Source organism: Cryptomeria japonica, chromosome 1 (assembly GCF_030272615.1).
Source record: "Cryptomeria japonica chromosome 1, Sugi_1.0, whole genome shotgun sequence".
In the NCBI taxonomy this organism is placed as follows: domain Eukaryota; kingdom Viridiplantae; phylum Streptophyta; class Pinopsida; order Cupressales; family Cupressaceae; genus Cryptomeria; species Cryptomeria japonica.
In genome coordinates this window covers 605,669,231-605,741,319 of record NC_081405.1, presented here as the reverse complement: position 1 = coordinate 605,741,319, position 72,089 = coordinate 605,669,231, and the positions used below count along the sequence as shown (strand labels likewise).

Sequence of the window (72,089 nt, the reverse complement as noted above, 5' to 3'; positions counted from 1 at the left end):
TCCTCTTAAATTCTCTCATAGATTTTTTTTTTCTTTTAGACTATAGGAATCAGGTATAGCACCCCCTATAAATTGATGTGCATTGGGTAAACTTTTTAACATGACTAGTGATGCTGGCGCAACACTTCCTTCGATACCACGTGGGTTGGGGTGAGACTAGACCTCATGATTGTTGGTAAGAGACACTGCATAGATGAACCAATGTTGTGATTGATGGAAACTAATGCTAATGCACCCATCTACATAACCCAGTCTGTTCATACCGGAAGAGTGATTGATTTTGGTTAAGTTGGCAGACTGGAAAATAGAGTCTTTGATAGAGAACAGGTTGATCGATTCGTACTTCAATATAGGTTTATATCTTGTGTTGTGGATCTCAGGGAAGTATTATGGATGTGTTATCTACCATATTCTAGGTTTGTGGCATCAGGTGTTGGCTCATGGTTGAGTTAGATGATCTAGTGTGTTTGTTCTCAGTTTGACAAAGAAATTTAGCAGTATTATGTAAATAATCATTGTGCAAATTATGTGGATTGATTTTGGTGCTCAGTTGTGTGATCATGGCGCGTTGTTAGACAAATTTGGTAGCATGTGAACAATTATTATTGATCTGCATATGCATTGGAGTTCTGATTGAGTTGACTTTGTATGCACATTTAATCATTTGTATAGTATTCTTGAAGTCGACATGTAGAAGATCTAATTTGATGTTGTGGATATAAAATATTGATGGATATGATCATTTTTGGTATCAGTGTGTGTGAAAAGTGTTTATGGTTGATTGTGGATAGTTTCATGTGCGCAAGTGAAGGAGCTATTCTCTAGAATAAAGTAGAACAATGGAACAGAGTAGCGTAGCAGAGCAACAAGAGATTAAGTGTTTTGTGCTTAACCAGAACTATACCTTGGCATTTGTAGATGCTATTTTTTAGTTTAGACATTTCAATTATCTTTGTAAAAGATTTTGTAAGGTAGTGAGCCTTCTAGGGTTGTTTCCCTTCTTTCTTTTGAGTAGTGAGCTCTAGGTAGTGTGCCTGAATGCATGCACATTCCCAATGTAATATTCTTATACTTCTGTAAAGTATATTTATATTGTGGGTCTCATCCCCACTATGGTTTTTCCCTTAACTAGGTTTTCCACGTATAAAATCTGGTGTTATGGTGTTGTTGCTGATTACTTTGTGTTTTTGCATCTTTCTTTTGTTCATTTGCATTAAGTGGCTAAAAGAATAAGTTAACAAGGTTAAAAATTGCAGAACACTGATTTAACCCCCCTCTCAGTGTTCCTTGATTCCCACGATTGGTATCAAAGCCTAGTTCCTCAGAAGAAGCCTAACAACTTGATGAGGATCCTGGAAGGTGAGTCAATTGATTCTGATAGTCTTCAACATTAGCTTATTGTGGCACTTGAGGATCTTGATCAATCCCAAGTAGAGGTCTGGTAGATGAAAGTGAATCTTAAGGATGCTGAGAATTTCATCTAGTCATTGAAAGATTAGTTGAACAAGTCAAGAGAAAAGAGGAAGGAACTTGTTGATAAGATAAAGGAGAAAGAAAGCCAAATCATTGATGACCAAGTCTTGAAAGAGAAGACAAAAGAATGTGAGAAACTTGCCAGAGATAATGTAGTTTAGAAGAATGAGATGGAATCTATTGTGATGAAATTGACAAAGGAGATTGAGGAAAGGAAGAAGAATGAGGAGAATCTTGCTTAGTTATTGAAAGATATAATTGATGAATGCTACAGACTTGAATATGAGAATTACCAACTGAAGCTTGACCTACAAGAATCCAAACAACATCAAGAAGAGCTTCAAAATCAGATCCTTCTTCTTATATATGATCTTGAAGCTACAAATGAGTACAAGGAATAGTTTAGGATAAATTTTGCTAAACTCAATGAGATGCTTGAAAGTCAGAAGAGTGAAGATGACAAGTAAGGACTTAGATTTGAGAAAGGTGAAAGCTCTGAATCTGGTCAAAGCAATCCTAAGTCTCAACATCAGAAGAACAAAGATAAAAGGTCTTTAGTAAGACAACCTAATGCTCATAAGTTTATTAGTGAATTTTTTGTTTGCAATAAATTTGGTCATATGGCTAGTCAATGTAGAAATAGAATGAATCAAAGTAGTCCATCCTTTTCTGATCAATGTTTTAAATGCAACAAGTATGGTCATAAGGCAAATGAATGCAAATGTATGATGAATAACTTTCCAAATAGAAGGAATGTCAAATGTTATGCATGTGGTAGTTTTGGAAATGTTGCTAACAAGTGCAAATCAAGAGGAAATCAAGGGAACTTCAGGCCTAGACAAGGAAATGTGGCGTGCTACAATTGCAACAAAGCCAGTCGCATTGCAAGATTCTGCAGAAGTAGAAATATGAATATGAATGGTCTGGTAGACAAGAATAAGAATGTGCAATCAGATGAAAAGGGGAAAATGAAAGTGGAGGAGATCATAGATCAAATGAAGAAGACATGGGTTAAGAAGAGTGATTTAGATATTGAAAATGGGTCCGCACCTAATTCCGGTGTTGGAAATTCCTCTGGGAAGTAGATTGAGGCCTCTAGCTGAAGAGGAGTCCTCATGCAGATCTTTTCTTCCCTACCAGATATTGGTGTTGAAAGATCGACAGATTTTTAGTAGCTATATTATGGTGGTCCATATATTTTTGAAGGATTTTCAAAGAGTTTGGCGAAATTGAAGAGCCACAGAAGATTTCTTGTAGAGCTATTTGTGTATGCAGGGTATCCAGAAGTATTAGGGCAAAGTGCATTTATTACACCTAAAAGTTAGGTGTGCAGAAGATAAAAAGTGACTTAACATTTCTCACTTTTCATTCGAAGAGAAGAAGAGAAGAGAGCTCTGTAAGAAGAATTTTTTGAGATCTAAACGTGAAGAAGATTTGCCGCTGGAATTTCCTAATCCAGTGGTCAAGGTATTTTTCACTAAAACTTTTCAAGTTTGAAGTTTGAGATTTCTAAAATGGCTACCTCTGGAATTGCAACCCTACTAGTCATAGATATCACTGATAGAGCTCTGTTAGATTTTAAGAAACATCCATTTATCTCCATGGAAGATGATTCAAAGAGTGCATTTTCATCGGTTCCACATGGTGTTTTGTATATTGAAGACATTAGGGTTTGCACAAACTACAAAATTGAGAAATTGGGAATCTCACACATGTTGAATCTCTACAACAAGAAATTCATCGATGGAAATTTCAAGCTAAAACAAGAATTCCAAGTTTTGGAGGATAAGGGTTTTGTCCAGTTCGCCAAATTTTTGATGTTCGATGAACTAGAATGGGTTTGGTATGTTTTGAGTAGAATGCACAATGAATTTATATGGTTTTAGTGTAGAGGAGGGGATTTGTCACCTCCAAGATGATGAATCTCAGAGGACAAATCGATTCGATCCACCACTACCTCACTCAAACTGGTGCTAAGGTGAATCAGGGGATAAAATTAATAGAGTTAAACAATTAACTGCAATTCAAGGCTCTCAGATGACTCTGTCAAGCCTCTGTCCAAAGGACGAGCACGCAGGTTTGGGACACCAATGCGACACATTGTCATCTTGTATGGATGAGGTACAAAGTTTGTACAAAAATTTCCAAGTGTGATTATAATGCAATAAAATACGGAAAATAATGAAGCTAAGCTAGTAAATGTGATATACAAAATAACCAAGATAAAATGGAAGGAGAAAAGGGAAGAGAATAGAAAAATAATAGGTCCATGCTATGAAGCCTCCAGACAAATAAATATTCTCTAATGAAACTTGCACACAAGTGAGAAAGGAAAAATGTTTGGGGATGCTTGGGGACTTGCCTTAGTTAAATCCCTGTTTTGGTGTTTCCACCTCCATAGACAACCAGATAGATTGATAGAATAAAAGATAAATGCAAGACAAGATAAATGATAAATGATAAATGAGAAATAATAAATGATAAATGATAGAAGAGGGATGTGATAAATAACAATATTCTCAAAGATAGGATAGATAGAATGATTGAAAGGTATTACCAAAGGGGCTTGAGAAAGCCAAGAGAGTTGCAATTGATTATTGTGAGAGCTTGAGAGTGATGCAACAAGCTAGAGACTGTTGTAGCAAGAGCAAGAACAAGAGAAAGTTGTAAGAGCCCAAAGAGAGACCAAGAGAGTGTAAGAGAGTGTAAGAGATGTTGAATAACCAAGAGCTTGAATGGAAAGAAAATATGAATTTAAAATGAGAGAAGAGGAGGGAAAGAGAGGGTCGTGAGCCACTTGGAAGATTCTGAGTTGTTTCCACCAACATGCACAAGTGACAAGTGGAAAGGCGTACTCAGAACCGACATTCGAACATTGAGATGTCACGAGACTAATGTGTGATGCACAAATGTTCGTGCGATGTGCTAGTGTCCAAATGAATCATGCTCAAAAGCAACTAGAGACAAGGGAGACACGTGGTTAACAAGATTGACATCATAAGGGAGCTACTGAAAAGGGGGTCTTGAGCATCTTGAGAGGGTAAAGGCTGATGCAAGGGCTAAAGTGAGCCTACTTAGGTGCTAGGGGAATGGACACCAAAGTGGTTACAAAATATGTAGGTCAAATTGCAAAGGGGTATGCCAATTTTGACACTACATTAAGCAAGCCATTCAAGATCACTAAAAATTCTATTAGGGCTATTACTGGTTTGTGTTCATTTGGTGAGATACCCTCATTGAAGTCGATAAAGAACTAGATTGTCACAAACATGACTGGTTCAAGGTTTGACAAAAGAGCCATGACAATCAATGACATTTTGGAATATGATGTCAGACTTGCCTCAAAGGTGATTGGGTATAAGATATACTATTGCAACAAGGAGAACTCTATATCCGAAACCGCCATATATGCTACTTATGAGATGGTCTAGGAGAATAAGAAATACAACTTGTGTGAATTGCTCCAAAGTGAGCTTATAAAGAACTCGAAGAAGATCAAGGAGGACAAGAAGCACACATTCAAGTATGACACTTTGATCCTGTGTCTATTTTTCTACTTCATGAATGAAGTTCTGGGAGTTGGACAAGTCAAATGGGCCTATGACCGACTAGTGGAAGTGCAAATCAAAGAGTTACTGTACAATGCTGGTGAAACTAAGGCCCGAAAAGCTATTTTATGGGGCTATTTCAAGAATTTTCAGAGTGAAATGCATGACAAAGAAGGAATCCCTAAGTTAGTGGTGGAGAAGTATCAGGATACAATTTGTTTCATGGTGGATACAAACCAATGTCTGATGGAGGCTGTTGAGCTGAGGACTATATGGATGATGCCCATGGGACATGAGGTAGATGAGAAAATATTAGAGCTATATGCTCAACATATGTTAAGAAAAATGGTAGATCACTCTGAGGAGAGATTTGGTATGTTGAGAAGAGCTTGAAGTTGTACAAGTAATTCAAGAAGTTGGAAATCCAAAGGAAAGTAAGGAAGGAAGTAGAGGCTTATGCAGAAAGCATTGGGATCACCAAAGAGGTAGTTTGGGAGGTGAGAAAAAGGAATATCCTATCTGAAGAGCAGATTGTTAAGGAGAAGAAAGCTAAATCAGAAGTCTCTGCTCCAAATCCTAGATAATCAAGGAGCTCTGCTGATGTAGAGGGTGTTGACTCACAACTATTTGTGGCTCCCTTTTCTTGGTATCTCCTCAAAGCGACACTAGAACCATCCAATGGTTCTACACCTTCACACCCTCTAAGGGTCTGTAGGACTTACCCTCTCTATCCTTCCCAAGGTCCTTAGAATAGGATAAGCCCTTTTTGTTTTGTGAGTTCCATACTCTCGCTTAGGAGACCTTATTTGCTAACTCCCTTTCACACTCAACCTAAGAGTTCAACTCCTCTACCACAGGATCTTCATTCCCCACATTACTCACACAAGGATGAATGAATTTTTATGGGTTCCCAACTTTACTCCTTCCCCAAGAGCTTTGGTATTTACTGATCCCAAGCTTCACAAGCAAACTGCACTTTTAGGCCTAATAGGAGACCTAATTCTAGTAGCCCTGTCAGCGGGGTATTATGCTATTTCTAGCCAATATTCCTTAACAAACCTAAGAAAATTTTTCTATTCTAGACACCCTTTTTGGGGTTACATACAATATCTCAAAACCAAAGGTGGGTTTTGTCGTTAACATGTCTAACCCTTATAGGGATAACTAGGCCGAATTGCCCCTTCCTAGGCCTAAAAAGTAGGGATTTGATAAAAAACCTTCACCATTCATGTTGCCTGAGTGAAATGATGTTAGTTTTAGGTACGTGCTTCCATAAGGAATTCCAACCCGACCATTCTTCACCTCCATCCACTGGATTCACCCAATTAGGGCCTGCTACCCTTGTTACCTTATTCTTGCCAACTCAACGTACCAAGCGTAGGGTATGGTGGAAAATCTTTAGTTTAGCTTCCCCTGTCTCAAAACCAAAAAGAAAACATAAAATACATTGCAATCTAACATTCCACAAGGTTTCAGAGTGGGTATCCACCATGGAATGTTAGGTTGGAGCCATTGTACTCTCAAGACCTTGGGGTTTTAGAACTTTTACACCCGCCTGCAAAAAAAAAGAAAATAAATTACAACCTACAACACTTAAAGAGTTCAAACCAAAAGTAAAATGAAGGTAAGACACCAGTCTAGCAATCCATGTCCATGATTGTGAATTATCAACCCGTACAGGTAATAACTTGGAAGAACACACCAAATGGAGAAACCAAACTTGTCTATTTGCTTAAAAATTTCAACAATCGATTCTCATAGGTCTTTCCAAGCCTTATAATGGCCTTGGATTAGTTACACATGCTCACAACCAATTGTGACAACCAACTAGCCGTTGGTGTACAAGGTTTGGTGAAAATGTTGCAAAGTTGCTATGAGCAACTTTTGCAATTTTTTGCCTTGGTGAGAAACTTGGCTCAACCCCAAGCTTGGTCACTTCCAAGTGACTCATATGACCTCAATAACCTCAAAATAACATCAACCAACCTCCATTAACCCAAAAACAACTTATCTTGGCAAGTGCTCTACTTGGCACCCTTAAGAGCTCACATGCCAACATTGGCCAAACAGAGACTCTTAGGGCCCTTACAATCATTTGAGAACACACTCAATGGCCTCTTGGCCTTATGACAAAGCTAAGAACCCGATTCCAACATCTTGGAAACAAACTCAACAAAATTGTTAAGTGCCTCTACACCATACTCTCGGGGTAGGAAAGACTCAAGTCCCTTGAGTGGATAGGGCTTGAACAATGGTTCCATGCTTCAGTATATCTACTTCAGACATCCCTGTAGCTTTAGATTTAGGCAGACTTGCCCATTTAACCAGGTAGTCTCTATAGACCCCTTTTCGAGTCTTTTTGACAATCTTGGAATCTATAATGCAATCCATTGTCATCGGTTGGCTTGGAGGCAGGTCTTGTATCCAATCTATATCTTCAGTAGTAGTAGGCTCTTCTTGGTTTGTAGCTGACTGAGTTCCTTTATGTTGAAACAAATCACATACATTAAAAATTGGTGATATACCCAAGTTTGGTGGTAGTTCCACCTCACAGGCATTGTTGCTATATTTATGCACAACCTTAAGAGGTCCAGTCTTATTCATGTATAGTTTGTTAGGCTGCCCCTTAGGGAGTCTCTCCTTTCTCATATAGGCCATAACTAGATCGCCTACCTTGTGGTGTACTTCTCTCCTTATTTTGTTTTCTTGTACCTTGTATTTCTCATTCCATAGCTGCAATGTCTTCTTGACTTGTTCATGTATCTCCTTCATATTCTCTGCAAATTTTTCACCTTGGTCACTCCTATGGTCCATGGAGTTGAGATCCCTGAGTTCTAAGATACCCCTTGAATGACAATCTCAAATGGACTCTGACCTGTGCTCCTATTGACAGACTCATTGTAGGCATACTCTACTTGTCCCAATACTAGATCCCAAGCTTGGCCATGTTGTTTGGTGAGACATCTCAACAAATTACCCAAGGATCTATTAACTACTTTAGTTTGACCATCAGATTGTGGATGGTATGTAGATGAAAAATAAATGTTGGTACCAAGTTTCTTCCACAATGTTCGCCAAAAGTGGCTCACAATTTTTTTTTGTCTCTATCACTCATAATGCTGAGAGGCAAACCATGGATCCTCACAATCTCTTTGAAGAACAACCTTACTATGTAGGAAGCATCATTAGTGCATTTGCAAGGCACAAAGTGTGTCATCTTGTTGAATCTATCCACTATGACATAGACACTGTCATATCCTCTTAGAGTTCTAGGTAAACCAAGGACAAAGTCCATACTAACACACTCCCATGGCCTTGTTGGTATGACAAGAGGCTAATATAACCCTGCATTGCTAGAGGTACCCTTAGCCCTTTGAGAAATAGCCAATTTATCCACAAATTTCCTAACATCTGACTATCGTCTAGGCCAATGGTAGAACCTGCCAACCTGCTCTAAGGTCTTGTCAAGACCAAAATGGACACCTAGGCTGCCTTGATGCTTCTCCTTGATGATATTGTCTCTAATGGAGTACTGTGGTATGTAAAGTAGGTGTCCTTTAAACAATAAGCCTTCCTACAACATAAAAGCAGAATAGGCAACATGATAAGCATTAGCAAACTTTGATCAAACATCATATGCTTCACCAAAAACTTTGTCACCTTGGTAGAGATCTTTGAGGTTACTTAACCCCACACTTTGTAGATGCACCTCTTGAATGGTGAGAACCCTTCTACTTAAGGCATCTGTTACCTTATTGGTGACTCCTTTCTTGTGCTTGATGGAAAAGGTGTAGGCCTGCAAATACTCAACCCACTTGAGGTGTTTTTGGTTCAATTTCTCCTACCCATTCAAAAAACTAAGTGCACGATTGTCAGTGTAGACTATGAACTCTTTAGGTAGTAGATAATGCCACCACTTCTTGAGTGCTTGCACCATGGCATACAACTCTAGATCATAGGTAGAATACTTTTGTTTTGGTTCATTGAGCTTCTTAGAGAAGAATGCAACTGTGTGACCTTATTGACTTAAAACGACCCCTATAGCCAACTTGCTAGCATCACACTGCATAGTGAAGAGGTGATTGAAATCAAGGAGCCTAAGTTAAGGGAGTTCTGCTACTTTTGTTTCAGCAACTCAAACCCCTTGTCTACTGCACTAGTCCACTTAAACTGATATTTTATCCCACCTTTGATGGTGTTCAAGATAGGTGCACACACATGGCTAAAACCCGTAATGAACTTCTTATAGAAAGAAGCCAAACCATGGAAACTTCTTACATCTCCTACTGACTTAGGAGTAGGTGAATTTACTATTGATTCCACTTTTGATGGATCCATTTTCAAACAACCTTGAGAAACTACAAAGCCAAGATACACCAATTCATTTTTGAAGAACTCACATTTATCCAAGTTGATCATAAATGTTTCTTGATGTAGCTTCCTCAAAACTTGATTCAAGTGTTTGATGTGCTCCTCCTTTGACCTGCTAAAATTAGAATGTCATCAAGATAAATAATGACAAACTTACCAATGAACTCTACAAGAACTTCATTCATGAGCCTCATGAGGGTGCTAGGTGCATGTGTGAGCCCAAAGGGTATCACCAACCATTCATATAGCCCTTCATTTGTCTTAAAGGCTATCTTCCATTCATCACCAGGTCTTATCCTAATTTGATGATAACCTGATTTCAAATCCACCTTAGAGAAGTAGCAAGCTCCACCTAGGTAGTTTGTTAGATCCTCAATCCTTGGCATTGGGAACCGGTATCTAATTGTGATTTTGGTCATGGCCCTTGAATAAATGCACATCCTCCACTTGGCATCTTTCTTAGGTGCCAAAATAGTAGGTACTACACATGGACTTAAACTCTTCTTTATCAACCCTTTATCTAGTAATTCCTGCACTTGCTTTGCTATTTCCTCATTTTGAGTAGGTGTCATCTTGTAAGCAACCTTCTTTGGCAAAATTAAACTAGGTATGAGGTCTATCTGATGATTAAGATCTCTCATAGGGGGTAAAGAATCTGGTATCTCATTGACAACTATGTCTTTGTACTGGTCTAGCAAGGTCTGCACCTCTTGAGGTATCACCGGTTTGGTTTCAGCCTTTGTCTCTTCTTTGGGTTTCACTATGAGAGCACATCCTTGGTTCCCTTCATGCTTCAACAACTTCAAGAATTGTTTCCCACTAAGCAACATAACACTTGATCCAACATGTCTTTCTTCACCTTGATCAATCAAGGGATCCATTTGAAATTTTCTACCCTCCTTGGTGATAACAGAGGAATTCTTCTCCCCATCATGTATGGCTTTGACATCAAACTGCCAAGGGCGTCCCAACAACAGGTGGCATGCATCCATGGGAAATATGTCACATAACACTCTATCCTTGTAATCTCCTATTTCAAAATCCACCCAATTTTTCTCATCTACAAGCACATGCTGACCCTTACTCAACCAAGACACCTTATAAGGAGTGGTATGTGGCAACCTTTTCAATTTTAGTTTGTCTACCATCTTAACTGCTACAATGTTCTCAGTAGACCCACCATAACTTTACAAATCTTACCATAAGATCTACAAGTGGTTTTGAAAAGTGTTTTCCTTTGTGTAGGTTCTTTGGACTGTGGTACCTTCAACAAGGTCCTTCTTAGCATCAAACTCTCTCCATCTAGGATTGGTCCAACCTTGCTGATTGGTGAGATAACAATTTGAAAATATTCTTCTTGCACCAATTAATTTTTCATTTCTCTCATGTGAGAGCTTGAAGTCTTTTCTGGACACCGGCTCATGGTATGCCCCACTTGGTGACAATGGTAGCATTTTCCAGTGAAGACTGTGGTTCCTCTTCCTAAATTGTCAAATCTGCCTCTATAGTTATTTCTCCCTGTAGAGTTGCCTCTAAACTATCATCCTTTGCTAAGATTATCACCACTGTTCTCTAATTGATTGCCTTCTTCATTCTTATTGGGGTTATATCCTCTTCCAAAGGTGCCTCTTCCTCTACCACCTCTGCCCTTTTGGTTATGTTCACCTTTCCTTTTGACCTTATCCTTTTCTCTCAAGGCTAACTGAAAGGATTTACAGACTATGTCAGGTGCTATCATGCTGATCTCATCTTGAATATTTTGTCTAAGGCCATTTAAGTAGCTTGCAACCTTCTCCACTTCTTCCTCTTGCTTCCTAGCCCTTAAGGTAAGTTAGTTGAACTCCTTTGTATAGGTACTCACATCCATTTTTCTCTATTTCAAATTTTGCAACTTCTTGTGCATTTGTATCTCATAGTCTATAGGTAGGAATTGAGTTTTGATCCTGATCTTCATTCTCTCCCAAGAGATGATCTTATTCCTCCCTATTTTTTTTCTCATTCCTCTTGCATCATGTTCCACCACACTAGGGTTGATCCCTTCAATCTTGTCTTGGCCAAGTTGACCCTCTTTTCTTCTGCAAATTCTTTGTATTCAAAATGATTGTTCAAGGCTTCTATTCAATCCAATAACTCTTCTCCATTTAGGCTTCCATTTTAGATAGGTAAACCTTCTATGTTGTCTTTGTTGAGTGACTTGAGGGCATCCAAGAAGATCTGTCGATCTTTGTCCAACTCCTTTTATGTAATCACTCCTATCACATCTACATATTCATCATCAGTTTCATCACTCCATTCAATGATTTTGCCCTTACCTTTCTTATTTTCTTGCACCCGAGCTTCAGTAAGCATATCTTGGACCATCTCCCTGATGGCCTCTTGGCTCATTGCCTTTGGTGGCATGCTACCGGATTTTGACTCTACCTTTGGGTCTGACATACACCACTTTTTCCAATCAATTGGCTCTGATACCAATTTGATGTAGAGGGAGTTGACTCACACCTATTTGTGGCTACCTTATCTTCGTATCTCCTCAAAGCTACACTAGAATCATCCAATGGTTCTACACCTTCACACCCTCCAAGGGTCTACAAGACTTACCCTCTCTGACCTTTCCAAGGTCCTTAGACTAGGATAAGGCCTTTTTGTTTTGTGAGTTCCATACTCTCGCTTAGGAGACCTTGTTTGCTAACTCCCTTTCACACTCAACCTAAGAGTTAAACTCCTCTACCACAGGATATTCATTCCCCACATTACTCACACAAGGATGGATGGATTTTTATGGGTTCCCAACCCTACTCCTTTCCCAAGAGTTGTGGTATTTACCGATCCCAATCTTCACAAGCAAACTACAGTTTTAGGCCTAATAGGAGACCTAATTCTAGTAGCCCTGTCAGAGAACTATTCTGTAATTATTTGCCAATCTTCCTTAACAAACCTAAGAAAACTTTACTATTCCAGACACCCTTTTTAGGGTTACATACAATATTAATCAAAATCAGAGGTGGGTTCTATCGTTAACATGTCTAACCCTTATAGGGCTAACTAGGCCTAATTGCCCCTTCCTAGGCCTAAAAGGTAGGGATTTGCTAAAAAACCTTCACTAGTCCTTTTGCCTGAGTGAACTGATGTTAGTTTTAGGTCTGTGCTTCCATAAGGAATTCCAACCCAACCATCCTTCACCTCCATCCACCAGATTCACCCAATTAGGGCATGTTACCCTTGTTACCTTATGCTTGCCAACTCAACGTGCCAAGCCTAGGGTATGGTAGTAAATCTATGGTTTAGCTTCCCCTATCTCAAAACCAAAAAGAAAACATAAAATACATTTCAAGCTAACATTCCACAAGGTTTCAGAGTGGGTATCCACCATGGAATGTTAGGTTGGAGCCATTGTACTCTCAAGACGTTGGTTTTTTAGGACTTTTACACCCACCTGCAACAAAATGAAAATAAATTACAACCTACAACACTTCAAGACTTCAAACCAAAAGAAAAATTAAGGTAAGACACTAGTCTAGCAATCCATGTCCTTGATTGGGAATTATCAACCCGTACAGGTAATAAATCGGAAGAACACACCAAACGGAGAAACCAAACTTGTCTATTCACTTCAAATATTCAACAACTGATTGTCATCGGTCTTTCCAAGCCTTATACTAGCCTTGGAGTAGTTACACATGCTCACAACCAATTGTGAAAACCAACTAGCCATTGGTGTACAAGGTTTGGTGAAAATGTTGCAAAGTTGCTATGAGCAACTTTTGCATCTTTTGCAATTATTTTGCCTTGGTGAGCAACTTGGCTCAACCCCAAGCTTGGTCACTTTCAAGTGACTCATATGACCTCAAAAACCCCAAAATAACATCAACCAACCTCCATTAACCCAAAAACAACTTATCCTAGCAAGTGCTCTACTTGGCACCCTTAAGAGCTCACATACCAACATTGGCCAAACAGAGACTCTTAGGGCCTTTACAATCATTTGAGCACACACTAAATGGACTCTTGGCCTAATGACAAAGATAAGATCATGATTCCAACATCCTGGAAACAAACTGAACAAAATTTTTAAGTGCTCCTGCACCATCTGCACCCTCCTCTGGTCCTCAGAAGCTTGCAAGAACAACTAAATCTCCAATCAAGTCATCTGATGGTGAAGAAAAGAGGAAGAAAGTAAGATTTGTGACTATGAAGGACGATGAGGAGAAAAAATCTAGTGATGCAGTTAAGGAGCTAAAGGACAAAGTAGCTAAGGACACTAAAGTTTCTAAGGAGAAGCCATCCGGTGGAGACAAGCCAAGCAAGAAACCAAAAAACTTCGAAACAAACAAGATAATTAAGCAAGTAAGATTTAGAGTTAAAACTCCTATGTCATTAGATGAAATTGTAGATGAGGTTGTTAAGCATGCAAACTTGAAGCCAATGATTTAATGGTATGAAAATTTTGATGATAATGGAAAAAGGACTTTAGAGGAAGCTACTGTTAAGTATTTGAATGACTATAGTAGGGCTCTAATAGAAATAATGTCAGAAATTCCCAAAAGTTTGTATGACATTTTAGAAATGAGAAGACAAACTACAAATAAGGATAATGAAAGATTAAGAGAATATGTGCTAGTCAATATATGGTCCATGATTTTTAAGGAATAAAGTAACAAAATTCTTAAAGAAGCTAAGAATAAGTTCAAGAGCAAAACCAAAGTCAATATGATAATGATTGGCAAAATAGATGAAGTCATAAAAGACATCGAGATAATCTTGAGGAAAGTATTTCTTTAGAATTAGTATGAGGTTATTCCTGAGAAAACTTAGGACAATGCTCCTAAATCTATTCCGGAAACTTAGGGCATGCCATCCCAAGGTGGACAGACAAAGGATGGTACTGTTGGAAAATGCACACTCCAATGAGAAATTGTAGGTGATTGAAGGTATTGTCATTGATGGCAACCTTACAATCATGTGATACCGACTGGTAGACATAGGCACCGTCACCAACACTCTACACCGACATACAAATCATCGACACCAGAAAGAAGATTACCGACACCCTGGCCGACAAGAATTTTGTATAAATATATTTTGTAATTAATTGTAAAATCTTTTGTAAGCCGACTTGGCGGATTGTAACATGACTCATATAAGTACGAGATCATTGTAGATCATTTAGGTAGTGCGATATATGAAAAGATAATAGCAGCCCTAATGTGCAAATTATTGGGATAAGGGTTTATGTATATTGCAGAGCTTAAACCGGTACTGAATCTGGCATAGTAGATGCTGATTTGAAGCACTACAAGACATTGGATTTGTATAATCCAATTTTGTAAGTCAGTGTGACTTCTTTTGTAACTGAGCAGTGAGCTCTAGGCACTTGGCCTTCCTGCATGTGTAGACCCCTATTGTAAACAATAATATTCCCTTATTGGCCAGTAAGCGAATATTATGGGTCACAAATCCCACCGAGGTTTTTCCCACATCGGGTTTCCTCGTTAAAATATTGTGTTGTGGTATGTCTCTTATGTTGTGGTTATTATTCTTCTTTACTGCATTAATTTTAATTTACCGGTACACAGTTTTGAAGTGCTTTTCATGTTATAATTTAAGTAAATTCTTTTATCGGTCAGATACTGATTCACCCCCCCCTCTCAGTATCTTTGGGAATCCTAACAATTGGTATCAGAGCCTGGTCCTCTATTTTCAAAAGCCTAACAACTTGAGGAAGATCTTGACACCAATAGAGATGGAAAACTTAAGAAAGCTATTGGAAACAACTCTTTCAGACTATGATGCAGAAAAGGTGAAGAATATCAAACTTGAAGATGATCTGAAGGCTACATAGGATATTATTCAAGGACTTCAAGAAAATTTTACTATAGCAAGGAACAAAAGAAGAGAACTTTGTGAAAAGATGCGGAAAGATGAAGATGAAAAGGAAACTCTTAATGATCTGGTAAACAAGTCGAGACAAGAAAACAGTACAATGAAGAATGAAATGCAAGATATGACTATGAGATTTTGTAAAGAAATTGAAGATAGGAAGAATAATGAAGAGGACTTGTTTATAAGACTAAATGATGTTGGAAATGAAAACACAAGACTTAGTCATGAAAATGATATGTTGAAGACAGACTTGATGCATACACAAAATGACATAAATGAACTCATGAGACAGAAAGGAATCTTGGAGAGTGAATTGGCTGCTGCAAATCAATACAAGGAGAAATTCAAGAAAAGTTCAGAGGAATTTGTTGACATGATGAAGAATCAGAAACCTAATGGTGATACAAATGGCCTTGGCTTTGAAGTTGGTGAAAGCTCTGGTACTGCAAACAATCATGATCATAGTAAATCGGTAAGACAACCTAATGCTTACAAATTTAATGGGAAATGCTTTAACTGTAACAAGTATGGTCATATAGAAAATTAGTGTAGATCTAGAAATTATCAAAACACTAATATACCCACCGGTCAATGCTCTAAGTGCAACAAAGTTGGTCATAATTCAGAAAATTGCAGAATGAAATAAAGATGTTATGTTTGTGGAAGATTTGGACACTTATCTAATAAATGCAGAACACATACCAGCATAGGATATAGGAAAGCTATTCAGAAAAACAATGTGACTTGTTATGCCTACAACAAAATCGGACATATTGTAAAATTTTGTAGAAGTAAGGCATCACCGACAAATAACAAAGGTCCTAGCTTGAAAGGTAAAGAAAAGGTTGAAGAGGTAAAGCAAGAATTCTCAAAGTAATGGATCAAAAAGTCAGATTAGAATATTGATGGGAATACTCCTCCACTGGCAGAACAAAGTATCACTCCACCAACATGAGACTCTTCATCTAACTGAAGGAAAATCCTTTAAGGGTTTAGCAACAAAATGAAAAACATGCTATTATACCCTCGGTTGATGGTGAGAAGTTGAATTACTTCTTTACCGGCATATGAGTTAAGTTGTGACTTAACCGGCAAGCATTAAATGTGGTAGTTGGAGAAAATAACATTATAAAGCAAGTGTTTTGGCTCCTTTTTCATTCATCGAGCATTCAAATCTTTGAGAGCGCGAAAATTCCCGAGCGAAGGCATCCTTAGTGAAAAAGTGAAGAAATTTATTCAAGCACTCATTCCTAAGGTAGATTGAGGTATTTATAACTATGGCTTCCTCATCCACACTTGAATTTATTGCAAACCCTACTGTGATTGAAGTTATCAAGCGCCCTAGACCTGTATTTAAGCTTGTTCTAGAAATTGCGAAGAAAGATGATACCATAGGTGCATTTTCAAAAATACCTAAGGGAGTAGTATATGTTGAGGATCCTAGAATATATATACATTGTCATATAGAGTAACTAGGAGATGATGAAATCAAGAACATGTATAGGACTGTGATTTGTGATGGAAATGGCAATATCAAACTGGAACACAAGGTAGTAGAAACCCTAGGTTTTATGGATATTCTTAGCATCCCTAATTTTCCTGAAGATGTGATAAGAATAGTCCTAAGCGGAGTCCATGGTAAGTTATTTTGGTTAGATTCAATTCTTAAGATCACCAAAGAAGCAGTTAAGGCAGTAACAAGGTTACCTTCCACAGGTAGCAGACCTGACAGAACTAAAAGAGTCTCAAATGACATAGTGATGGACCTAACCGACGCAACATTTGACAAAAGGTCTCTAAGGGTAAATGATGTGAAGGACATCAATGTCAGATTTGTCAGTATGATTTTTGGCTACAAAGCTACACATGCAAATAGGTTAAACTTAGTATCTAGCCTATGTATTAAAAATGCATATGACATGGTTAATGATAATGCTAGAATAGATGTGTGTGAATGGCTCAAAGATGAATTGATAGACAATCTGAAGAAGATCAAAGGAGATAAGAAAGGAACTTTTAGATTTGGAAATTTTCTTGTATGTTTAATGCTGTACATTACTAAGCAAGTACCTGGTATTGGTAGGAGAGATTTTGGCTTTGATATACTAGTAGGAAAGCAACTATTGGATTTATTAAACAACATGGGAGAAAGCAGAGAGAAAAATATAAATGAACATTTTCAAGCACTAAAGGCTCAAATGAAGACAAGAATAAGGCTACCTCAGGCACTTGTGGATAAATATCAAAAGGAAATATGCTTTGTAATCAAGAAAGATGAAATCTGGATGGAGGCAGTTGTCCCTAGAACTATCTGGGTAACTGAAATGGGGTATGAAATAGATGACAACATCATTGAAACTTATGCAAAAGCCCTCCTTGAAGCACCAAAGAAACCCTCTGAGAAAGTCTTTGGAAATGTAGAAACAATTGAGAGTGGCATTCAGTCTAGGAAAAGAGTTAAGAAAGTTGAACAAACAGTAAGGAAAGGCACTAGACAAGCAAAAACAATTAAGGAAGATGTATTGAAGCAAACTGGTATCAAAGAAAGTGAGTTGGAAGGACTTCAACCAGAAACTCATCTTTCACCGGTTGCAACTTCCTCTGAGAGTGATATACCGACAGTATTCAAAATGGTAGAAAGGAAAAGAAAACCCTCACCGGCACCCTCACATACACCCAAGAGAACAAGACTGAAGCAATAGGTAGTGAGGCCTCCAGTTAAGAAGTTAACTCTAAAGAAGAAGAAGGTAATACAAGATATTGCTCCACTGGATAAACTCCTTAGTGAAATAACAGAGGATGGAAAGTTGAAAAACATTAGCAAACTGTATAACACACTTTCCGCTGATGACAAAGAAAGCATAGAAAATAGTGTAATCTTACACTTGGATATATACAAGAAAATTTTTATGGAAATTGTTGATGAAATACCCAATGATTTGTATAGAAGACTAGAAGCTAGAAGGGTAGCCATTATTGAGCTGGACAAGAAGATAAAAATTGAAAAATTACTTGCAGTGCATCCAGTAAACTCACCTGATGAGATAGACAAATTAATCAGTGAGGCCAACCGGACAGTATTTTCAACTACTCACCGGCATGCAACATTGATGGCAGGAAGAATGAATGAAATTTTAGAAGAGACTGCGGACCAATGGGACATATTCTTTGTTGAAAAGGAGAAACACGAAGAACTTAAAAGACCTAAGACTATCAGAGTCTATCAAAAGGATAGGGATAAGGGGAAAGGTAAGGTAGGTGGTCCTCCAAGCCTAAAAATAATCGACAACTTACCCCCACCTCTTTCTGATACTCCACCGACACATACTACTGATAATCAACCGACTATAGAGAGTATGGAGACTCCTCTAGAGGATACAAATCCTGAGTCTGAGACATTATATACTATGAATATAGACACCCAAGAGGTGAATATTGTGGTAGATAAACAGACCACTGAGGATAAGAAGGAAGATGTGGCTACTGAGCCACTGGCTACAGATGTGGTGATTATTGTTAGCACACATACAGAGAAACCAGTAGAGGAAACCAGTGGGAAATCATCTGAAGCATCGATAAATGAAACTGAAAAACAATCAGAGGTAAATACAGAGAAACCAAAAGTGCATACAAAGACTACATCTGAGAAACCGACAGTTGAGAGCTCAGAGAAACCTTCTGAGACACAGATGGAGAAATCATAATAGAAATAGGTTGAGACACAGGTTCAGACCGAGACAATGCCACCTGCAAAAACTAAAAAGCCTAAACCTTTGCTAATAGAAATGCAAACACAAACTGACCTACCAGAGGTTGAAACAAGCAAGGTTATTACTACAACTGACAACATGGAGATTGTGAAAACAGTTGGGCAGACATCTGGTACTTCAATAACATAATTCCGGCCTACAAATGTGATCGAGGTCTTACTGGACTCAATAAAGAAAATCGCAGAGTGTAATGCACAAGCCTATAAGGCTATTGATGACACAATTCCTATTCTTAAATTGATAACTACCAAGTGCATTGTGGATAATAAAGATTCTTTAGGTCAAGTAGACATATTGTCTAAATTCATCACCAGTAACATTTTGACAGTTGATCAAATCAATGAGGACACATTCAAAGAGAAAATGAATAAGGAGAAAGGAAAATTATTTGTGGAAATAGTAAAGAAGAATAAGGAACAAACAAAAACCTTATTACCGACACTAGGAGAAACAATTTTGGATTTCAAGAACCTGTACAGGGATACATGCAAAACTGACATCTTGACAGAGGACATAGATTTGGAAATCAGCAAAACACAAACTGAGATTAACAATATTGTTGACAATCTATTAGGCACATTAGATTCATTTTTGGAAATAGAAAAGAAAATTGCAGATCTTGAAGAGAAAATTGAGAAGTTAGAAAAGGATAAAGAGAAAATAAAGCATAAGGCAAAGAGCTTAAAATGCAAACTAGGTCCTAAACTAGATTACCTCATTTCTTTGAGAAAAGAAATTTCTGAGGCTCTGGTCCTCGGACTCAAGACACCAGAAGAGAAAATGCACATACTCACCGGTACAGTTCAGAGAACACAAGCGATATTAATAGATAGCAAAAGATTAAGCGATAATTTAAATTTGGTTTTGGCAGATCTTTTATAGATTGTAACCCACCGGTTACAACAATCTAGGCAAGAACCACACTCCACTGACAACGAATGACAACCTTTGTCAGTGATGTCAAAGGGGGAGTAGTGAGATGAGAAGAATGATTAGAATAGGACATCATCAGCTCAGGGGGAGCATACATTTTTGACAACACAGTTTTGGTAAGATATCTTGGCAGATTCTTTTTGGACATCATTTTGGACACTTTTTGATTTTTCTCATGAGTGTTGCCATCAATGCCAAAGGGGGAGATTGTTGGCAAATGCACACTCCAATGAGAAATTGTAGGTGATTGAAGGTATTGTCATTGATGGCAACCTTACAATCATGTGATACCGGTAGGCAGAGACAGGCACCGATACTGACAAACTCTACACCGATATACACCAAAAATAAGATTACCGACACCCTGGCTGACAAGGATTTTGTATAAATATATTTTGTAATTAATTGTTAAATCTTTTGTAAGCCAACTTGGCGGATTGTAACATGACTCATATAAGTATGAGATCATTGTAGATCATTTAGGTAGTGTAATATATGAAAAGATAATAGCAAACATAATGTGCGAATTATTGGGATAAGGGTTTATGTATATTGCAGAGCTTAAACCGGTACTGAATCTGGCATAGTAGATGCTGATTTGAAGCAGTAAAAGACATTGGATTTGTATAATCCAATTTTGCAAGTCAGTGTGACTTCTTTTGTAACTAAGCAGTGAGCTCTAGGCACTTGGCCTTCCTGCACGTGTAGGCCCCTATTGTAAACAGTAATATTCCCTTATTGGCTAGTAAGAGAATATTGTGGGTCACAAATCCTATCGAGGTTTTTCCCACACCAGGTTTCCTCGTTAAAATATTGTGTTATGGTATGTCTCTTATGTTGTGGTTATTATTCTTCTTTACTGCATTAATTTTAATTTATCGGTACACAATTTTGAAGTGCTTTTCATGTTATAATTTAGGTAAATTCTTTTACCGGTCAAATACTGATTCACCCCCCCTCTCAGTATCTTTGGGAATCCTAATAGATACTCCTATTCCAGAAGTATAGACAGTTGATAAGGTAGAGGTGAATGTTTTGGAAGAGACTAGAGATGAGGATTTGGAGGATAAAGATAAAGATGAAATAGGTAATGATAATAAGGATGAGGATACACAAAATCCTCCAGATCGACCAATGGATACAATGCCCTTTGTTGAGAATCAAGTTCCGGTTGTTGATGATGCAGGCCTTAAAGAGGTCAAGATAAAAGTAGATACAAAAGATAAAAGGGATGCAAGAAGAGACATTGCAGATGATGTAAAGGATTTTCTAGAAAAGGATAAGAAATTTTTTGATGATCCAACACTGTCACAAGGTCCAATTAACTTAGATTCTCTCTCTCTGATCCAAAAGCTAAAACTAACATCACTTGCATAGGCCAAGGCTAGAGAAGAGATCTCAAAGTCTTATATAGAGGATAGTGAGCTTGTAAGTCTTGCATCTAGTATCCTATAGAAAATAATGACTACATTCCAAAAGGATACACCTGACACTCCATCTATACAACTGAAGAGTTCGATCAACTTGGTGGATACTCATTTTGAGTCATTTGAGAAATCAACTGAACTGAAGGTTTGTAGCGAGTTCAATGCCAAAAGGCTCCAGACATTGAAAAGAATGATTGTCGATGATAGAGTTACATTAGATACTTGTATTGAGAGCATTCAAAATGCATTATCCAAAGGAGGTAACATTTACAAATCTTGTATATCTCTGTCAAAGTTCACTGAGGATATTGACAAGAAGTCCAAAGAGAATGAAGAGAAATTAGCCGGAATATGTCAATCACTTGATCCTTTGTTAGTTTCTTTGAGCAGTAAAGAAGATCAGGAGCCTAAGCCATGAAAAGGAAAGAATCATTGGCAGAGTTGGAGAATTGTGAAGTCACATCACTCCCAAGTTGGACATCACTCTAAGTGCATTGAAGGATGCTTAGGCCACCAGTGAACCTTCAGATCTTAAGTCGGCAGAGATACAAGCCTATCTATTCAGTAGTCTCATATCTATCTTGGAGAGTCTCAAGAAGGGCTGGGATAGCCATTTGGGTTGATTGAAGAACACTTTTGCAAATATCTTCAAGTTTTTATAAGTTAGTAAAGTTTGTGTGTATATATGTAGTCTGCATATAGAATTTTGGCTTGATTTTTGGCATCTGGATCCCTACCTTTTCCATTGATGTCAAAGGGGGAGTGTTGAAGAGTGAAAAATGTTGTAATAAGCTCAAGGGGAGTCTTTTAGAGTTTTGCAATTTTGGAATTTTTGGTATTTTAGTGTATGTTCTTAGTTCGTCCGACCCTTAGTCTTTATTCACTAAGTGTTGCCATCAATGCCAAAGGGGGAGATTGTTGGCAAGAGGCACTACATAGATGAACCAAAGTTGTTATTGATGGAAACTAATGCTAATGCACCCATCTGCATAGCTCAGTTTATTCATACCGGAAGAGTGATTCATTTTGGTTAAGTCCGACAAATTGAAAAACAAAGTATTTGACAAAGAAAAGGTTGATCGATCCGTACTTCAATATAGGTTTATATTTTATGTTGTAGATCTCAAGGAAGCATTACATATGTTTTATCTACCATATTCTAGGTTTGTGGTATCTAGTGTTGACTTCTGGTTGAGTTAGATGGTCCAATGTGTTGGTTCTCAGCTTGACAAAGCAATTTAACAGTATTATGTAAATAATCATTGTGTGGATTATGTGGATTGATTTTGGTGCTCAGTTGTGTGATCATGGCATGTTGTTAGACAATTTTGGTAGCGCATGGACAACTATTTTTGGTCCGCATATGCATTGGAGTTTGGATTGAGCTGACTTTGTATGCATGTTTCATCATTTGTATAGTATTCTTGAAGCCGCCATGTAGAAGATCTAATTTGATTTTGCGGATATAAAAGATCGATGGATATGATCATTTTTGGTATTGGTGTGTGTGAAAAGTGTTTATGGTTGATTGTGCACAGTTTCACGTGCGCAAGTGAAGGATCTACGCTTCAGAATAAAAAAAAATAGTGGAACAGAGCAGTGTAGCAGAGCAACAACATATTAAGTATTTTGTGCTTAACCGGAACTATAATTTGGCATTTATAGATGTTATTTTTCAGTTTAGACATTCCAATTATCTTTGTAAAATATTTTGTAAGGTAGTTAGCCTTTTGGGGTTGTTGCCCTTCTTTCTTTTGAGCAGTGAGCTCTAGGAAGTGTGTCTGAATACATGTGCATTCCCAATGTAATATTCTTATACTTTTGTAGAGTATTTATATTGTGGGTCTCATTTCCACCATGGTTTTTCCCTTAAATTTTTTTTCCACTTATAAAATTTGGTGTTATGGTGTTGTTGCTGATTACTTTGTGTTTTTGCATCTTTCTTTTGTTCATTTGCATTAAGTAGATAAAAGAACAAGTTAACAAGGTTAAAAATTGCAGAACATTAATTCATCCCCCCTCTTAGTGTTCCTTGATTCCAACAATGACCTCGTGCTTCACCACAAGAAGCTCTCACCAATCGAGCTAGGCCCCCAACCCTTCTCATGAAACTAATTAATTAAATTAATAAATTCTATTTCTCCACATGTCTCCTAACCTTAACCCCTCCTCTAACCCTTCGCCTAACCCAATCTAGCCTAGCTAATGAAGGGTTTCGTCAACCCTATCCCTTGATCGTCACCATATGTGTACACATTCCCAAAATATCTCAATATTCCCTAAAATATCCCAAGTTTCCTAAAATTTGGGAAAATATCCAAAATTTCCTCAAACATGGGAATAACATGGTTTTTCAATCTCTTTTGGAATAGAACCTTCCAATTTGGGTGGCTTACTCCCAAATGGGCATGTGTTCCTAAGGACACATGTCATTCCTTTCAATGACACATGTCATTCTCCCTCATGACACTTGCCCTTCTGAGGGACACATGTCTCATCCTCAACCCCCTCCATCTCTCTTTCTAGCCTATTTAAACCCCCCATTTTCCTTCACAAACCATCCACTTTCATTTCCATACCCTCATAATGCAAAAATGCTCACTCCCTCTTTTGCATGAACACATCCATTTAGCACAGTATTTTACATCCAATCTTAGCTTAGTCTTCATCTTGCATTCATTATCATGGAGCACAATCAAGTATCTATCATATAGAAAGCACACATAAAATCAGGGGACAATCAAATCAAAGGAGGAAAACTAAGTTTGCATTTTAATTACTTTTTTACCTTGTTTATCTACTTTTCTTTCTTCCTAAACATCCTAGTCTTGAGTATGGTTGAGATATTTGTTTGTGATATTCTTAGTTTATCTTTTCAATAGTTTACATTCACATTTTTTTGAATATAATTCTAGCATGCCTGGTGGAGCCCACTTCATGGATCTAATCTAACATTTTATGTCATTTTCGTGTGTTTTGGTAGATTTTTCATACTTGCAAGCAAAAATGCGATAATTTAGGTGGATTTTTCATATTGGTGGAGTTCCGTTTTAATGAAATTTTGATTTACAAAAATGACAGGATTGACTAGAGAAACAACAGGAATGCGTTCCCACCATCCTAGACAGGTATAATTTTCAAATTTTATATTTCGGTTTTTTTTTGTGTTTGTCAATTTAAATCTACCAGTAAAATAGTGGGATTGCAGGTAGCAACAACAAGAACCTGGGTAGAAATGAGTTTGTATTTGTAAAAAAAATTTCATCTTTAGAAACAACGGGTTTGCATTTGCAAAAAAACATTCCTCTTTAGAAACAACAGGTTTGCATTTTAAATTTTTTTTTTTTTCCCTCTTTAGAAGCCACAGGAATGCATTGTAAAAACTGTGGGAGTGCACTTTAAAACAATGGGAATGCACTAAGAAACATCGGGAATGCGTTCCCGTTGTCCTAGACAAGTATATTTTTTTTGGATTTTTAAGTTTTGGGTTCTTTGTTTTCAATCAAATTGATTTCACTAATGAAATGGCAGTAATGATGGTAGAAATGGTGGGAATGACTTAAGAAATAGTGAGATTGCTTTTTTTTTTTGGGTTCCTTTTATCCGGATTGTAGTCCGATGTTTATGTAAGTTAGCGAAACTTCTTTTTGTGATGAGCAGTGAGCTCTAGGCGGTTGGCCTGATTGCAAGTGCAATCCCCATTGTAATTATTTCACATACTACTGTAGAAGTATTATCTGACTGTGGGTAGGGTTTCCCAACGTGGTTTTTCCCTTTACTGGGTTTTCCACATCAAAAATATTGGTGTTGTGTGTTATGTTATTTCATGCTTTATCTTTCACTGTGCCATTTATATTGTGCTCCGGCAAATGGTTTATAATCTGCATTAATTTCTTATACTTGTGGAAAACTGATTCACCCCCCTCCTAGTTTCCTCTTAGTATCAGAGATTCTAACAATTGGTATCAGAGAGAGGTCCTCTCTACAGAAGCTTAATCGCTTGAGGAGTTTTGATGGCATAAACTTCTACATTTAATTCCTATTGGAAGGAGAGTCCCAAATTTGATGGTACAAATTACAATATATGGAAGGAGCGAATGAAGATTCATCTGAGATGTCTTGGAGTTGAAGTTTGGGAGATAACAGAGAAAGGGTATACACCTCATGGTCCTAATTCTGGAACTCCGACACCTCCTGATGAGTAGAAGAAAGGTGATAATGATGCTAGAGAGAAAGAAGCATTGTTAAGTGCCCTATCAAATGAGAAGTTGTTGAATGTCATAGAACTGGAAAATGCAAAGCAAATCTGGTTGAATCTTGAAACTCTTTATGAAGGTGACCAAGCAGTAAAGATTGCACAAATTGAAGGTTACCTGGTGAGATATGAAACTTTGAAGATGGAAGAAGATGAAAAGATAAATTCTTTCATTGATAGAGTGAATGAGATTGTCATGGGAATCAAATACTGCGGTGAAAATGTTAATGAGGATGAGGTTGTGTCAAAGATTTTGAGAGTTCTACCTTCGGCTTCCAAAATGAAGGCTACTACAATAAATGAACTCTGGACAATGTCAAATACGCCTATTACTAGAGATACATTACTTGGGAAATTGACTGCTTTTGAACTTGAGGAACTTGGAAATCAAAGTGCTACTAAAACTGAGACTTCATTTAAAGCATCTACCTCTGGTAAGCAGAAGATAGACTGGAAGGAATTATATGCTAAAGAATTGGAAGACATTGCGAGAGAAGACAAAGAACTTGAAGAGTTGGAAGCCCTAATTTCCAGAAGAATCCCTAAAGGATTGGTTAGAAGTAAGTATGAAGGAAAAGTTCCTTTTAAATATTTTTCATGCAATAAGATTTTTCATTTTGCTTCTAGATGTCCGGAAAGAGCTGCTAGGAATCAAGAAAGATTTATGAGGAATTATAAACCTAATCTAGAATATTAGAGCAGACCTAGATTTAGAAGGAAGAAGGAAAAATTATGTTACTATGCTAGTGATGATGATTTTGGTATTATTGATGATGATGATGAACCTGTGAGTGGATCCAGTAATGGAAACTCTGGTAAAGATTGGGTCTTTATTGCTATCAAAGATGATAATCCAGAAGCTACCATTGATGCAAATCACATTGAGGAAAAAGCCCTGGCTGCTAAAATTGAAGAGAAGGATGAATGGGTTATAGACAATGGTTTCTTATATCACATGACTGACGACAAGAGGAAATTACCATATTTGCAAGAATTTGATGGTGAACTAGTCAGATTTGGAGACAACAAGGCATGCGAGATCAAAGGCAAAGGAACAATATCCTTGGATGCTAAGACTAATAATGACAATGTTTATTATGTTGAAGGTTTAAAGTATAATATTTTGAGTGTAGGTCAAATGGTGGATAGAGGATTTCATTTATAATTCAAAGATAAAAAGTGCAAGATTATCAATAGATCTGGTTTGGAAATTGCATCTAGAACTCAGACCTAAGGAAACATCTTTCATTTCAACTCTGGTGAGAAGGCTTGATTGATTGCTTAGATTCATGAAAGTTGTCTATGACATAAGTGATAGTTCTGATACTTAATATAAGTACAGATCCAATAGCCAACAAGATGAGGGGGGGGGGGGGGTGAATCATACAAACTTAATCTTCCATAAAAACATCAGATTCAACCTCGGTAACATATATTTCAGTAATATAACCAAAACTGTTAAACATGCAAACTCAAAAGCATATAAACATCATAAACCTCATAACACCAGATTTAACGTGGAAACCCAAATAGGGAAAAACCACTGTGAGATTTCAGACCCACTAGGAAATATACTCTTCTAGAGTATGCTCGGTTAAAAGCAAATCCTGTTAAAGATTACAAACACATTGCTAGATGTGACCCGGTTAAGGGATTTCCCTCAGATCTGTTAGGATCTTCACTTTGTTAGAAGTGACCTTGTTAAAGGATTTCAAACACTCAATCAAAATGTTACCTTGCTAGAGGGTTTTACAAATAAGACTGTTAAGTCCACTTGGTTAAGAGATTTTTTGTCACTTTCACAAAATAACAGTAATAAAATCTATCTGCAACTTCACATCTAAAATGCTAAACTAGATTTCTATTTGTTCAATACAATCTAGACATAGAACTAATCTTGTCTATCTGCTGGGCTTCTATACTCGGTTATTCTAACAGGTCTTCAAGCTTCTGTGCTCAGTAATCACTATGTAGCATCCCTGTGCATACACTTGCCCGCATACATTGTTTATCAACAGTTTCCTATTTATAAACAATTCGGTAACCACTTAATCTCCTTGATCACATTTCCCATGATCAATCATAGCCATCAGATCTTCTATCTTGTCTAGGTTCAATGCATCTTTCGATCTGAAAATGTTTTACCCCGGCTTGGAACTTGCATACATTTCTTGGAACTTGTGCCAGGGTATTGCAGTTCAATCTAAGCTGTAGATCTTCATGCCAACTTTTCATTGCCTTAGATTCGTTAACAAACTTCATTCACGTCTCACCAATCATTGATCAGTTCCATCTCATCAGCTTCCTTCATTAAATACCGCATTTAAACATTTAATGCATTTTGTTATAGGTCGGTTACAACTTGGTTACAACTCAGTGAATACTAAACTTCACTCGATAGACATTCCGCCTTCATTAACCGATAGCGATAACCTTAGGGTTTACCAACTAGGTTCCTTAGGGTTTACGGACTAGGTTCTTTACTTGATAACATAGTATAGTATTAACCTTTACAATTTACAACATATGTATGATGTTAAAACAATCTAAAACATCATGATCTCATCATTGTCTGACTCGGTACTAGTTGCCCATTAAATACCTTATTTATCCCCTTATTCATCATATTATTTCTTGTGTCTTTTACCGACATCTTTATAATCTTCATATCATACTTCTCAAGATATGGCAACATCATACTGAATTAGAAAATCAATTTCTTGACATCAATGAAAAAATAATAATATCAAGATAGTAAAACATCCTTAATCAGTTATATCCATAATCATCAACAACCTTCTCAATATCCTTATGAAATGCCAACAATCTTTCATTGTCTGTTATAATGCAATATTGCCAACAATAAGAGGATGTTTCATGTGAATTTTGATTGCATAGTGAAGATTAATTCAACTCAGGCTATCAAAGATTTGCCCAAGATTATTCAAACCTCATAATCTGGTACGCAGAGAATGTCAAATGGGTAAGCAAGTTAGAATTTCTTTTAGAAGCATACATGATAGATCTAATGAAATTATTGATCTTATTCATACTGATCTGTGTGGATCGGCAAGGAATAAATTTTTTCAAGGTGATAAACACTTTATGTTGCTTATTGATGATTACTCTAGAATGATGTGGGTTGCATTTTTGAAAGAAAAATCAGAAGCTCTTGAGAAATTCAAAATTTTCAAAGCATGGTTTGTAGATTGAAGAAATCTTTATATGGATTGAAACAACCCCCTAGAGCATGGTATGCTAGATTAGATAAATATATTTCAAAGCTCAGTTTTAGCAAAGGTAATGCTGATAGTAACTTATATTATAAGATTGAGCATGATGACATACTGATTATTGAAGTCTTTGTTGATGATATCATTTTTGGAGGAGAAGAAAATCTATGCATGAAATTTGCTGATGATATGAAGAATTAATTTGAAATGTATATGATTGGAGAGATGGATTTTTTCTTAGGTTTGTAGATTACTCAGACTAATAAAGGTATTTTCATTTGTCAAACTAAGTATGTGAAGGAATTTCTTAAGAAATTTGGTCTTGGAAACTCAAAACCAGTTGGTACTCCTATAAAAAGCGGTTGCAAATTGTCTAATGAAGATGAATCTTTGAGAGTGAACCTTCTAGATACAAATCAATGATTGGTGGATTGTTGTACTTAACTCATACCATACCGGATATAATGAATGTTGTCTGCATTGCTTCTAGATTTCAGTCTGATCCAAGAGGAAGTCATGATATTGTTGTTAAAAGAATATTCAGATATTTGGCAGGAACAACAGATTATGGGTTATGGTATCCAAAGGATGATGGTTTTAGATTATGCACCTATATAGACTTAGATTGGGTAGGAGATGTGGATGACCATAAGAGAACTACAGGTGGTGCATTCTTTCTTGAGAAGAATTTGGTTTAATGGCTCAACAAGAATCAATCATGCACTTCATTATCAATTGCTGAAGTTGAATATGTAGCTGCTACAAATACTGCACTTAGATTTTATGGATGAAGCAAATGTTGAGGGATATAAGGGTAAGTTATAATGAGCCTATTTTTGTTCACTGTGATAATACTGCTGCTATTGATATGTCAAAGAATCTGATATTTCATTCCAAATTAAAACACATTTCTATAAGGTATAATTTTTTGAAGGAAAAGGTTGAAGCAAAGGAAGTTAGATTGGTTTATGTGCCTACGAAGGAACAGATTGTAGATATTCTAATGAAACCATTTCCTAGAGATACTTTTGAATATATTAGAGATCAGTTGGGGGTGACCACCCCTCCAAAAGAGACTTAGAGATGCAGGGATGCATCAATCCGGTGAGCTTAGCATAAACATCTTCTGATCTAGGTTGATGGGATGATGTTGCTGCTTAGGGGGAGAAGTCAGCTGTTTGGTTTGGCATCAGCCCTTTGTCATTTATGTCAAAGGGGGAGATAGTGTTCATGTGAAAATCAGAAAATCTTAGGGGGAGATATATTTTGTTGGTTCTTGATTGTTTGGGGAGATTGTTGGCATTCCTCGGCACTTGGATGTTTTTCACATTCAATGTTGCCATAAATGAAAAGGGGGAGATTGTTGGAAATATGCTGAAATTTCTTATGTGTTGTCATTGATGTCAACACTGTGCTCCGGTTGGATATGGTTCTTTCCCAGTTGGTTACTGCTATCCCAATTGGATCTATCTCAGTTGGACTTGGTTATCAGTGATTCTAATTCGATATCACCAGATTGGTTATTTCAGTTTTGGATGGTTATTCAGGTTGGTTATATGCTTGTCACATTCAATTGGTTCATGATTTGGTTCTCCAAAAGCTATTTCTTATGTTTTGGATTACTGGTTGGTATTTCCTGGTACCGATTAGCTTTACTGATTGGTGATATTCAATGATTTGGTTAACTGATTTTGGTCCAGCTTATAGAAATGGTTCCTAATGTGCTGAAGGCATTCTTGATCATGTCCTAGTTGTTTGGTGGCTTTGCATTGGCTGGCATGATGATTTGGTGGTCCTATTTGGATCCGGTTGGTTATTTTGTGTTATTGCAATGAGAGTTTCTATCGGTTGGTGAAACGTGTTGATATAGGTTTTAACAGAATTTTTGGCAGATATAATTAATTGGGAATTTGAATTAGGTCCATGCTATGTAATGTACATCATAATATTGGTCCGGTGGTATCGTGTGATATAATTTTTGTAATAATGGTTTATGGGTTTAGGGTTTAGCCAACCTTGTTATCAAGGTTGATGATATGTATTTATAAGTGACTCATTCATATAATTTGGACATGATGATGTCAGCATGGTTACATCTGCAATATTAGAGAGAGGTTTATGTGCGAACAAGATATATCATTCAACAAATGTTTGAGAAGGTTTTAGTATTGTAGGGCATACATCAATGCTTAATTGAAACTGTATCAAGCATTAGGAGATGCTACTTTCACAGTTCACTTTCTCCGGATTGTAGTCCGATATTTATGTAAGTCAGTGAGACTTCATTTTGTGATGAGTAGTGAGCTCTAGGTAGTTGGCTTGATTTCAAGTGCAATCCCCATTGTAACTATTTCACATACTGCTATAGAAGTATTATTTGACTGTGGGTAGAGTTTCCCACCATGGTTTTTCCCTTTAACAGGTTTTCCACATCAAAAATATTGGTCTTGTGTGTTCTATGCTTTCATGCTTTATCTTTCATTGTGATGTTTATATTGTGCTCCGGTAAATGGTTTATAATCTACATTAATTTCTTATACTTGTGGAAAACTAATTCACCCCCCCCCCCCCCCCTCTCAGTTTTCTCCTGGTATAAGAGATTCTAACACCTCAAGTCTCCATCCAATCCTAATCCTCCATCCTATCTCAAGATTTCATCCAATCCTAATGTTTCATCCACTTTTAATCCCCCATCTTACCTCAAGCCTCCATCCATACCGTCCACTTCATCCTACCTCAATCCACCATCCTCCACTCCATCGTACATCAAAATGACTTCGTCCATCCCATCCTACCTCAATCCACCATCCTCAACTCCATTTTACATCAAAATGACTTCCTCCACCACATAATACCTTAATCCACCATCCTCGACTCCATTGTGCATTAAAACAACTTTGTCCACCCCATCCTACCTTAATCCACCATCCTCCACTCCATTGTGCATCAAATTTTTTTTGCCTACCCCATCCTACCTTAATCCACCATACTCCACTTCATCGTACACCAAAACACCTTTGTCCACCCCATCCTTCCTTAATCCACCATCGTTCACTCCATCTTATCTCAACCCACCACTTTCCATTCCCTCCATTTCTACAACTTCCCTTCCACCTCCCACACTTATCATTCCTCGTGCACCTCCTAACACCATCAAAACTATCTCATCCATTGAGACCATCCAACCAAAATCCCCATCTCCTATTCCTACCATTATTCAAAATCAATCCCATGAACCTCCCATCCTTCCTTCCACTCCATCTAGCCAAATCAAAGAACCTCTCATCCTTCCTTCCACTCCATCTACCGTAATCAAAGAGCCTCCCATATTTCCTTCCACTCCATTTACCCTAGTTGAAGAACCTTGCATCCTTACATCCACTCCATCCATCCCCTTTGAAGAGCCTCCTATCCTTCTATCCACTCCATTGACCCCAATTGAAGATCCTCCCATCCTTCTTTCCACTCCATCTACCCTAGTTGAAGAACCTCCCATCCTTCCATCCACTCCATCTATCCCATTCAATGAACCTCCTATCTTTCCATCCACTCCAATGACCCCAGTTGATGAATCTTCCATATTGCCATTTGAATGAATCCTATCATGCTAAGATCTTGTTCTAGAGAATATAGATATATCCATCTACCAAAATCAAGATCCTACCATCCTATCTACTCCATCTCAAGAGCCCTTATCATCCCCTCATCTAAGTCAAGATCCTCCCATCCCATATGCTTCACTTCTTGATCCTTTATTACCTCTTATCCAAACCATCCCACCACCATCACTTTATCTCTTGGGTTCACTTACATTCATCCACGGTGGTTCACTTGCAGTAGAAGAACACCTCATGTTAATCATCCATTCTCTTCCATCAGATAAAGGACTCGCATCTTGTTACCCAGAGAACAAGTATCCCATTTTAGATAAAATGCTAAAAAAAATGAACTATCAAGGTAAAGGCTTAGGCCTACACAAGCAAGGTAATTTGGATCACATTGATGTCAAAGAACATCTAGGATTTCATGGTCTTGGTTATATATCCTAGGGAAATTCATCCAAAACTGTTGGTACAACTAATGCAAAATCCAAGTGTTTTTCCAAACCTACCATCCCATCTTCCCATCGTTCCTCCAAACCATTATTGCCATCCCCCTTCCTCCATCATATAAAGCCAAAACAACCACCCATCTCCCTCCTTCATCCTCTAAATCCATTTTGGGTCTCTATATCCAAAAGTCCACCATCACATATCTCCCACATGCTAAATCCATTTTGGGCCCTTATATTCCAAAAACCCATCCTCCACCTTACCGTACTCATCCCCCCATACACAAATCCCACATTCCCATCACCTACCATAAATATCCTGCTCCTTTAATTCCTATTCAGGATTAACAAAGACACATATCCCCACATTCTATCCAACATCCTACATCCATCACTCCATTCATATTCCCTCCATCTCCCGCACCTTCACACACTTCTTCCAAGGCTACTAGTAGCAGTTTGGATGCCAAATAAAAAATGCATAAAGCTAAACATCCACAACAATATAAAAATGACCATCTCCACTAAAAAAGACATGCTCAAACAAAGAAAGATTAGATAAAATAATACAATAAATCCCAAAGGCCACAAAGGCCAACCAAAGCAAAAGCAAAAAAATGTGGATCCCAAAGAAAAAGAAGTAATGCATTAAAAAAGAAAAATATCCAATGGCATCCAAAGTTGCTAGTCCACAAGCTAAACTTCCTTTCCCTTCATCTCCTAAATCTATTTTGGGTCCCTATGTCCCAAAGCTACCTATCATTACTCCTTTATCATATCAACATGCTCCCTCCATTCCTCCTCCACTCATCGCACATCCCGCACAACATGTTCCTATTGGGGTTCTTTTTGAAATTTTTCTGCCATAAGGTTTAGGGCTTATCTTCTGTGTTTTAAAAGTTTTAAGTCTAAAACCCTAAATCCTAAGTCCAAGCTGTTTTGCGTTCTCTTTTTGTTCTTTTTTAATGGTGACCTTTGATAGCTAGTTTCTAGTGTCTTAAGTTGTCTTTTAAGGCCCATTATGTAGTTCTGATGATCAACCCCTTGTGTTAGCTATCTGGTTTGCCCCTTTTCTTTTGTTGCTTAATGGTCCCTTATCTTTGATCAAATCTATGACTAGTATTTACACATGTTTGTGCAATTAGATCAATGGGCTAGTTAAAGCTAACTCTGCAACCTCATCTCTTATGTGGTAGGTGGGACCTTCTTGAGCTTACTGTGCATGTATGTGGACCAATGAAAAAGCATCATGTGAAGGATAAGTTGACATGGCGGAAAGGTGGGCCTGGTATGGTTGCATCCTCTACATCTTATGAAGTGAATAGTTTGAACAAGATCAATGGTCAGGGTGATTGCACGATTGATTGAAGGCACATCCAAAGTCTAATTCTGCAACACCACTACGAATGTGGCATGTAGGACCTGCAAAGGATGATGAGAAGTGTTTCAACCAATAAGACAAGGACGCATGGGTAGCTATGCCACACAGTAAGAGTGTGGGACCTATGCTCCTTGCTTCTAAGTGCGATAAAGGGAGACACTTTCACAAGTGATTGAGGACTAAGATTGCCACATGATTGCATGATTAGGAAGAAATGCATGGCCTAGCTAACTCCACAATGCTGCAAAGGCTTGAAGGCAAAATGAAAAATGCAAAATATTAAGTTTCCTACGTGCCCACTTCTCATTCGTCACTGACTGATCAAGAATTTATTGTTGGGGCCCCAATGTTCAAATATCAAATGCAATGAATATCTCCCACCATCACACCAACATATGTGCTCGTAGTTAATGAACTGATGCAGGAGCACTAGAGTAGTTCAAACCGGCACCTTGATTTGATCCCAGTGAGAGATCAATCCCGGTATTGGCCCAATATTGGTGTGCTCTTACCGGTTGGTTTTGCAGTTTATGGAATCAAGTGTAGGTGATTTCTATAACTTGCGGATCATTGAGCGATGTTGCTTTGAGCCTTTTTTAGATGTTCCTGGAGGACTGTGTGAAATTTTATGCATTGGAAGTTATTCTTGGTGATTTGGGTCGACGTGTTGTCATTTGCACATTTCATCATGAACCGGTTGGTCTTTGGCCGACTTGATCGAGTTATTTCTTGTGGATGGTATAAAGGGAAAGTTTAGAGATTCATTTCAAAGAGAAGAGAGATGAGTGAAGATATAGTTTTAAGAGAGATTCTAGTTTGGGGAGACTGAAGTCCGGATCAGTGCAGACTGTTACCAGAGATCGATTTGTTGAGCAAAAGATCTACGAATCTTAGATTTGTGTTGCATGGATTGTTTTGTAATCCTCGGTTGTGGTCCAACATGTGTAGCCACTTAAGGCTTATGTAATTCTTTAGATGAATATAATGATGGATTTATTTGTTACCAGTTATATTGTGTGTTGCTTCTATCGGTTAAGCTTGCTTACCGGTTAGACCTTGTGTTTTGTTATCGGTTGCCGGTATCTTGCATAGTGTTTTGTGTTATGCCGATATCTTTCATGGTGATTTGTGTTATGAGCTGCAAGGTGGGAATGTCCTTCATTGGATCTCCCTACCTTAACTACACCAAGTGTTTTGTGTTATGCTGGTATCTTTCATGGTAATTTATGTTATGAGCTACAAGGCAGGGATGTCCTTCATTGGATCTCCCTACCTTGACTGCACCAAGTGGTATCAGAGTTGGTTTGTGAATCTATTGATCGAGGAAGACCCAGTTATGTACTAGTTGGTTGGAAAGGAAGTTGAGGCAACTTGTAGACTTGTTCAGATCGCCAAACGTGAGGCAGTACAAGGCTTGCAAGTAGACCGATGAACCTAGAGCTTGATCTTGAGGCACTTAGTGGGTGGAGACTTGACCAAATCACCGAACCAAGGCATGCTGCAAGGTGGACTGGTAGATCGCCAAGGAGACGCAACCAAAACTTGTAGTCAGACCGTAGAAACCCTAAGGCAGTTGCAAGTACATTGCCGAACCAAATCAAGTGATGGGTCTCACTTTTCAATTAACCCTGAGAGTCTAATGCAGGAGCACCAGAGTAGTTCAAACTAACACCTTGATTTGATCCCGATGAGACATCGATCCTGGTATTGGCCTAGTATTGGTGTGCTCTTACCGGTTGGTTTTGCAGTGTATGGAATCAAGCTACGGGTGATTTTCGTAACTTGCGGATCGTAGAGCGATGTTGCTTTGAGCCTTTTCCGATGTTCCCGAAGGACCACATTATATTTTATACATTGGAAGATGTTCTTGGTGATTTGGGCCAACATGTTATTGTTTGCATGTTTCATCATGAACCGGTTGGTCTTTGGCTGACTTGATTGAGTTTTTATTTCTTGTAGATGGTATAAAGGGAAAGTTTAAAGATTCATTTTAGAGAGAAGAGAAAGGAAAAAGATCAGAGAAAATAGAGATCAAGTGAAGATGTAGTTTCCGAAGAGATTCTAGTTCGGGGAGACTGAAGTCCAGATCAGTGTAGAATATTGCAGACTGTTATCGAAGACTGATTTTTTGAGCAAAAGATCTGTGGATCTTAGATTTGTGTTGCATGAATTATTTTTTAATCCTAGGCCGTGGTCTAGCATGTGTAGCCACTGAAGGCTTATGTAGTTATGTAGCTGAATGTAATGATGGATTTATTTGTTACCAGTTATATTGTGTGTTGCTTCTACCGGTTAAGGTTTCTTACCACTTAGACCTTGTGTTTTGTTACTGGTATCTTGCATAGTGTTTTGTGTTATGCCAATATCTTTCATGGTGATTTGTGTTATGAGATACAAGATAAGGATGTCCTTGATTGGATCTCCCTACCTTGACTACACCCAGTATTTTTTTTATGCCGGTATCTTTCATGATGATTTGTGTTATGAGATGCAAGGCGGGGATGTCCTTCATTGGATCTCCCTACCTTGACTGCACCATGAACCCATTTTTCCCATTATGATATGAATTTTTTAACTATTTTAGCACCAATATTTCTCTAATTTATATTTACAATGCTCTGCATGTTCTGAAATTTTTTTGTATACTCACGCTCTCATAATTAGGGTTTTTGAGAAGCAATTATCGTCTGCATTTTCATTGCATTCCTATTAGCTTGTGACCTTCTCTGTATAATTCTAGATTGCTTATTGTTGTGTGAGTGCAAAGGGTTTAGCTTGAGCTGAATTTTAAAAGGCCTCTCATTTCTATTTCATTGAGTTTCTCTATAAAACCCTAACCCTAGATATAGAAGAGTCCTCTAGTTTGGGAAAGAGAAATTTTTCTAAGGAGATCATTATCCAATTCCCTGGATAAACAAAGACATAGAAGAGATCAAAGCCAGGGTCCAAGCCGAATGAATTCATTATTGACTGCTTTGCAAGAATTAGAGATGCATCGATTCCACCGAGGGGTTTCAACTTCTAGAGAAGAGGGTATAACAAAAAGATGGAGAGAAATCTAGTGCCCAATATATAGAATTGCAATTTGATAAGGATAGTAGTGCCAATGTCTATGTCTATGTGAATGTTGAATTGATTGTTGCAATCACTGCTTATAAGCCTAATACTAGAGAAATTGTATCTAGTGAAGGTGACAAGGTAACAGAGATCACTGGAGATGTCATCAACGATGTGTTTATGCTCAACCCTAACAAAGATTAGGCTATTGATCCACATAATCTAGATATGGAGTACAAGAAGAATGAGCTCTTGAATAGGAGAAAATTGACATCTTTCAGGCCTCCAAACATAAAGGGGAATGATAGAAATTTCACACCACAACAAACTACCCCTTATAGCACAAATTTGTTTATTAATTATTTTCTAGACACATACTATGCTTTGTGTCAAGTGTGTGCTGCAGATGCAAGGAATTTGATTCTAAATTGGATGTTGATGATTTGTATGGATATCCAAAGCAGGGATATCAATAGGCCTTTTGACTATGCCTCTTTGGTGGCTCAAGGTTTGCATAATGCCCTATGTGATTTCAAAATTTGGAAAATTGATAGTTTTCAAGTATTACCCTCTCCCGATGCATATATTCCTATATAAAGGTCTTAAGGTATGACATCCTAATTTGCACATTGTAACCATGACTAAAGGAGAACAACTTCCAGTTCAGGAATGGACCTATATTTGGGATTCACATATGGATGAGTCAAATTATTTGGTCTTTGAAAATTTCTTTGTAAGAAAACTTTTAATTATTTTGCAAAAAGAGGTTAGGTTGTATCTAAGCCCAATGTCAAAGGAATTTCTCAGACCCAAGGACCTTAAGCCTGAGTTAGGTATCACCAATAATTGGGGATCATGGTTATACTTTAAGAACCTGTTAGCCCTATTTTTAACTTGCAAAATTTTAAACGTTCATGTCAAACTCCTCAAATTGATAAGCTCCTCACTAAAAGTATCTTCCATCATCTACAAGCTCTTTGGGTTTTAGCTATGAAATGCAAAGGCACGAACTAGGCATGTGGGTAGTATAACAAGTATTTCTCAAGGAATGTCATGATTGCATGATATACCATAATGTTAAAGCTCTCAAAAATGACAAATGTGTTCATAAACATATCATTTAATTGAGATTATTGTTAGATATTCTCATCGATATGTCATGCATAGGCATTTTTAAGGAGGCTCTCAAACGTATAACAACAAGTACCAAATGAATCGGTTATTAAAAATTGATTTGTCACTTCGCATAATTACACAGGCCATCCAAGTTTCCAATGAAATAAATAAGTTAAATTGTTGAAAATAGAGCTTTCATCAAATTGCATATCAAAATGATATTTATGGGCTAGTTTACAAAGATTTGAAAGAGACCGATTCACTCCACTTAGTTCTTCACTTGTCAGTGAGTTGTTCAAGTTTCGAAGGATGCCGATACATTACAAGTATGAAAAGTTAGTTATTATAACTCACTCATAAGTTGGGGACTTTTTCAAGTTTATTAAGTTACCAAAAGCTCAATTTATTAACGTCATCAATAGGTTGTTGTAGTTTTCAAACATTCTGATGACATAAAGTAACTGCCATCATTCACAAATTATCAACTCTATGGATAACTTATAACATTTTTACAAATCACCGAAAGTGAAGCCCTCATCATAATGATTCTATTTGAGTTATCTCACATAACTAAAATACCAATGCACATATTCATCTCATCGATGAAAAACATATCGGTAAGTTTGTATTCCGAAAGAAAAGTGTGAAAGAAGAGTTAGTTATTATAACTAACTTGAGGATAACATTGTGAATCTTTCTTTAGCAAGAACTGGAGTTCCAAGATAGAATATCAACATTCAATTAAGGTTCATAGGATTGTATGCAATATGTGGAGCACAAACATAAATGTGCACAAAGAGCAATGGTGTGTGAGCCACTCAAATTGAATATGCAACATATTGTCCCATGAGATGCAATAGTTGCAGACTGCACAAAATGGAGATGTTGAAAAAGATTTCCAAATGTTCAAACAAATGCATTTCATAGTTGCAGGTGTATATCCGAAATCCATGAACTTTACTAGCATTGCACTCGTGCTGAAATGAGAAGTTTGAAATAGTGTATGGGCATCCATCAAAGAGAAAAAGAAATGGGTTTTTGTCAGATATCGAAGTTATAACAATATGAGGTAGACACACATTCAAAATGTGAGAGCAAGATAAGGCACATGAACTATTTGACAGTGAAACTTTAGAGATGTCACCCCACAAAATACAATGATTTTCTCGATATGCACAATATGTCACTCACGCTTTCAACAAAATACCTCAACAGAATGTAATCTCATTGACTGTGATGATTGAAAGTGTAGACGTATAAAAATGACCATATTCCTAAATGAATATTTAATGTTCATTTTATTCTCATTCCTCTATTTAATTAAGTAAATTATTCAATTTATTTAGTTAAATTCACTTAAGTCCTCTTTGCATCATTTAATTGAATAAATCATTTTATTTAATTAAAACCCTTCTCTCTACTTTTAATTAAATTCACATTTAATTAAATAGTTTACCCCAATTAAATAAATCTAATTTATTTAAATCCCCAACTTGCAACTAAATTGAAATAAAGCAATTTATTTTAATTAATTCTATTTTCCCTCACCCACTTGCATTTTCCTACATACTTGCCTCCTAACCCTAATCCTAATTTCTTCTAGAATCCATCTAATCCTAATCAATTAACCTAAACCCATCCATTATCCCCTTTCCCTAAATTTGAGGAGGTCACTTCTCAAATTTGGAGTAAAGTCTTCAAAAGGCATTAAAGCCTTTATCAATGCCCCCAAATTTGGAAGGACTCTTAAAAATTTGTCCCCAAAGTCTTCAAATCATTAATGGTTAACTAACCCTTAGTGGCATGATTAGAGACTTTTTGTCTATCTCAAACTCCATCTAACCCAAGGGTCTCATCAAGCATTTATTGCTTTGACCATGGTTATTCCTTTAACCTTTGCACAAGAGTTTACCCCTTGGGTAAAAGCTTTATCCAATGGATAACCCTAACCTAACCTTAACCCTTACCTCCTAGGGTAACCATGAGGTCTTCTCAAGCATTTAATGCTTCTTACATCTCCTCTCAACCAGCCTTATGTTGACAATTGTCACCATTTCATTGGTGAAAATTGAAAACATGGATTGACAACTTTCAAACTTGACCCTTGATTAACTCTTTCAATCCTGACCATCCATTGCCCTATTTTCACTATAAATAGAGCTCTCATTCCTCCATTTTAAGGATCCATGCAAGCTTTAGTATCTCATTTATGCTCAATTTTATTAACACATCTAGCTTCTCTTTGTTATAGGGATAAATCTAATAAGCATTTTAGACCATTTCCCTTATCATTAGCTTAATTCATAAACTAGTATATCATGTTAGGATAGTATTGCTACTAATCTTGTCATCTTATAATCTAGTTTATTGCATTTGTAGAATCATGCATAGATAGGATGCATTTTCATAACTAAATCAATTATAAGCATCCCTCGTTCTTGTATTTGTCATCCCTAAGCCACTTTGCTCAGTGATCTGAGAGCAAAGGCATTGGCTTGAGGGACCTTGTGAGATAGAGAACCATGGAACCATCCTTGGGAAGTTGAGTCATTATTCATGACTCCATAACTTGCACCAAGAAGTCCTGTGGGTGTGTGGACATGCCTCTTTGAACTTCATTTTTCACATTTTAAGTTTCATCGCCCTGCTTTTCCCACATACATTTTTGGTGCCCACTGTGGGGTACTACCCCATTAATCAAATCGGTTTTAAGAAATAAACACTTTTGCAGGTACACAGGAAATAGGAATTAGCGCGTAGGGAACATCACTTAGAGCATTTGGTGGATCTTTTAGCACATCCAGTGCACTGTTTAGCGCATGGGGTCTATTCTCTAGTGCGTGCAGTCTTTACCTTAACGCATCATCCCCACTAATACTTTCCTGTAGGTCTCAGTGCAGGAGAAAAATAGAGTAGAACATCTGAAACACAGTTCAGCGCGTCAGGCCTTTTTGATAGCGCATCCATATTACCTTGTAGCACGTATAGTTTGTTCTGTAGCGCATCACAGATTGAAGCAAAAACTAGAAACTGTAACCGAATGTGAAAAATTTAGACTTGTTAAAGTCCACAGATTGTCTAACGATTTTACTTGTTATTTTGTAGGGTTCTAACAAATTTCTTGTAGATAGGAGCTCAATTTAGGACCATTAAGATAGTTTAAAGTTTTTACTAACTTAGTTAAGTTAGTTAAAATTTGAAATTCTTTTAATTCTTCTTAAAACTGAACTCACTTTTATTTTGGGCTTTAAAAAGAACCACAAAACAAATTTTTCCTTGCTTTTCTAGGAGAGAATTTTTTTTACATTGGGTTGTAAAAGGAACAAATTAATTTTGTTTTTCAAAGTTTTGCAAACAAATGGATTAAAAAGAACTTCACCATCCTTTAGTGTATAAAAGGATCCATCTTAGGTTTTAGCAAAGTAAAGAATCACACCAAGGCTCAAAAGTCTTTTATTTTGCAACGAAAGAGGGAAAATCTTCCCCTTTCGCTTGATTTCTTTTGTTGACAAAACATCGTGTTCATTTTGTTGACCAAGTTCTTCTTTTCAGATTAGAAAATCATTGTGTTGAAAAGTTAAAAAGAACACCATGTTTTCGTGGAGCAACATCTCCATCTAGGATTAACAAATCATTGCTTTGAAGGGATAAAAAGAACTCGTGTGCTTTGTCTCGAAAGTGGAAGGTATATGCTATCCCCTTAATTGGGTGATCAAAAAGCCAAACCACTCTTAAGCTTTTTGTACTTCAAGCATTTACATCCTTTAGCAGGCTTGCCTTCCCGAGGGGTTGAAAAACTCTTAAAGTCATTCTTTGGCCAGTGTGAAGTGGGAAACAACTTTGAAGCCAAGTGTTCCAACCCACTATAATCAAAAGTGGAAAGTGATGAAAATCCTTTTCAACGGTTGCGCACAGCGATTAGCCTTCCCCCAGTATCCTTGAGATATGTAAAGCCTTTGTTCTAAAGGTTGGGAAGCCTCCTAAGGGAGTTTATCACCGACGACTGAACATGAAGCTTGATTACAAACCTTAGCATAGAAACTTTGAGCCGAGTCAGTAACCAGACATTTACAATATCATAGTGCAAGGGTGGGGAAGAATCCGCCCCCAAGATCGCTCACCATATATCTCCCAAGATAACTACTCAACTGAGAAACAATTCACTTTGGGTTAATTTTTAGCAAAAGGCAAAAAAACAGGTGCCCCTTAGGGGGTGACACGACTGTTTGAGCTGACGGAGTATCGAGACTAGTGGGATATGATATTGCTTATGACCCTTGAATAAAGAGTCTGATTGAAGTACATGTTATATCTAAACCTGTTGAAACATTGGGGATTTGAACACATCCTCATAGAACATACACTTATTGCTTAGATTAAGCAAAATGGTTGTCTCTTTGGTGCCATGCTTTCATTCATTATTTCAGAAAATCATCTATCAACACTAAAATCTCAAGGCAAAATTCCAAAATTGCAGAAAAACAACCAAGTCAAAATATTTCAGGGCAGTTTAGTGCGTAAGAGAAACTTCTTAGCACATAGGAACCATCTTTTAGCGCATTAAACCTTCTCTTTAGCACGTCAAGTCTTAACAGTAGCGCTTCACCCAGATCTAAAAATAAGCAGTAATAGTTAATACGTCTTGAAAGTAGTTTAGCGCATTGAAGCATCAGCTTAGCGCATAGAAATCAAACTTTAGCGTGTAGGGTTTAACTGTTAGCGCATAGGAGGCCCATATTAGCGTATGGCCTTTTAAACCAAAGCTGAACCAAAGCTGACCAAAATTAACTAGTTAGCGCATATCATGGGGCAGCGTAGCACGTGGAGTCTTTTCTCTAGCGCATTGTGTCTTTGTTTTAGTGCATAGTCAAAACCAGAAAAATAGGGGGCAAAACAGAAGTCAATTTGGAAAATTTTGAGAGCGATTTCGAAAGATTCCCTTCATCAGCCTGAACTTCATCAATCAAAAAACCAAAAATAGAGTATCAAAAGCTATTTCTAAAAGAAAGTTTTCATCAAGCAAAGTTGCCTAAAATCTGAAACTAGTCACAAGATAAACATATCTATCCTATCAAAATCAGGAAACATCATCACAAGTAGAAAACAGGTCCTTTAAATCACACGGATTTTTATCCCAAAAACACACTTGTTTAAAAACTCTGAGTTGTCAAATCGAGTTTCCATATCAGGAAAGCTCGTATTCCATATCATTTGACGCACTTTGTCGTGAGGGGGAATCTAAACCTTCACTTTGATAAAGTAAAACTTAAGTTTCCAAAACAAGCTAAACTAATTCCAAAACAAATCAAAGGAAACCATTGATCGCTTGTGCATGACTAATCCTCATATTCTGAAAAGAGAGAATATTTATTATAACACTAAGTTGAAGAAACAACAACCAAGTTCTTCGAAACTTGCCAAAAGAAATAAATTTTTATACATCAATCGTCAATTCTTCAAATCTCATCGCACATTCCTTCATCATATACGATTGTATCTTCAAAACAAAACAAACGAATTTGACATGGAACCCTTGAGGAGTAGGGCATTCTGTCAAAAATCAGCATTCAATCAACACATAAATCAAGGAGGGAAGATCAATCTGGCCTTCTTTCCCGAAGAGTGCATCACTTATAGCATACCCCGATTTGAACCACCAACCCCTGAACAAAACATTGAAGAAGAGTTCATTCCCTTTGTCATAGAGAGCTTCTATTAGATGCCCGTCGTTACTCGCTCTCAATGAAACAAACAAAGCAAAATGCAACCGGAAACTAGCATGAATAGGAGATTATCAAATCCTTTCGAGCGTCCAAATCTAGAGGACACCAAAATTTCTCAAGAACTTCTTCAAGAGTGTCAAGAGAACGCTTCGTTTCAAAAACTTGTTGAAAGACTCATGGAAAATGACAAGGAAAAATACCTACTCATGCTCACAAGAAAAGGGGTTAAAATTCCTGAAGACTTTGACACAAACATTTTTAAGACAAGATCTCAACATTATGAATATAAAGAACGACAATGAGAGGAAGAGGCACTTGACCTTGAGCAGGATATTCCTGAACAAAATCAACAAGAACAAAATATACCTGAGCAAAACATCCCCGAGCAAAACATACCATTCCATACCCCATTTTAGCCTAGAATTAATGCAAGGGAAGAATTCTTCCCTCGACAAAATAATGCGCCTTTGATTGCTCTTACTCAACAAATGCAAATGTTGCAAAGACAAATGCAAGACATGCAACAAGGTACAACAGTACGGTACTCCTTAATTGAAATCTGTCCTTATTCGTTTGACATAAGATTGAACATGGTACCTTTTCCTCCAAACTCAGATGTTCCCAAGTTTGACAAATATGATGGGAAAAGTGATCTTCATGATCATGTTCAAGAATTTTGCACAATGAGTCTTGAATTCGCTCATGATGATACCTATTTGATGAGGTTATTCCCAAGAAGCTTGGGACGACAACCAATGGAATGGTTATCCAAAATCACACCTCCCGTCAGATCATTCGATAAATTAGTCAACAAATTCATAACTCAATATTCCTATAAAATTCAACATGCTATCACCATGTTAGACGTCTGTAATACCTGTAAAGCAGAAAATCGCGATCGAACCCTAGTTGCTCTCCCCTCTTCCAACTCCAAAGAGAGAGAAGGGAGATTCACTCTAGGGTTGATGGTTTTCACTTAGGGAAGAGACTTTACATTCAAAAGAGGGGTTGAAACCCACAAGATCCAATCCCACACAAGGCAAGATTGGATGCTAAATGTGTTTCAAGGGTTAGGAAAGCAAGGCTACCCTCTTTTGTAAAGAATGTTGATAGAAGAATTAAGCTAGGAATGCATAGAAAGTGACAAAGATTTGCTTATAAACTGAGATAGGGCTATAGGATGAAGCTGCGGACCTGGAATTAGCAGTAAAATGTTGATACGGCGCTGTCCTGCAAATTTGAGCAAAAGTTGTCAGGACGATGGCGCCCGAGCGCCACGGTCCTCCGAAAAATCTGCGAAACGAAGGGGGATCTGTTCGTCTCTGCACAAGGATTCCAGATCTTCAATTTCAGCCACGTACCTGCAACCTACACACAGAAAAGTGAAGATGATTGGGGGGTTAGGGATTAGGGGTTTGCCCTTAGGTCAAACCCCGGTTTTGGAATTAACCAAGAAATGAGAAATGCTGTAAATGTAATGTAAAACAAGTACTAATACCTTGTTGTAAGGATGTTTGTATCCTTATGTGCGAAGGTATAGATGTTGTTGTTTGTTGTATGTTGTATGTTGTATGTAGCATGTAGTATGTGATCTCCTCTTCAATGGTTGAATCCTTGTCTTGAATGCAACACTTAGCCTTGAATGGAGACTTAGAATGATCAATTGCTTGAAAGAATGCTTAAATGCTTGAATGCTTGAGTATAGTTTCCACGCTTTTTCCCTCATCATATCGAATGAAAGAGGAGAATGTAGTTTATATACTTGTCATTTAGGGCTGATAAACTGATTTTTCCGACCTTAGGCCAACCAGGAAAGATAATTTTCCAATTTGCAAACATAAAGACCCGAAGTCCAAAAGAGACCGGGCCCAAAATAGGACCCAGGGACCAGGGCACTGGGTGCCATGGTCCTGGGGGACCAGGGCGCTGGGCACTCTGGTCCCACCTCCTAGGACAGCAGGGTGCAAAGGAGGTTCAGGCCAGGGTGCAAGAAAATGCAGTTTTTAGTGTCATAATCAGGTTTCGGGGTCTCCATTCAGGTTCCATGTTGCGTCGCCATCGTGAAGACCGAAATGCAGTCGAAATTGCAAGTGTCACAATTTTAGGACGCTACATTTAGCCCCCACTTTAGCGGGAGTATAGGCGTACACTCATACTTCCGGTAAAGTACAAGGAAACAATATTGAAAAACTTTCACCACGTCAAGGAGGCAAGATACACCAAGCCCCCAGTGGACTAAGGATCTTACAACTTCAATTGACAAAGTAAAAGGGAAGATCACGAGGGAGAACCATGACTGTCAGTAGTAAGGTTCCCTCACTATGAGTCATGCAAGAAAGATATCAAAAATTTTTAAGGCAAAGCTAAATTTGTCCAGAAATTTTCAAGTATCTTGAAAAGATATGAACGGGATGTATGCCCCCTACGTTAAAGCGATCGCACACGCCTCATCGGGGGTGATTGCTTTAAGGTAGTGATACATATAAGAATGAGAAGGGAAAGGAGCACGTTATCGCAAGGATTTAGCCCCCAAGTGTGAGATAAGCCCAAGGATAATAAACACAAAACACAAAGCACAAGGTGACTTCGCTTTCCTCGGGGTCAGTATGCTGTATGATAATTCATGTATATCATATGTATGTATGCATAATTGTTCTTCATTCCCCAATCAAGGAAGGTCACCTAGAAGAAGGGAACACATGTGTCTTTTGAGTCAACATGAGAGAGATCGAGAGATCTCAATGCTTTGCATCGTCCTCAAGTAGACAACACTAAGGACAACGAATAGAAGAATGAGAATAACACATAGAAGAAGTAACAAAAGAGAGGGGGAGAGAATCTGCTATGCTAATGAAACTAGTCTAGCATGTCATCTACCCCCCGATGTTGCTGATCAATGTTTCGGGAAGGTAGGGAACACGCTAGAGGAGGAACATCCAACACAGTAGATGGAGCTATCACAAGATCCAAACAAGGGCTATGTTCATATCCCAAGCCGCGATGTTCTTGTCTAGGAGTTAGGATGAGTGCTTTAGAAAATTCATTAGATAAATGGTTATCAATATCAACAAGTTCATATTCACTATCAGAATGAACAGGAGTAAAATTTTCATCATGAATAACATTTTCATCTATATCATCATCAAGATTTATAAAAATAGGATCTTTAACTCGCACAGGATCAAGACCATCATGCATCTTATGTTTTGGAGATTTTGGAGAAAATGGAATAATGCTTGTTGAAGGTGTTTTTGGAGATTGCAAAGTTTGAGAAGCAGCTGCCTGAGCTCTAAGATGACGCTTTCGTCGGCGTTCACGTGCAGAACGATTTCGTCTAGTCTTAGTAGGAAGTGGAGAAGATTGAGGAGGAGGAATGTTCTCATCCTTATCACTTGGGTGTTTAGGTTGTGGTCTCTTAGGCTGAATAATAGGAGAAGAGGAAGGTCTCTTCTCTCCATAAGAGGAAGGAGGAGGAACTGCTCCATACAAAGGAGGAATATTTGGTTTAGGAAGGAGACCAAGTCCATCATGACGAGGAGGTATAGGTCTACTCTTAGGAAGTTTATTAGGTATAGGCATAGTCACATCCATAGGAATGGGTTGGGAATCTTCTTGAGGAAAGACATTAGTTTTATCTTTCAAAGGAAGAACTTCCTTCTCAAGAACGATAGGAATATCAAGTTTGGGTGTTCTAGGTTCACTTAGAGATAGGATCATATCTTTTTTCCACTTTTGATAAGATTTGAAAAGATGATCACTTCGCGGAGGAAGAGATTGAAATTGTTTAGGCCAAAAATAATCAATAGGAACACTAGAGGTTCTTTCAGCTGGTTTAAAGAGACTATGATTGACAGTAACAACTTCACCATTATGGGGAAATTTCAAACACTTATGAATAGGAGAAGCAATAGCTTTCATGGAAGATAGCCAAGGATAGCCTAGCTTCACACGAAATTGTTCGGATGATGGAATAATAGCAAAGTCCACATCAAGGGATTTGTTATGGACCTCAATAGGTAATGTAATAGAACCAATTGCAGGAGAAGAAAATGCATCAAATAGTTTCACAACCACATTTGTTTCATCATAGATAACTTGATTCAATTGCAAAGTAAAAAGGAATTCTTCAGTAATGACATTAACCATGCAAGAAGGATCAATAAGCACTCCACGGCAAGGTGTATTTTTGACTTTTGCAACTATATATAAAGGACCATCAGGTGCCCTGATAGTTTCACTGGAATCAAATGTGATGGAAGGTTCTTTAGGGATTTTCTGTTGCTCCACAAAGTTAATCACATTCGGAGTCATAGACACAAGATCATCAGGTGAGACAAAGGAATCAGTAGTATTAATTGCATTAGAGGTATGAGAAGGTAATGGATCAGTAAAAATCTGAAGATTTTGGTTAGGAAGAGCTACAGATTTGTTACCTTTATCATTCACACCAGAAACATAGATAGTATTATTATCAATCAAATCTTGAATTTTCCCCTTTAAAGCAAAACATTTTTCAGTATCATGCCTAGGTTGACGATGAAATTGACAAAAAGCTTTGTTATCAAAATAAGGTGAAGTAATCTTTGCAGGATCAATTTGCCTTATAGGAGGAAGAGTAAGCACATTTTGTTCCAATAACTTATTCATAATACTATGCAATGATTCATTCAAAGGAGTAAACTTTCTTTCTCTCCTGAAAAACTTAGAAATAGGAGACACACCTGATGCTGCATTCACATTGTTGTTGATGATGTTTTCATTGAATTTAATGGACTCTCTGTTCGATTTAAACTTCCCAAATGGTTGTTGACTACTATCACCCTTATCACTCGGAGCCATAGGATGTGATTGTTCCATTTGACTCACAGTCAGTTGATAATTGTGAAGAGTTGCGCACAACTGTTGGAAAGAAGTAAACTCAGAAAACAGGAGTTTTTCTCTAATGTCTTTTTGTAAATTAGAAATGAAGATTCTTTGAATATCATTGTCAGGCACTGGAAAAGAAATTTGAGCATACAAATGCTTATATCTACCAATGAAATTAGTCACTTTTTCTTTAACACCTTGTTTACAATGCATTAAATCAATCAAAGTAACTTTAGGACTTATATTGTTTTGAAATTGTTGAATGAAAGCATTTGCAAGTTGTTCGAAAGAAGTAATAGAATAGGAAGGCAGCGAGCAATACCATTGTAGGGATTTGTCTCTTAATGTTCTAGTAAACAGTTTTGCAAGCAACCTTTGGTCATAAGCAAAATCAGTACATATTGTTTGAAAGGTCTTAACATGTGTTAGAGGATCACCCTTACCATTATAAAGCTCCAAATGCGGAATTTCAACATGTTTAGGGGAATAGCTCGAACAATATCAAGAGAAAGTGGGCTCACAACATCAAATGTGGGCACACTAAACTTAGATTGATTCATAGAGGCAATTTGTTGCTGTAAAGAAGAGACAGTTTGTGCAAGATTGTTAATGGTCACTTCAATCGAAGAGTTCATATTAGATGTGTTAGATTGAGATGGAGGTGTTATGTTATTGAAAGAGGGTAGAGAGTAAGGTGGTGGGACACTATGATAGTTAGTCATAGGAGATGATTGGAAAGGAGGAACACTACAAGGAGGAATGGAAGGGTTAAATGAATTGCCCCCTTGTGTCATGTTCATTTGTGGAGATATAAGAGGAACACTCACTGAAGGAATGAATGAAGAAGTTGGATTGAATGAAGGAAGAGGGTTAATTGAAGAAGAAGGATTGCCCCCATGACTAGTAATCACGGGAGGAATGTCTTGTATAGAAGTAGCCATTATGTTTGATGTAAAGGTAGGTATGCTAGCAATAGGAGTTGTCAAAGGAATATAATGATTAACTTGTGTGGGAGGTTGTGTATGACCTAAAGTTTCGGCACAACTCTTCATAGGCATCATATTCGAATCCACAATGTGTGCAATACCACGCAAAATATCAATTCCATTCTTATCACTTTGAAGCATACATTTTAGACCCTCAATTAAAGGAAGAGCTTGACTATCAGGGTATTCTTGAGACATCCATTGTCGAAAATCATCAAATTGGTTATCCAATTTTGAAAGTTGTTCTACAGAAACCTCATGGAGAGCTTCTTCATCATTAAGAGGATTAGAGGAATTACCCATGTCCTTGTTAAAAAGACCATTCAAATTAGGTTCCATCTCCTCAGTAATTAAACCTTGGAAGGACTTAATTCTAAGGCTTCGTCTAACGGGAATAGTGTAGGTAGGGCTTATTGTTGTAAAACTCATGCACTAAAGAAAGAGAGAGGATTTTGAATTTTAGAGGTAGCAAATTTTAGTAAAACCAGCCAATCTTCCAGATTTAAGCTGTTAAATACAATCAAGACAATCTCCCGAAATTTCGAAAAAAATGTCCGGGACCGTGGCGCTCGGGGTGCACACGGTCCTCGCAACTTTTTTCAAAATTTGCAGGGATGAAAGTTATGATGATTTTACAGCTAACCTGAAAAAATTGAGTGATTTTATGATCTGTAGATAGGCCAAATTAAAGTTGCAATCCCAAAATTGAACCCTACCAAGATTGTCGAAAAATGCAAAATTTGAATTTTGAAAAAGAGAGGGAAACTGAAATTTTGAATTTTATGATTTTAGAGGGAATACCAAAAGCAATGCAAGTTTTGAAATTTGAAAGTTGACTCAATTTCACGCAAAATTCAATTTTGAAAGCAGAAATCAAAGTTGTTGTAATTAAGCACTTAATTTCAAAAGTCACAAATTGCAAAAATTTGAATGAATTACTGAAATTTCGAATGAATGATAACACACTTTTCAGATTTAGGACAGTAAGAAACACAATTTTGACACAAATTTCAATTTCACCAATTTTTGAATGATTAGAAGCCTCAATCCAAGCAATCACTAGACCAACTTTGACTGTAATTTTGAAGGTGTTAGAATTGTTAAAATCAGCCAAAATTCTAGATTTTAGCGGAAAAATACAGTAAGATCTAGCTCCCAAAATTTCGAAAAAAATGTCGGGGACGATGGCGCTCGGAGTGCACACGGTCCTCGCAACTTTTTTCCAAATTTTCAGGGATGAAAGATATTATGATTTTATTGCGGAATCCAAAGTTACAGCTGATTTGGAGATGTTTTGATCAGTGAAATTGTCGGACAAAGGTTGAATCAAGAGGGTTTCAAAAATTAGGGTTTTGACACTTAACCACTTAATTTTCAAAATCAAAGCACAAATATGAATTGACAACTTGTAATAGAAGGGCAGATCTGAAACAAGCATTAAAAATTAAACATTTCACAAGTTTAATTACTAAAAAAAGAAAATTTAGGGTTTTTATGCAATTAACCTTTAAATTTTGCAAAAGATCAAACATGGAAATGTAACCAAGGAATCCAATTTTCAGATCTAACTATGAATAATCAGAAAGGATGTTCACGTCGGGTTCACCAAAATGTAAAGCGAAAAATCGCGATCGAACCCTAGTTGCTCTCCCCTCTTCCAACTCCAAAGAGAGAGAAGGGAGATTCACTCTAGGGTTGATGGTTTTCACTTAGGGAAGAGACTTTACATTCAAAAGAGGGGTTGAAACCCACAAGATCCAATCCCACACAAGGCAAGATTGGATGCTAAATGTGTTTCAAGGGTTAGGAAAGCAAGGCTACCCTCTTTTGTAAAGAATGTTGATAGAAGAATTAAGCTAGGAATGCATAGAAAGTGACAAAGATTTGCTTATAAACTGAGATAGGGATATAGGATGAAGCTGCGGACCTGGAATTAGCAGTAAAATGTCGATACGGCGCTGTCCTGCAAATTTGAGCAAAAGTTGTCAGGACGATGGCGCCCAAGCGCCACAGTCCTCCGAAAAATCCGCGAAACGAAGGGGGATCTGTTCGTCTCTGCACAAGGATTCCAGATCTTCAATTTCAGCCGCGTACCTGCAACCTACACACAGAAAAGCGAAGACGATTGGGGGGTTAGGGATTAGGGGTTTGCTCTTAGGTCAAACCCCAGTTTTGGAATTAACCAAGAAATGAGAAATGCTGTAAATGTAATGTAAAACAAGTACTAATACCTTGTTGTAAGGATGTTTGTATCCTTATGTGCGAAGGTATAGATGTTGTTGTATGTTGTATGTAGCATGTAGTATGTGATCTCCTCTTCAATGGTTGAATCCTTGTCTTGAATGCAACACTTAGCCTTGAATGGAGACTTAGAATGATCAATTGCTTGAAAGAATGCTTAAATGCTTGAATGCTTGAGTATAAATTCCATGCTTTTTCCCTCATCATATCGAATGAAAGAGGAGAATGTAGTTTATATACTTGTCATTTAGGGCTGATAGACTAATTTTTCCGACCTTAGGCCGACCAGGAAAGATAATTTTCCAATTTGCAAACATAAAGACCCGAAGTCCAAAAGAGATCGGGCCCAAAATAGGACCCAGGGACCAGGGCGCTGGGCGCTCTGGTCCCACCTCCCGGGACAGCAGGGTGCAAAGGAGGTTCAGGCCAGGGTGCAAGAAAATGCAGTTTTTAGTGTCATAATCAGGTTTCAGGGTCTCCATTCAGGTTCCGTGTTGTGTCGCCATCGTGAAGACCGAAATGCAGTTGAAATTGCAAGTGTCGCAATTTTAGGACGCTACAATACCAAACAAAAAAACAATGAAACATTCATGGTATTCCTTTATCGATGGCGGCATATTGTTTCGAGATACCCTCGTGATGTACCCGAAAAGGAAAAGATGGAAATTTTCATCGACAACTTGAATAGTGAGATGAGTTACAGCCTCAAACTCCAATGCATACCATCTTTTGCTAAATTGATTGAGAATTGCATCCAAGTAGAAGAAGCATGTGTCAAAAAGGGAACGTTGAAATTTTTCAAAGAAGGAACAAGTTCATCCAATTACAACAACCAAAACAACAACAACTTGGACAAATCCAGATTCTGGACCAGAAACAAAAACAATGGAAATGAAGGAGGAACTGAATCAAATGATCCAAAATCAAAGCAACTCGTACTCGTGTTATCAGGTAATCCTCAAGTTACAAAGAATCCCAAAGGTGCTAACCCAGACACTAACGCTTATGCACCAAATACCAATCAAGATCAACTCAACACAAACAACACCAACAATACCCAAAATAATAATACCAATAGAGGACCTAATCCAAACTCATGGGGGAACACAAACAACTTTCTAAAATGCATTTATACACCACTAGGGCAATCACTAGAGTCAGCATTCGGAGAACTCCTGGCAAACAAAATTATCTCTTTACCTGCAATCAGCAACTTTGAACCACAAATCAAACCACCCTAGTGGAAGACTCACACTTTTGTGATTTTCATCGCAACAAAGGTCATCAAACAAATGATTGCATGAGGCTGAAAAACATTGTTCAAGACATGATCGATAGAGGTGATTTAACAACTACAACAAGGATGGAGCTTCAACCTCAAATGATACACGTGGAGCTCGTATCAATCACATATACAATAACACCATCAATCACATATTAGCTAAGGACAATCAAGTCAATGTTATCACAATCAAAGACAGACGTGAACATGAATCCATCAATGTAACAACCAGAGCTCAAAAATATGTCTTGAAGGGACATATGTCAACAACAAACACCGTACCCAAAATTCAATATGATCTAGTCGGTCAACTACACAAAACTCCTGCTCAAATATCTATACTTGAGTTGCTAAAACTTTTTCCAAAACACAAAGACATATTGGAGCAAGCCTTATTGGAAACAAATGTACCACAAGATCTGGATGCTAACAAATTCCAAGCCATGGTGGCTCATATGACAGGACCTCATAACCTTACTTTTTCTGAGCATGATAATATCTCGTTAAGCCATCCACATTATACTCCACTCCATATTGAAGTCATGGTCTATAAACACCAAGTTAAATGAGTATTAATAGATGGAAGAGTTGGACTTAATATTTGTAACTTAAAACTTATCCGTGCATTAGGCTTCTCGGAGGAGTCTATTGATCCATGCAAAAAGATCACTATAAAGGCATATGATGATGAAGAAAGATCATCTAAAGGAATGGTGGTGTTGCCAATTTAGTTAGGACCAATATGAAAGGATACTATGTGCTAGGTCTTAGACATAGACCTCACATACAATATCCTATTGGGTCGACCTTGGATACATGAAATTCAAGCGGTACCCTCCACATATCACCAGTGTGTCAAATTCCCCTACAATGGGTAGGAGGTTTCTATATCAGCTGATCATAATCCATTTCAGCATTGTAATGCTATGGGGGCAGCCCAAGACAACTTAGTTCTACATAATAGAGAGAAACAAAATTCATCAACACAAGATCTTCAACAAGAAAAGTCTAAATCATTACCTAGAGATTTCAAGCAGAAAATGAAGATCAAAGAACAAGGCATGGGAGAATACTCTTTAGAACCCATGTGTTTGGCCAACTTACCAACATCACCTAGATCTCATGGATTACCTACAACATCAACACATCAAGCAACTCAACCCATCACCACGTTTGATGGCACATTCATTCAACTCGGCACTCTAGCACATGAATCTGAGGAAAAGGATATCCTTAGTTGGTTATGCAAAGATGAGGAAGAAGACAGAGCAGCTACTGTGGAGGTAGCTATACCAACACACTTGTATGGAAAAGGCTACTTAATCATGCAACAAATGGGATACAATGGCAAAGGACCTATTGGTAAGTGTCAGGAAGGCATCACAGAACCATTGGATCCTCCTTCACAATTCAGTAAAGACAAAAAAGGATTGGGCTTTGAACTCACTCTACCACCAAAGAGGGCACCACACAAATATCAAAAACCCCAGTGGAAAGAAAAGAAGAAATACAAAGAAGACTCCTGGTAAGAGGCACTGTTCGAGTCAACTGAGACAATACGTAAAGAACGTGAACATCAAGAATGAGAGCAATGTCAAAAGCAACCTATCAATGAAAAGAAGGAAGCATCTACTGCAGACGCACATCATATTCAAGAACCAATATCCAACAAAGAAGAATCACCTCCAGATTACATCATTCCTCCCTGAGGAGAGACGGTATATGAACAAATGCAAAGAGTGGAAGCAGGATCTGACACAGAATCAGAGAAAACTATCAAACTTGTCTCAATTATCAAAGACCTGTTCTCACCCTACAACATACCAGTTCACAACACTGCTAGAATCTAGGATAATACCTCTGAGACTGATTCCAATGAATATGAATGGGGCAGCTGTTCTAATATTACTAAAGATATTTGTGCAAATGATAGTAATACACCCATCTCTCAAGAAGAACGCGACAAAAAATCTAGACCACTTGAATTTGGTCCACAAAGTATCTATGATGCCAAGGAAATAGAGCAGCAACATTATGCGCAAGTCTATATGGAAGATGATACCATCGAAGACCTCGACGAAATCCTTAACTTCTTTAACACCCCAACCAATCACGATGATACTTCCATCCTGACACTTACATCAGTCGAACTTGATCCACCTAACGATTCCTTACCACTTATCTTTCCTGACCTCATAGACTGGGATGAACCTGAAACTCATGATATACCAATTTTACCAAATGATGAATCCATTATCCATTACTTATGTACCGTTAACCCGGAGAAAGACTCTACCAGTGAACAAAGTAACAATGTTTGCAATCAGGGGAGTGCCAAGTCTCTCAGTCGCAAAAATGAGCAAAATAAAAGATCTACTACTGAAAACCAGTCAATGGCAGCAATAGATCACACAAAAGTAAAAATAAAGGACGCATTTGAGGGTGAAAACCTTTTTAAGGCACCTAAGGATGGGAGACTTGAAAATCTTCCTGAGCATTATCACGAGCGATCACCCATATTGATTGAGCCCACTCAATCAATCAACATTGGTACTACAGAAGCAACCAAAACTATACACGTTGCAAAATCTCTGACAGAGGAAGAAAGATCAGAATTTATTAAATTTTTTAAAGAAAAGCAAATCAACTTTGTATGGTCATATGCAGATATGCCCGGGATTGATCCACAATTAATCATGCATCACTTGTCCATTGCTCGAGGAGCTAAGCCAGTCAAGCAAAAACTGTGAAAGATGAATCCACATGTGGCACTCATGGTTAAAGCTGAATTGAAGAAACTATTAGACGTCGGATTTATTTGACCTATTGACTATGTTGAATGGATTTCCAACATAGTACTAGTATCAAAACCAGATTGCAGTATCAGAATCTGCACTGATTTTAGAGATGTCAACAAAGCCTGTCCAAAAGACAACTTTCCTTTGCCTAGTATCGACATAATTGTAGACCTCACATCAGGCCATACAATGCTATCACTAATGGATGGTTTTTCAGGCTATAATCAAATAAAGATAGCCCCAGAGGATCAAGATAGAATAATGTTTAACTGTCCATGGGGAACGTATTGTTGGAATGTCATGCCTTTTGGCTTAAAGAATGCAGGAGCAACTTATCAGTGGGCAATGACAACAATCTTTCATGACATGATGCATACCTTCATGGAAGACTATGTAGATGATTTACTAGCTAAAACCTTCACCAGAGTAGAACATCTAAGCATCTTAGAAAAGATTTTTGATAGATTGGAAAAATTCCAAGTCAGGATCAACCCTAAGAAGTGTGTCTTCGGGGTTACATCAGGCAAATTACTAGGCTACATAGTTTCAGCTAAAGGTATTGAAGTGGATCCAGCAAAGGTACAAGCCATTATGGAGATGCCACCACCCAAGAACATCAGCCAGCTTAGATCTCTACAAGGATGACTCCAATCAATCAGGTGATTCATTGCTCAACTAGCAGATAAAAGTCTCCCATTCAATCATTTTCTACATAAAAAAGTACCGTTAAGATGGGAAGCCAAATGTGTAGAACCCTTCTATCAAATCAATTAGTATCTAATGAACCCACCAGTTCTAGTACCACCAATAGCAGGGAAGCCACTCATTATCTACATTTCAACAACATACATCTCACTAGGGGCATTGTTATCACAAGAAGATCAACAGGGCAAAGAGTGAGCTATCTATTATATCAGCAAGACATTAAATGAATATGTACTCAACTATACATTCATTGAGAAAGCTTGTTTAATAGTGGTGTTTGCCTCTCAAAAATTCCAACACTACATGCTAGCTCACACAATTAAGCTAGTTGCAAAAATTGATCCTCTCAAATATTTACTCAGTAAAGCAGCTCTTACAGGCAGATTGGCTAAGTGGGTCATGATCCTCAGTGAATTTGATATCCACTACACAGAACGACGAGCTATCAAAGGACAAGCAATTGCAGATCAACTGGCAGAAGCACCACTACCTGGAAAACAAACTATGGAGATCGAATTTCCAGACAAAGACATTCTTGCTATCTCCACCAAACAATGGACCTTATATTTTGATGGATCCTACACACAACATGGCTCAGGTGCTGGCATTCTGTTCATTACTCCTGAAGGACACACTATACCAAGATCATATAGGCTTATGTTTCCATGCACCAATAACATTGCTGAATATGAGGCATTGGTTATAGGCATCAAAATGGCTGTAGAATGGCGGATCACCAAGTTAAAAGTCTGCGGAGATTCACAACTAGTCATCAATCAAATCAACAATGACTATCAGACAAAAGACGACAAGCTGCTACCCTACAAACGAATGGTGGATGATTTCAAAAAATATTTTGAATACATCACCTTCGAGCAAATACCAAGGTTGGATAACAGAGCAGCTAATGCCATGGATACTATCTCTTCACTACTGCAATTTCTAGAGAAACAAAATCGTTATGAGTTTCTGGTAGAGCAACTATTCTCCACAACCTATGACCATTCAGAATCCCATGTTATCTATACCTTGACCGGTTCTGACTCTCCGTTATATGGACCCATCTACAACTATCTTAAAAATAATATCCTACCCATTGACCTATCCCGAAACCAAAAATGCAACTTTATCCGATAAGCCGCCTGTTATACTCTTATTGCTGATACTTTGTACCATCGAGGTCTAGATGGTACTCTTCTTTGTTGTCTTGATCGTAATGAATCTGACTCTACTTTACAGAAGCTTCACGAAGGTATCTGTGGCACACATTCAAGTGGTACTACTCTTGCTAAAAAGATTCTAAGAATGAGGTATTACTAGCCAACAATGGAAAAAGACTCTTATCACTTTGCAAAGAAGTGTCCTAAATGCCAAATCCATGGCAATCTTATAAATGCACCAGCACAGGAACTGCAGCCATTCACAACATCCTAGCCCTTCTGTCAGTGGGGACTAGACTTGGTTGGCAAAATTCATCCTTCATCTTCAAATGGACACAAGTTCATTATAACTACAACAGAATACTTTACCAAATGGATAGAAGCAGTCCCCATGACCACAGTGACTAGGAAACAAATTGCTTCTTTTATCCTTAATTATCTAATCTGCAGATATGGCATTCCAAGATCCATCATCACAGTTAATGGATGACCTTTCAAAAACCAAGATGTATGAGAACTATGTGAAAAATTCAAAATCCAACATCATTTTTCTACACCTTACTACCCACAGGGGAATGGTCAGGCAGAAGAATCCAACAAAACAATATTGAAAATCCTAAAGAAAATAGTGAATGATGCAGGCAAAGATTGGCATATACAACTCAATCTAGCACTTTGGGCCTACAAAACTAGCATCCGCACACCTACAGGAGCTACACCATATTCATTGGTATATGGATCAGAAGCAACTTTACCCTTGGAGGTAGAAATTCCATCTCTCAGAGTCTCTTTGAAAGGCTTAATCCCAGATGAAGAGTATCGAGTTAACTGACTGCAAGAGCTTGAGCTTCTAGATGAAAGACGTCAATGTGCCTGCACTCATCTCAAAGCATATTAGCAATGTATGTGCAGGAGCTACAACCACAAGGTCATTCCCAGAATTTTTAAAATTGGTGACCTAGTACTCAAGGAAAATCCTAGGAATCAGTAGGATCAGGAAAAGAGAGGAAAATTTGAACCTAATTGGTTAGGTCCCTATGTCATCATATCAACCTATGGATTAGGTGCCTATCGGCTAACAACTTCAGAAGGAGATGTGCTCGACAAACCAACTAACAACATTCATCTGAAGAAATACTACACTTGAGTAATCTAATGGACGAAAAAGTCAAAAAATCAAAAAATCAAGAAAAAGGTAAATATTAAGGTACAATAAAAGCAAATGGTGAAAACCTGGCAATAGGCGCTATTGTGAGAGGATAGATCCTCTATCTATATCCATACCATTATCTCCACAGTAAATCACTATCAACCATCGCCCAACATTTTTATCACAATATCCATCCAAGCCATACTTAGCATAGTCACTATCTTGGTTTATCCGCATATCCTTTCACCGCATATCACTATGATTTGGTAACCACTGTACATATCCACATTGAGAAGTACACTTGACTAGGGGCAGTAATCAAAACTTGCAACACGTTCGAAACATCAAAACTTGTCACAAACTCAAAACTTCATATCCAACAAACAACACTCGCACAATCGCAAAGCAAAACATTGATCGCTTAACCAGATTCACAAATATGATGGATGATTTTCTGAAATATCAAATGTTGCATCTTGCATAAAGTTTTGAATATTTTTGGCCTTGAACTTTTTGAATTGTTGGATCCTCTAAATTTCCTCAACAATGCTTCAAAGCAAGAGAACGTCATGGGAGACTCCAATATTTTCTTACTTTTTTTGTCTGTGAGGCGATCATCTGTACTGTGTCGATACTTGTCTCACGACGTGATTCACAACATATCACTGAAGACATGATTCCACATCACACATACAAATGATTTAATCTTGTCTATTTTTACGCAATCCGCACTTAGGTTGTCCTGGTTCAATTATACCTTGACGCTTGTGCTATCTTGCAAAATAAAAAATCATGTAAATTTTTCTCAGGTCATTATGGTTCAATTATACCATTATGCTTGTATAAATTTTCAACATATCCCAAAGTTAATCAATGCTCAATGATGATACATAGAAAGAAAGAAAACAACATGTGGCTATACAGGGATGACGAATATAGAATGCAGATGCTCAAAATCAATTAGTTGCATATAATTTTACAATTAGTTGCATATAATTTTACAATTAGTTGCATATCATATCATATATCTCATTTTCAAGATACATCTCACAACATATCATATCATATCATACATCTCATTTTCAAAATACATCTCACAACATATCATATCATACATCTCATTTTCAAGATACATCTCATAGCATATCATATCATACATCTCATTTTCAAGATACATCTCACAGCATATCATATCATACATCTCATTTTCAAGATACATCTCACAACATATCATATCATACATCTCATTTTCAAGATACATCTCATAGCATATCATATCATACATCTCATTTTCAAGATACATCTCATAGCATAACATATCACATCACATACATCTATCTAAGCATTGCATCATCATAGACTAAAGCATATAGAAAGCATAATCCATAACACATCACATGAGGATCAAATAAAATGATGTCATATATATATCTCAAAGAATGATCAATATACAAAATATGTCATGTCTGTGCCAATGCAACCAAATGATCAAAATACAATAGAGACAACGTCTCTCAAGTATGACTATCTCCTGAAGGTGACGGTCTCACTGCAGATGTCCCAGCTCCTGGATCTCTAGGTGGATCTTGTCTAGGAGGCCCTGTCACACCTCTGCTCTTCGTCCTCGACCCAATCTCTTGAGATCGACTAGATCTTGATTGTGTAAAACTCTACACTCGGTGCTCCCTAGGCACTGCATCCTCATAATGTCTCCTATAGTACTCTGCCTCCTTGGCTCTCAAAGCCAGCTCTCTCAAGGTGTCTCTCATTAGACCACCTGCTGCAGCTCTCTGCAAACTCACTGCAAGCTCCTCTGCTCGACCCCGCTGCTCTATCTCAGTATCATGCTCTATGGTCAGCTGAGTAATCTGATGCTGATGCGCTAACAAATATGTCTGCAAGTGTTACACTGACAACTACAATGATCTAATCTGCGCATCCTCCACATGCGTTGGAATCCGCATCTGTAAGGGTACCTGTGAAGGGGTACCCCCTGTCCCTCTAACTGTCCTCAGTATAGGTGGAGGTAAAACATCTGACCTCCTCCTCTGGGCCGATCGTCACATGTCATCATACCCTCCCACTGCAGCTATCACCTCCCCAACCCTCTCCTCACCCCCACCTCTAATATCCAAACCTCCTCTCCCTCTATCCATCACAACTCTCCGCGCAGCTCTCTCCGCTCGTATCCCCCTATCACCGCCATCTCCTCCCCTGTCTCCTCTCCTCCCCCGATCCAATCTCCCTCTATCTCCTTGCCGACCTCGGCCACCTCCTCTGCCATCTCCGCCATCATCTCCTCCTCCATCACCACCCCCCTCATCTAACTCCTCATTGTCATCAAAAGCCAAAATCATCTCAGCTGGATCCGATATCCTGGCCACCGCACGCGCTGCAAAGAGTGATGCAAACTCGTCAGTCATCCCTACATCTACTATCTCAGGGGCATAATCCCAAATCTGGCCAACTGCATGAAAGAACTCCTCCATTGCCACCCTGCTATCAATCGTCGGTCCCCAATCCGGAATATCTTGTCTTTGTCGAGCATAAAAACATGCTCCCTGTGGAATCCGCTGCTGTCAAGCATACTGTCGTAGCACCCAGCTATGCAGAAACCTCTCAATAACAAAGGGTGTCTGCCCTATCAAATATCTGGTCATGTAGACATAGGGCATCTCCATCCCATCCTCAGCCCATACCTTGCAACCTGTATATAGTCGCCAAATGACTGTATCAATATCATCCAGCACTCTCCTCCAGTGCTCTAGTTTGCCTAGCTTATGCTGGACAACTATCACTCTATATCCATATGCATAGGCACACCCAACATGCCTATCTCTATCCACCAATGGCCTAGCTGCGGGAATATGCTCCCATGCCTATACCTGTAGCAGTGTCACTCCAGCTGATAAATTGCCATAACCAAGGTATACCACTTGGTGTAAATCCCTGTATAAGTGGGCCAACATAGCCGACCCCCATGCAAATCGGTGACCTTGCATCACTATATCCTCCAGAACCAATCCCCACCTCACTGCTAGTCCCTTCGACCTACGGTCGGGACATAAGAAACCATCTATGAAGCCTGCCAGAACTGATGGTAGAGGCGCATAATCCAAATCCAAAAACTCCTACCAGGGGATCTCATACTCGCACACAGTATCATCCTGAAAGATCCGACGAAGTGCCTCAGTCCCACCCTCCTCAGTCTACTCATAGGGAAGCAATGCACCTACCACAAGAATCCATAGAATTTGGTAGCAATCCTCAAGCATCACTGTAATCTCGCCTATCACCAAATGGAAGGTGTTCGTGTCACTACGCCACCTCTCCACCAATGTAGTCAATAAACCCCTGTTCATGATAAACCGAGGCATATCTAACAATAAGGTCAGGCCACACCTCTCAATAATATCTCTATCTGCCTGTGTCAATCATGGTATCAAGGACCATGGTCTCGAAAATCGCTCACGCGACTGCACCACTCCAAGACGCTCCTGTCAAAAAGCAAAACAAGTCCAATATTAGTTTCCTCCTCACAACATAGATACCAAAATCAAATTCACATCAAAACTTGAAACTTTGAAAATCTAATCAAGTTCCACATCATATCAATCCATTTTCATATCTAATCATATCAGCTTGTAACACAACTCAAGTTTCACATCCATATCAACTTGTAAAACAACTCAAGTTCCACAAACAAATCAACTTGTAACACAACTCAAGTTTCACATCCATATCAACTTGTAAAATAAATCAAGTTTCACAATCAATACAACTTGTAAAACAACTCAAGCTCCACATTCATATCAAAAACCACATCATATCAAATTTGGATTAAATCTATATCAACTTGAAAAATTGCAAATCAAATCAAGTTATATCAGAACTCATATTGGACAAACTTATCAAAACAATGATAGCAGACACATAGACTAACAATTTGCACCTATCCCGGCAAAAATGGCAAAAACTTACCTATCTTTCTTCATCCAAAATCCTACTTTACCCAAATTTTTCTGCTTATGCGCTAAAATGTTTTATGTATGCGCTAAACTACTTATCATGCACTACCATGTCCTTTCCAAGTGCTACCCAATCTACCCTATGCGCTAGCCGAAACCTATGCGCTCCCCATTTCTTCCAACGCGCCACTTAACATACCCCAAGCGCTAAAACTACCCTATGCGCTATTCTATTCTGCTTTTGCGGTGCGTATTTATCCCTATGCGCTAGGTCATACCTACGCACTATCTAGACCTACCCATGCGACCCCCTAGAAGCCCTATGCGCTAGGTATCTCCTATGCGCTACCCGTTTTACCCTCTACGCTACCCTGTGACCCCGGTGCACTAAGCCAATCCTATGCACTATCCTAACCTAGCGATGAGCTACCCAAAACCTTTCGGACGCTACCCTAATTGTTTAAAACCTACACGCTACGAAATTTATCGTATGTGCTATGCTTTGACCCCGACGTGCTAAAACATAAAATCCGCGTGACAAAATAAAAAAAACATGATAAAAAAAGACAAAATGAAAAATCCAAATGAGGTCAAAAGGGTTGACTTACTGGTGCTTCATACGCAACAGGCCTCCAATACCTCCGAACGCACTCGAATTGATGAGAATAATACGGAACCGGCATGTTGACTTCTTTCCAAAAATCACTTTCTCCAAAGTCAACAAGCACAAATGAGACAAAAGAAATCACCTTTTCCCTTTATATAGGGTAAATCAAAATTAGGGTTACATGGAGGGACGCGTAAAATTGCTCGCGGTATCTCCTACAACCCTACCAAATGGCAATAAAGGGAGATGAATCAAATTACCACATTCAACATAGACGAAATTGTACAATGCAATGAAATTTATCAAATTTATCTAAATCAAATCAAATTTTCAAAATTTTTGATTCATCTTCTGAGGGGGCATTATCAACATCATTGTCAACATTGTTTATCAAATCTGGGGCACAACTTGAAAATCTCAAAAACAACATAAAAAATTGATCATAACTAAATCATGACGACACATCATTTTCTTTGAATCAATATGTGCACACATGTCACTTCAAAGATGGGCAAAATGTAGACGTATAAAAATGACCATATTCCTAAATGAATATTTAATGTTCATTTTATTCTCATTCCTCTATTTAATTAAGTAAATTATTCAATTTATTTAGTTAAATTCACTTAAGCCCTTTTTGCATCATTTGATTGAATAAATCATTGTATTTAATTAAAATCCTTCTCTCTACTTTTAATTAAATTCACATTTAATTAAATAGTTTACCCCAATTAAATAAATCTAATTTATTTAAATCCCCAACTTGCAACCAAATTGAAATAAAGAAATTTATTTTAATTAATTCTATTTTCCCTCACCCACTTGTATTTTCCTACATCTCCCACTTGCCTCCTAACCCTATTCCCAATTTCTTCTAGAATCCATCTAATCCTAATCAATTAACCTAAACCCATCCATTATCCCCTTTCCCTAAATTTGAGGTCACTTCTCAAATTTGGAGTAAAGTCTTCAAAAGGCATTAAAGCCTTTATCCTAACTTGTTGAATGCCCCCAAATTTGGAAGGACTCTTACAAATTTGTCCCCAAAGTCTTCAAACCATTAATGGTTAACTAACCCTTAGTGACATGATTAGAGACTTTTTGCCTATCTCAACCTCCATCTAACCCAAGGGTCTCATCAAGCATTTATTGCTTTGACCATGGTTATTCCTTTAACCTTTGCACAAGAGTTTACCCCTTGGGTAAAAGCTTTATCCAGTGGATAACCCTAACCTAACCTTAACCCTTACCTCCTAGGGTAACCATGAGGTCTTCTCAATCATTTATTGCTTCTTACATATCCTCTCAACTAGCCTTATGTTGACAATTGTCACCATTTCATTGGTGAAAATTGAAAACATGGATTGACAACTTTCAAACTTGACCCTTGATTAACTCTTTCAATCTTGACCATCCATTGCCCTATTTTCACTATAAATAGAGCTCTCATTCCTCCATTTTAAGGATCCATGCAAGCTTTAGTATCTCATTTATGCTCAATTTTATTAACACATCTACTTCTTTTTGTTATAGGGATAAATCTAATAAGTATTTTAGATCATTTCCTTTATCATTAGCTTAATTCATAAACTAGTATATCATGTTAGGATAGTATTGCTACTAATCTTGTCATCTTATAATCTAGTTTATTGCATTTGTAGAATCATGCATAGATAGGATGCATTTTCATAACTAAATCAATCATAAGCATCCCTCGTTCTTGCATTTGTCATCCCTAAGCCACTTTGCTCAGTGATCTAAGAGAAAAGGCATTGGCTTGAGGGACCTTGTGAGATAGAGAACCATAGAACCATCCTTGGGAAGTTGAGTCATTATTCACGACTCCATAACTTGCACCAAGAAGTCTTGTGGGTGTGTGGATAGGCCTCGTTGAACTTTATTTTTCACATTTTAAGTTTCATCGCCCCGCTTTTCCCGCATACAAAAACTTTTGCCAAAAATGGATTGCTCAAGGAAGCTCTCAAAATTTATAAATTTACGAAGCACTCTTGAACCATTCTCACATCATAAGCTTGGTTTGCATTCTAATTAGTGGATGAGGGTTGTAGATGCTTCAATCATATGAATAGTCTTTATCACACCACAGGGTAGTTGAGCATGAGCTGTTTGAACTTCGTAGTCATGGTGGATATAATATTATTAAATTATGAGTCAAAGTTGTGGTGGATGTGTGTTGATATATCTTTTTGGTGCCTGAAGATTATATATGAATATGCATTGGTCATATAAACGAAGCACCTGAACAATGGGATAGAATCACTCAAAAGAAATGTCTCTTGTTGAATGCATGATTGCAGCATATGCTCAAAATGGATTTATTGAAAGCTTTATAAACTTTCAAATTGAAGCATGTCAAAGTCACGGTATGGAAGGGATATTTTAGTCCGATATTATTGATAGAAATATAAAGGTCGATATGAATGAATTGTTTGACAGAAGACCTTGGAAAGATGTCAACCCATTGGGTGCAACAATTTTAAGAACTTTGGAACAGGTTATATGTGTCCATCAAAACATCAAGGATAGAGGAATTTTGTAAGGTGTTATAGTTGCAAGTGCATATTAAACAAACAAAAGACATAGGATGTTCAGTGCCATGATGAAGCGAGGATTGAGAATTACCTCAATAAGGTCATCAACTTGGTCTTTGTTTCAAATTATCACTTTTGTAAAAGTGACTTATGCCACTTAAATTTTAACTTCACTCTTGTAAAAGTTAGGTAAATCCTAACTTGCCTTCAAAAGGGTAGTTATTTTAAGTAGTCATTTGGGTAGTTTTATTAAGTGGTTACCCCAGTTGGTTATTCTAAGAATTAGCTTGGGTAGTTATCCCAAGTGATTAAGTTGGGTAGTTATTTTAAGTGATTCTTCTAGGTAGTTATCCTAAGTAGTTACACAAAGTAGTTACCTAAGGTGGTTATTCAAAGTGGTTATGAGTTGGTTATCAAGGTAGTTATTCTTTCAAGCCTATAAATGCAAGGCTTTTTCATTTGTGAAGGGGGATACTTTGACAAAGGGGAGACTATGGAGAAATTCTTAGAGAAGTAGTTTGATGAATTTTGTGTTTGCACTTTGTATAGAAGAGTTCTTGAGATTGTATAATTTCATGAACATAATAAAGGATGCATTTAGCTTGTATTTGCTAGATGTGCTTCTTGAGTTATTATTACTAATCTTTCATATGTCAAATTAGTGATATCTTTTGTCTATGTGCAAATCATCTGTCATCTATTGGAATGCTTTCAATTCATGCAATTGATGTAATGAAACACAATCAAGCTTTGGTATCTTGGTTTGGATGTGCTAGAGTTACCCATCTCTTCGTATGTTGAGATATTTGTGAGTTAAATATTTTTTTGTGCTTAAATCCCCTTTGTATCAATCATCATTTGTGAAATCCTATTTGGTGTTCGTCTGTTTTTCATTAGGGTTTTTGTTATTATCTTTTCTTTAGTTTAGTTTTATTTCCTTTTTGTACTTTTAGGTAAAAAGTACACAAAAATCCTAAAAAACCCCCATCATACGAGGGAGTTGCCCCTCTCAAACGTAGAGGAAGATTGTGGCTTCACCACAATCTCTCCAATTGTTGGAATGGTTGTCATTGCTCTTTGGGCGAACAAGGTCAATTTTGAAGGAGAATTCATAGTGACAAATCTGTTTACCAATAGGACATACTCCTAGAATTTTTCCTACCACTATTCAGGATAGGGTGGATTTCTTAGAAATCATGCATCAACTAGTTGAGGCTGACAAGTCCTTGGTAGGGGGGTCATATAAGAAAGGATCAATGATCCCATCACAAGTTGTGATTGGGATGTATCATTTTTTGAACAAAAAAGCATATGATATCCTTGATTCTATGCTGAATAAGTATAGACTTCCCCTAGACAAGTATAGGTTTTATGACTTTGAATGGATTATTAAAGGGTTTGACAAGGGTAAGATGCAAGAGCATTAATGGGATGAGGAAGATGATGGAGACCTCATAAGAAATGCAAAAAATTATGAGAAAGTATTGAAAAGAAAGGAAAGATAGTAGAAAATCAAGTATGAAGAGAATAGAAAAAGGAAGGAGGACAATTCTTATGCTCCTTCTTTGCAGTCATTATTGATTCAAAAGGATAGGATGAGGGCAATTTTTGCCACTTACATAGATGTCAACATTATGCCTTTGCCTCATGAGAGGTCCCGCTTGGATGTTATACCTTCAGTGCAAGTGGTAAAGGAGGAAAGACCATAATATCCTCAATCAATTGGCTTCCCCATTGGACCTGCTTCCCCTCCCCTAAGACCTCAAGAAAATCCATCTACATCTACTCTTGACCCTAAGTCATCAGAGCCTGCCCATTTAGAAAGGTTGCTCGTAGAAGCTACCAAGAAGAAACCAATGGTTGCTTCATACTTTGCTGGCTCTCTTTCTCAGGTACCAGAGAGCCCAAGGATTGTGACCCCTTTGTATATGTTGTCCCCGGGGAGGGATATCCCATTTCAATCTTATAGGGTTTTTTAATTCCAAGGAGATGAGGCTCTACCACCTCATATATTTGATACAAGGACATGGGTTACAATTCAAGATCCTCCCAAGGAGTGGGCCCTTGATGCATTTAAACTTAGAGGAGATCTTAGTGAAGATGTGAGATGTGAATGCTTTCCAATAGTTCATGAGTGGTGATGATTTTATAAATACTAGAGAGTTCAGGCAATTTTTCATAACAAATTTGACAAATGATATGCAAAGGAGTAGAGGTATTAAATTTGATGATTTGGAAAGTGAAGAGAGGCTAAGAATGAAGGATGTTGAAGGCTGTAAAGGAGAAATTTACTCCTATGACTCCAGAGATAGGAAGGGAGATTGTGAAAAGGAGTGGTGTACTCCTTTTGGAAGGATGGGGCATTTTTCCTTTTCTATTGTCTTTGATGAGTTGAGGAAGAGGCATGGTATAGATTTGGATTCAATAGATCTAAAACAAAGGGAGAAAGTACTTTTAGGAGTACTATTTGATGATCACCTTGATTAATTAGTTATTTGGTGTCTTCATAGAGCTATAAGAAGACGTAGCATGAGCTATGAGGTTGATTAGTTATTTGGAAGCCTGTTAGTCAAGAGAGTGGCTAACACATCCATCACAGAGGCAACATGCTTCAATCTAAATGTGGAAAAGTTTACTCATAAGGTGGCCTTGAAGGAAGAAGAGGAGGTCACCATTCTAAGGGAAAGGGTGACTACTCTACAGGAATAGTTATATGCAGGACCTACGTACACATCTCTGGGAAGGATTGAGCATACATTTGATGAAGTTATAGGATTGAGGAATGATCTGGCTTAAACTGGATTGGAGATAGTCCTGGTTTGAGTAAGGAGAAGGATGTGTTAAAGGTAGATGCTTTGCAGATGGAGAGGAGAATAAAGATAGACATGAAAAAATCACTATTGAAATCAAAGATCAATGAAATCTTGGACCATGTAGATGCAACATGGGATGAGCATAGAGAGTTGTTAAGGTTTTCTCAAGAACATTTGAAGTGGCAACGTTTTATGGCTTTCTCATTGTCTCATATGAGAAAAATAATTGCAGTATTGGAAATTTCACTGGTTAAGCCTCTCCCAAGTTTCTTACATGCCATGATTAAGGGCTTTAAGGTCAGGTTTGAGGTGATAAAATAACTCTTTACTATTCACAGGATCTATACATAGAAAATTGATAGTGAACTCAGAGGCTTCCATTTCTTGGTCACCAATCACATGCCTTCTTTGTTTGATAGAGAAAGAAGTAGAGCAGAGGGAGAAAAGGTTCTGGGGTCCAAGATAGAGTGGATAACTGACATCAAGACAATTCAGTGTCAAATGTTTCCTGGTATTATTGCAAATTATGCATAACTCATTAAGAAATTAAGATCATACATGGATACATTGTCAAGGCTTGATAGTGGTATGATGAGAATGGAGGTGGCCAAATCATAAAATGAAGATAGAGAATATCATCAACACCTCAAGGCTCTCCAGTACCTCAAACAACATGGATTTGAAGATTTCTAATCCTTTCCTCCTCTCTTTTCTGATTTTGAAATTTACAATTTCTCGCCTTTTTTGTTATCTTGTTTATTTATTTCTTCTTCTCGGTTAGAAGGATATCTGATGGTGTATTTCTTGATTAAATCACTAGTTCCCTAAAATATTTTATCTCTATCTTGCATATTTATTGCATATCTGTGGGAAGAGCTCATAAGCTTATTTCTATCACTATGTATTAAATAGGTCCGCAGGATTATCATGCTTTTCAATCTGATAAGGGAGCTTGGACAAAGAAAAGGGAGACTCCAGATCATCTCAGATAATCTCTAACAACTACCACCTGTGGAGGAGCAAAAAATAACATCTGTCTTTATGAGGAAGCTGAAAAGTTTTTTTGTCTTTTCCCTGTTAGTCGGTCACCTAATTTTTGATTTTATAAAAGGCCCGAAGCTTGTTGCATCCCAAATTTTTCTATAAGAGGATATTCAAGGCCTTGTTTTCTTCTTCTTCTTCCTGAATAAAAATACAATTCATATAGCTTGAGGCTATTGTACTATTTTTTACCAAGGGTGAACAACATGCAAGAGTGTTCATATGTTCTATAGTGCAATATTGTGATTATGTGTCATGTTCCATTTGCAGTAAATCTTTGTGAAGGATATGTACACATATTTTGTATAGTGAAAACATCTGGAAATCCAATTCTATGACTTCTATGATTGTTTGTCTCTTTTTGTTATCCAGGGTCTTATATGATTCAATAAAATCAAGGGTTTTTGGTTCATGTCTCTTCACTATGTTGATCAACTTGAATAATTTTTAGCTTCATCTAAAGTAGGAGATTGAATCTACTAATCTCATTCAAAGAGGCTCTATGTAGAGAATGTTAATTGAGGTACAATTATGAAATTCATTTCATGTTATGATTGATATCAAGTATCAATCATATTAGACAAAAGATGGTGCAAACATGCATAATTTGTATTGTAATAATGGTGATGAATAAATGATGAATAGTTAGTACCAAACCAATACTGAGAGGGGGGGGGGTGAATCAGTACAGGCAAAAACACTTTTCCTGAACCAGTTTGACTGCAAACAGTGCACTTGACTGACAATCACTAACACCGGTCTAAACTAGATTACTACCGCTTAAACACAGTGAGACGGTGAAGGATCTAAACTGGTAACACTCAACTTTCCACACAATCTAACATCTTATTTCCACTTCACCCATATGCATACACTAGTGATATATCAACAGAAATGTAAAGACTTATTGGTTCAACATGCTTTACCGCTTGACAAAAAATAACAAAGCACCACATGAAAAGGCATCACACATAACAAACATATTTTTTCACATGGAAACCCAATTGGGAAAAACCATGGTGGGGATGAATACCCACAATTTGTCCTTTGAACCCTTTTGAAGTCCACTTTGTTAGGAGCCTAGTCCGGTTAGAGACTTTTACAACAGGTTCTATTAGGAACCAATCCTGCTAGGGATCACCCGATTAAGGGATGGCTAAAATACCCGGTTAAGGGTTAAACCCTGTTAAAGGTTACTTGGTTAGAGGATTTTAAGAACTTAATGATTTTGAGTCACCCTATTAAAGGATTTTATAGTATGCCGGTTAAAGCTACCCTGTTAAGGGATTTTCCAACTGTTGAAGTGGTTAGAGGTCAATAGGTATTACAATGATCTGGTAACAGCACTTCAATTCCAATGCAGATCCGCTTTAGTTCCTTCCTTCTACAATCACACTCTGTAGGTATCTATTCTCTTATCTGGTCTGGAAAGAATCACTTATCTCTGCACTTAGATACACACACAACATTTGCCAACAACCTCAACATGAAAAACAACATTGACCTTATAGGAAATAGATAGGTCAGTAGCATAAACCCTAAACCCTAAACATTTAGGTTAAGTAATTCAGTCGGTTCAATCCTAACCGTTGAACATATTGCATTGATTACAATAGTCTTGAACAGATCTCAAGACATTCTCCATCATTCATTGTTCACCACTTCTTGGAGGCTGATAACCCATCATGAGTTTTGCATCATT

The 72,089-nt window shown here is 37.7% G+C and overlaps 1 protein-coding gene across 1 annotated transcript; it reads right to left on the bottom strand.

The window, feature by feature from the left end:
- Nucleotides 1-32,113: 32,113 nt before the first annotated feature.
- On the bottom strand, nt 32,114-61,829 carry LOC131858175 (uncharacterized). Its single transcript, XM_059211288.1, has 3 exons — nt 61,670-61,829; nt 61,184-61,288; nt 32,114-32,463 (listed from the first exon to the last, which is right to left on the bottom strand). The coding sequence occupies exons 1-3, from the start codon at nt 61,827-61,829 to the stop codon at nt 32,114-32,116; spliced, it is 615 nt and encodes a 204-aa protein (XP_059067271.1).
- Between the last annotated feature and the right edge of the window lie 10,260 nt (nt 61,830-72,089).

Bases quoted from the DNA above. Each gene is read 5' to 3' on its own strand.
- LOC131858175 (XM_059211288.1), bottom strand. From the start codon at position 61,829: ATGACTGACGAGTTTGCATCACTCTTTGCAGCGCGTGCGGTGGCCAGG. The intron at 61,289-61,669 runs GTCGGCAAGGAG...CATATTTGTTAG, and splicing joins TGGCAGAGGAGGTGGCCGAG to CGCATCAGCATCAGATTACT. The intron at 32,464-61,183 runs GTGGTCTAATGA...GCAATATGGAAG, and splicing joins TTTGCAGAGAGCTGCAGCAG to ATTCATCAACTGGGGTCATT.